We start from the raw sequence: 72,089 nt of genomic DNA, 5'->3' as shown, positions 1-72,089 counted from the left end.
AGTGTGTGTGTTGTGTAAGCACGTGCTACCTTGATGTAGGTGTGTGTGTAGTGTGTGCACGTGCTAAGTAAGGCTTGGTGTCTGGTTGTTAATGGGTTTCTGTTGATCACGTGGATGCAAGGCACTGCCTATAACGAGTTTTAATACTCTCTACAAGCTGGGTTTAGTTTAGTGTGTCACACGGTCTGTTGGCCTTGTTTTCTCCCTGACTCATGATCCCCCTCTACTGTCCACAGTGGTGAAGTACAGGAAAGGGGACGAGGACACGCTGATAGAGAAGATCTCCAAGCTCAGCATGCACTCCATCATCAAGAAGTCCAACCGAGTCAGCAGCCACCTGAAGCACCTGACAGGGATCTCACCACAGGTCAGTACATTTACCTGACAGGTAGGGCTGTCACAATTATTACATAATCGTCTAATCGCAATTATTTGACATAATCGCAATTATTTTGTGATAATCGTCATAATCGTTAACATGTTGAAAAATGTTTATATATGTTCAAACATGTAAAAAAATGTGGAAATAGCAGATCTACAAGCTCACAACGCGTCGCATCGCGACACGTTGTGAGCTTGTAGATCGGCTATTTCCACTATCAAAGTTATTTTTTTAAGTAGTAAGTTGTCAAACATGTCAGTAATTTCTTTGTATATTTAGGTTTTGTGTCATATCTGCCATGTGCAACTTCAAAGCCTAAAAGCCAAACAGAAATGTAATTATCAACGACAAAAACACAACTAAATCGTTAATCGCCAATTATTTGAGTGACAATTAATCGTCATGTAAAATGTCATATCGTGACAGCCCTACTGACCGGGATCTCACCACAGATCAGTAGTCAATAACATTTACCTGACTGGGATCTCACCACAGATCAGTAGTCAATAACATTTACCTGACTGGGATCTCACCACTGGTCAGTAGTCAATAACATTTACCTGACTGGGATCTCACCACTGGTCAGTAGTCAATAACATTTACCTGACTGGGATCTCACCACTGGTCAGTAGTCAATAACATTTACCTGACTGGGATCTCACCACTGGTCAGTAGTCAATAACATTTACCTGACTGGGATCTCACCACAGATCAGTAGTCAATAACATTTACCTGACTGGGATCTCACCACTGGTCAGTAGTCAATAACATTTACCTGACTGGGATCTCACCACTGGTCAGTAGTCAATAACATTTACCTGACTGGGATCTCACCACTGGTCAGTAGTCAATAACATTTACCTGACAGGGATCTCACCACAGGTGAAGCACTAACTTTTGGCTTCTTGCAAGTTTGTTTGCGATCCACATGTATAGAATTAACCTGTTAAACCCAGGAAAGATTCTTGTGTCATGTTTTACTTTGGCGATTCAAAAATAGCAGCTTGTAGATTTTTATGGAAACATTTTAATTCAAATCTTTGCGTCTGGGGGTCCCTGGAACAACATATTTGGTGGCTAGATTCATATCATTTCGGGGTTCCTTGACATGAAAAGGTTTGATATATTGTAGCAACATGCTTGTCAGAAAACATGATTTAGAATCCATTTGTAGAATTGGCCTGAGTTAACCTCCCTGAATGTATGTAGAATACTGTCTAATGGTATCTGATAGTTTTCTCTTCTTGTATTTCTTTTATCCTCAGATCAAAGACGAGGCGTTTGATGAAGCTGAGAAGAGGTTCAGGCTGCAAGAAAGACTGATCAAGTCGTTCATCAGGGACATCTCTATGTACCTGCAACACATCAGGGTATGTGATTGTGAAAACCATTATTTCATAACTAGAGATAGTATGATATGCATATGTCACAGTATGATTGGTAAACCAGTCGGATTGAAAAAGGTTTTAACCGACGGAGGCGCACAGTCTGAAGGTGACTTGAGCCACGTCCAGAGGCACCGCCAACTTAGGAGAGCGAGTCGCTGTGACGAACTTTGCGAAGTCACCTTCAGCCGACATAGCACCGTCCGAGTTATCGCAAATCTTCGTCCCCCTCCCCAGTCTCGGAGGTAATGAGACGTCATATTTTTTGGGGAGTGTGGGAGGTGAACTCAAACAAAACGAGCACTCCTTGTTCAATCTGACTGGTTTTCCAATCATACTGTGACAAATATATACACACACACACACACACACACACACACACACACACACAAACACACACAGACACACCAGTATTAGTGAATTCATGATCATTGTGATGTGTTTTTGTACAGGAGTCTGCCTCAGTGAAGGTCCTGGCTGCCATCAGTTTCTGTGACATCTACTCTGAGAGAAGTCCCTTCGACCCCGAACGCTTCCAGAGAGCTCACCGCTCCATCAGCGACAAGCAGTTCACACAATTTGTACGACTTTTCCTCCCTTTGTTCTGATTATGATCAATTACCATGATGTTGCATCGGTTTACGCAGGTTCTGTTGTGTGTGCTTGTTGGGAGTACATTTTGTACCGTATGACGGATGAGATGAATACGTCTGTATATACATGTAACGCATTCCTTATTATTAACCCATTTAGGCCTAGAATTATTGAATGCTTTAACCAGTGAAAAATAGCAGATATACAAGCTCACAGCGCGGCACCGAGTGCAGCGCTGCGAGCTTGTAGATCTGCTATTTTTGAAAAAATGTGTGCAAATCTTTGAATATATGTATTTTCAAAGCGAACGTTTGTAACTCAAATTTTGCTTCTGGGTGGTCCCTGGAACTAGATATTTTGAAATGGGTGTCCGTGGCCAAATAAATATAATTCTGGGGGTCCTTCACATGAAAAAGTTTGAGAACTACTGTCATAGTAGTCTCTCAAGAACAGACTAACAGAGCTCCAGTTAAGTGAAAAGGACCTTTTCTTTGACGATGGCTGGCCAGATTGCTGGCATAGAAACATAGGTTTTTTTCCAAAAATCTTAGAAGGATTCAAAAGACACTTATAGAATCGGGTCAAAATTCTAATTTTCACGATTTTTCAAAAATAGCAGATCTACAAGCTCGCAGCCGCGCTGTGAGCTTGTATATCTGCTATTTTTTTATATTTAAAGCATAAAATATTGCGTCATAATGTGTTCAGGCCTAAATGGGTTAAAATAACTCCTCCGGTGTCCTAAACTAAACATAGGTTTAGTTTTAACCATATGAACCCTGGACAAGGCAATTGAATTTGTATAGCACATTATCAACAACAAGGGCAATGTGCTTTACACAGAACATCAAGCTAAGCTTATAAGCACAGTAATAGAATTATAAAATGACATTAGGATGCATAAAACAAAATAAGTAGAAAATAATACCGGTAGTTCCTTTGCAGAAGAGAAAAGAGAAAAGAAAATAAGTCAATCAAAGGCAGCGGCAAACAGAAAAGTCTTTAGTTGTGTTTTAAAAATACATTTCAGCAGACCTTCAGTTTCTGGGAGTTACTGTAGTTCCAGATATGTGGTGCACAAAAACTAACTACTAAACCCTAGGATCCCTATTCTGGTGGTGCGACCATTCAGAGAAAAAATATTTTAGCCTCTAATGGAATATCCTAAATAGGGACACCAGGCTGAAAGTGGTTAAATGTGCTTGATTTGGCCACACTGACCATATAAGCACCTCCCTTAACTCCCTCGTCTCTCCTCTCCTCTCTGAGAGTGAGAACAACAGACTCACTCCCTAGCATCCACTGTGGTCTGAAGACTCACCTCTTCAGACTCCACCTTGCCCACCTTCGATGACCATACGTGTAATTTAGATAGCATTGTTATATAGACCGAGGTCAGGCCATTTTTCGACTTGACATTCTATCGCTTCAATTGATGTTTTGATTTGTTTTGGAAATCTTTTGAATAGGTTATTGGTCTACTTATGTTTTTTTTGGATGACTATTTCTATGCAATTGATGTGTTGATGTATTACCACGTGCTGTCCTTGCTTATTGTAAGTCACTCTGGATTAAGAGCGTCTGATAAATGCCTAAATTGTAAATCATCTCCTCCTCTGAGCAGAAGGAGCGCACGGACGCCCTGGTCATCGACCCTCTCACCCAGCTGCTCCTGATGTTCGCCGGGCCTCACAAGCTGATCCAGAAGCGCTTCGACAAGCTGCTGGACTACGACAGCTGCAAGGAGCGAGCTGAGAGGCTGAAGGACCGCCGCGTGCAGGACGAGCTCACCGCCGCCAGGAACAACTACGAGGCGCTCAACGCCCAGCTGCTGGACGAGCTGCCCAAGTTCCACACGGCCGCCGAGGAGCTGCTGACAGGCTGCGTGAGGGCCTTCGCCCAGGCTCAGAAGGACTTCATGAAGAGGACGCTGGGGGAGCTGAAGCCACTGCTGCAGGTACTGTTCCCTACCGTGTGTGTGTACCAAATTTCCCCACAAGTATAGTAGAATTTGAGAGATTGACATCCTGAGGACGATCTCCCGGGTCTCCACTAGAGAGACATTTTGGAGGTTAGGGGGGCTGGGCTAAAGGTTGTTGCACAGTGCTGCGTTTTTTGGGCCGAATATCGGAGTGAATTTCGGAGCGCGTAAATACAAAAATCAACCTTACGTTATGTCAATCACGTTTGCACACTGCTGCTCGTTTCGTATTTATTTTCGGACCAGGGTTGATTTTTTTTCGATTTTCGCAACTGTCACCACTGGGTCCTTTGCTCTCTCTCTCTCCTCTCTCTTTCCTTGGCCTGAAAAATGCTTTCAGGAATTTCGGATTTTCAAAACGAATAAACACAGTGCAGTGTGCAACCAGAGTATTATTTTATACTATTTTTATAGCAATATTCAATGCTGTCCTGAAATGTTGATGTCCTCATATTTAGTCATTGTTTTAGTCATCATAACTTTGTTTGTAATTAGTTTTCATTTGGATTTTGTCAGTAAAGAAAGGTAGGTCATAGTGTTAGGCCATGTTTACACGGAAACACGGTGACGCAATAGCGATTGAAAGCGCTGTCGTCTGCATGCCAGGTGGCTTGGTGAAGGTGACGCTCTGTCAGATAGACCAATCGTGCATGCGCAGAACCACTCCCGTTCTACTTCCTATCACATGACGTTTTGTCATTTACTCCGTTTCTTCTGTTTACATTGGAGACGGGACGCGGCATGTTTTCAAAAATATCCACTCTGGAAAGCGGGTTTCACTTTGGATTCAACCCTCGAAAACGTTGTCGTCTAAACTGACGACACATCTGACGCTTTATTTTACTGCTTACTCTAGAGAGTGTTGTCGTCCCAATTGGGGCCTTAGTGGATGAACTGAACACGTCTCTCTCTCTCCCTCTGTGTCTCCTCAGTTCTCAGCGTCCGGCATGGAGGGTAACCTGGTGTCGGTGTTCCAGGAGGAGTACGGCCGCGTGCTGCAGCTCCTGCAGAGCTTCAGCTTCTGTCCAGAGAACCTGCCTCCCTCCACGGCTCCACGCAAAGCCTTCGACAAGAAGACCCTGGAGAAACAGAGCTCCAAGAAGAGCCTGCAAGGACCTGTGAGTAGTGGACCTCCTGTTATAGAGTCAATTCAATTCAAATAGCTTTATTGGCATGAATGTAACAATGAGAATATTGCCAAAGCATCAAGTGAGGTGAAAAAGAAAAGAATAATAACAAAACAACAATATTGAACATACAAATAAAATACAATATTCATTATGATAAGTCATAATGATTCAAATGTGCGGAATTGATCTGTGTGTGTCAAGATATAGTCCATTGTCAAGATAGTCACATGAGTGTATTGTTTGCTTACGTGTCCCTCAGTTTGTGACATGCGGTCACATATTGTGCTGCAGGTCCCTCTCCTAGTAGAATGTGTTGTTTATCATTGTCATCTAGAACTGTGAAGTTTGGAGTCAGTCAAATGTATTGTCACATGATCACAGGTTTTTCTTCAGAATATGTATGACACTGATTTACTACAATACTATGGCACATTAGGAGTTCACTGGTACTAGTGGTTCTCAAATGTTTTATTTGCAAGGACCCCCATAACATAAACCCCATAAGAGTGTGCAAATGGAACACTCAGAGTTACTGACATGTTATGGTCATTCAGGGCTAGTGTTTCTGGTAAGGCTGGGACTTTAACTGATTAATTGCGATTAATTAATTACAGAAAATTAACGCGATTAAAAAAATTAACGCATTTTAATCGCACTTAGTTTTTGCACCACATAACCTTCAGTTTCGGGCATACCGATCATAGCGATGCACCAACCAAGAAGAGACAACAAACGCAAAGGGAGAAGTAGCCGATCAGAGCGCTTTGCTTGGCCCAGTGGATGCGAAATTTAGATTAAAAAAACTCACTTGTTGATTCACTCGTACAACAAAATGTGTTTTACTTGAAAAAAAAATGCTTCTCAGGTAAAATATCAATGTGCGATTAAAATGCGATTAATTGCGATTAATTAATCACAGAGCCTGTAATTAATTAGATTAACATTTTTAATCGCATCCCAGCCCTAGTTTCTGGTAGTGTATGTGGCAATATTTAAGTTGTACAAATATGTCCACCACAAGCCAGCAAGGCGCTGCTGAGCCCTTTAACAGGTTTACAGGTGTAAGTAAAATGTCTCATTCATTTGGTTTTGTCCTGCTTTGCTTCCAGCCCAACTGCTCCCTCCAGACTGACCAGCAGAGGGCAGGCCTCCTGGCTCGGTTCAGCCCAGACAAGCTGTACCAGGCGGAGAGGAACTTCAACGCGGCCCAGGACCTGGACGTGTCGGTGCAGGAGGGGGACATGGTGGGGGTCATCAAGCAGCAGGACCCCATGGGCAGCCACAACCGCTGGCTCATCGACAACGGAGGTACGTCTTTATCTGGGAGATGAACACTAGCATGGGATCCACACTCTCTCACTCGCTACTCGGTCTAGCCGGGATCCTACATGTATCGTATTTTAATTACTGTACGTAGGCAAGTCAGGAAATAACATTTACATTGGACAACACTGGTCGCACTGTACTTTTTGATTTCTCACAGGAGAGTCCACTTAAAAATCACATCCTTCTTATATGGAGGAGGACAGTGTTACACTATAGCACGGACAGCTCAAATGTAACTCTGTGATCTGTTTAATCCACTGATCTGTGAAGGTGGAAGGTCCTTCCTAAATAGCGTGCGCGCGCGCGTTTGTGTGTGTGTGTGCGTGTCAGTGCTCTAATGCAGTGTTTCTCAAATGGGTAAAATGGGAATTTGTATTTTACTGTTATCGGTGATGATAAAACATTGACAGAGTTTGTGTGAACCTGTTTATCTGTACATGTCTAAACCAAATTACATCAATTACTTGACTAGCAGTAACTGTTATTGAATAGAAAGCAATGTGTATTTGCCATTATGCTGTTGTATTTGTTACGCATTGACATTGGACTTTTGATGTAAATGGGGAGTGAAAGGGGGTACTGCAGCCAAAAAAGATTGAGAAGCACTGCTCTAATGGTGTCCACCGTCCTCTCCGTCCTCTCCTGCAGTGACCAAGGGCTTTGTCTACAGCTCCTTCCTGAAGCCCTACAACCCTCGCCGCAGCCACTCCGACGTCTCCATCGAGAGCCAGTCGTCCAACGAGTCTGGCTACGGCGGGTCCTCGCCGGTGTTCTCGCGGCAGAACAGCAACAGCACGCTGACCTTCAACCAGGACACGGCCACCGTCAGCTTCTCTGCAGCGCCGGTCGCTCCGCCGCCGCAGCCCGAGGGCCACTCGTCACCTCGCCTCTCCTCCCAGAGGAGCCACGCCCCCCACAGGGACCCTCCCGCCCCGGCCGCCTCCACCAATCACAGCTCCTCGGTCAACTCCTCGCCGCGGAATCCTCCTCCAAATCACAATCACCACCACCGGGAGTTTCCGACGGAGCACACCGCGCATCATCACCACCGCTCCTCCTCGTCCAATCACAGAGACGCGCCGGACGGCGGCAGGAACTGGCACCACAGGGATCCTCCGCACGACGCCAGTCGCGCGAGCCGAACGCCCGGCGGCCACAGGGAGGTGTCGGACACGTCGGAGACGGACTCGTGTTCGTCGCTGAGAGACGGCGGTGGCTCGCGGAGGCATAACGTCATCCAGGACAACAAGGACAGGGGCTTCGGTTCGCTGGGGCGGCGGAACGGAGACGCCGGCGGTCACAGGAAGTCTCACTACCCTGCCGACGAATACCTGGAGCCGGAGCTGCCGGAAGCGGAGCAAGAGAGTGAATTAGACGGACACCAGGTGAGATTGCCATTGTCGAAAAATGTATGTTTTTAACCCATTTAGACAACAGATAATGTTACAAAAAGCGATTCCTCGACTGAAAGGTATAACAACGATTAGGTGTTTCAGTAACCACTTGAACCCTTTCCCGCGCATGTAATAATAGGCGAATATTTGGTGGAAATAGACAGTCTACAATGTCACAACACTAAGGAGCTTAGTAGAAGTAGAAGCTTGTAGATCTGCTGTTTTCGACAAATCGATTTGGTGTAGAAGGAAAAGAGTACAGGGCCAGCTATAAATGACCCTGGTCAATTATAAGAAATACTGTATGGTTTGTCGCTGGTTCCCAAACATTGGGTCGGGAACCATTTTTGAGTCTTGAGCAAAAAAGGTTTGGGAAACACTGGTTTAATAACGTTCAAAACATTAGAAATTTGGTCCTGAACCCTGCTAAATGGTGAAGTCTTTTCTCTCTCTCTCCCCAGATCTACTACGCCATCTACTCCTTCAGCGCCCGCTGTGCCAACGAGCTGAGCATCTCTGCCAACCAGCGCGTGCGCATCCTGGAGTTCCAGGACATGAACGGCAACGGGGAGTGGTGGCTGGGCGAGACCGAGGGCCAGCGGGGCTACGTGCCCTCCAACTACATCCGAAAGTCTGAGTACACATGAGCCCCCCGAGAGGGTGGAGGAGGAGAGCACCACCACTGCCTTCAGAGACACAGAGAGGGTGGAGGAGGGGAGCACCACCACTGCCTTCAGAGACACAGAGAGACGGACGGACGGAGGGTCCCTGTCCTTTATGAGAGCTGTAGGAACGGACATTACTACAGACTAAACGTGGAAACTCCAGGCGAAAATACAGAACAAGCTAAAAGAGAGAATCCGGACAGACAGACGGACAGATGGACGGACACCTGGTCACTCGTTTTGGATCTGTCGTGGGATTTTTTGCAAGTGAACCTACTGGCTTTGCTAATCTGGAAGCTGGTGTTATATGCCTATATTTATAGACCACTTTTTTATTTTATTTTTTACTTGCCGGGACCGTATATATATATATACTGTTTTCCTTTCTATACTGTGTTATTGTAGCATACCTGCGCCGCCCCAGGCATTCATTCCCCATAGACTCTTCTCTGGACGAGTGCATCGAGAAAACAGTATTTGGAATGATCGCACGAGGAGGTTTTTGCAATGGAAATGTGAATGCTTATTTTGAGTTCGGACATTTAAAGATCTACAGTACATCGGTCCGACAGCGTGCACTGGGGTGTGTGGAAAGAAAACATGACATTCGGGGGCCTGGGGGTTTCAGCACTAATCGAGAGCGTACGTTAAAAGATGAGTTTACGGCGCACTGCGTTACGCGAGGCACTAGACGAACCGTGGTAGCGAACGGGGAGCCGTGAAAAGCTCGCTGAGCTTTGGAAGGCATGAAGATTTACAGCCAATAATACGTGCATAATATGGAAATGAAACGGAGACTGTGGAGGGCTCAGGCTTAACAAAAAAAATCAACAAGGTCCAGGACAGCTCTCCCAATAATCATCTGATGTTTCGGGCAAGACGGCCTTCTTCAACAGTAGTAAGCAGGCCGTCTAGTCCGAGATGTAAAAAATAAAGTTATGTAATGTACCCAAGAAGAAGGACGTCACACTAGTCTTTTCATCAAATACTTTCCCAAGTTCCAGAATTATTCCAAGTATATAAAACAATCCAGAACAATTCCAGAATGGCAGACGACGACTTAATCTGCGTGGTTTAGTAACACTCCCTCCTCTCTGGACGTTTACACAACTTTCCCTGAATGTTTTTTATCAGCTGGGTGAAACCAACAGGGTGATGAATGACCCTGAGATGCTCTTTGAGACGGAAGTAAAAAAATAAAAACCGGTATGTCTCTTAACCCAGAACATGATATATGAAACAACGCTGTATATTTGAGAATGTATTGATGCACTCCAGTGTAAAGAAAAGTGATCACTGTTTTCATTTGAAATAAAACGAAGCGGAGCTGAGAGGTGCAAATGGACGTCCATGATCTTTTGATGTTGATGTTTGTTTAGGAGACCGTTGGGGAGACGATTGCAATGAAATCAGATGAATCTGCTAAAACAATTCAGAGTTGAGGAAATAATTATGCATGAAATAACTGAACGTAAGGTTAAATGTGAACACTAAAGCTGGTTGCACACTGCACTGTGTGTTTTCGTTGCGTTTTGGAAATCCGAAAGCCGTAGGCCAGGGAGAGAGAGGAAAGGGAGAGAGAGAGCAAGGGACTCGGAAAATCGGAAAAAATCAACCCTGGTCCGAAAATAAATACGAAACGGGCGGAAGTGTGCAAACGTGATTGACATAACGTGAGGTTGACTTTTTTATTTACGCACTCCGAAATTCACTCCGATATTCGGCCCGAAAAACGCAGCCGCGTGTAAAGACCTTTAGGGTGGCAAAAAAAATGTTGCTTGGGAGAATTTGGTGAGCATGTCATTATAGCAGAAATATTCATGTAAAAAAAGAAAACATTGACAATGTATTTTTGTTATTCATTTGACCGTATATTATAACTAAGGTTATATGATGGTTAAGATCTTAAATTTCCTCCTGTAATTCATTCATAATATCACCATTTAAAATTGAGCATTTATTGCATTGCATAACAGACATATTACTGAATCACAACATATCAGGTGCACTGAATTACAGTATTATAGTAGAAAAACGTTAAACTCCTTAGTTGTCATAAATGTGTCTTTTATGTGCGGTCATCTGTCCGTTTTGTTTGGACTGCAAATCTCTGCGCGTTGAGAAACCCTCGTTCAGCAAATAAACAAGGGTTAAACCATCAGCATGTATTGATCGTAGAAATCGTTTTGGCTTTGTAATGTAGATTATTCATACTTTAAATCAGGCCACACTCTAAACTAATTATTCTCAAACGTTTTAATTTCAAAGACTCCCACTTTGATTTACAGTACATAAGTTTCCCTGCATGGACCCACATTTGAAAAATTATCTCTGGGGACCCCTATCTCCATTGTAGAATCCTCAGTGTTTATTTAACTCTGACAGTATACAAATAGAACCAGTACTAAGGGTCCATTTGGTTCCATTTGCACAAATGCATGGATGACAATTTCTATGGAACAACTGATCTTAGTTTGGCGATATTACGGAGGCGATAAAAGCAAAGTCAAACCCGATTCTATAAGTGTCTTTTGAAACCTTTTAGTTTTTTTGAACTAAAAGTTTCTATGTCAGCAATCTGGCCAGCCATCGTCAAAGAAAAGGTCCTTTTCACCTAACTGGAGCTCAGTTAGTCTGTTCTTGAGAGACTACTATGTCAGTGGTTCTCAAACTTTTTCATGTGAAGGACCCCCAAAATGATATTTATTTGGCCACGGTCGGACCCGCATCTCAAAATATTTCGTTCCAGGGACCCCCCCCCCCCCCCCCAGAAGCTAAACTTGAGTTACAAACGTTCGCTTTAAAAATACATATATTCAAAGATTTGCACAAATTTTCACGACTTTTTCAAAAATAGCAGATCTACAAGCTCGCAGCGCGGCACTCGGTGCCGTGCTGTGAGCTTGTATATCTGCTATTTTTCACTGGTTAAAGCATTCAATAATTCTATGACCCAATAAAACGGTCAGCAACATCTGCAACAACCTCATCTGGTGCAACAATTGCAAAATTATTTCGCACTTAATTGCAACAAGTTGCTGGCCATCCAGTGATCTTGATGGCGGATAGACACTCGTGCAAGAAGACTTTTTAAAGTGGAGTCTCCTGTTGGAAATCAATGCTGGTAGCTGATGATTAACAGGTAGGAGGATCTGTGTGTTTTCCATAGAGAGTATTTAGGGGGAAACGTTCTAATGAACAGATTTACTGCTGCTCTGCGGTACCGTCTCCAACATGGGCTTCTCTGTGCTGACCCTCGTGGGTCTGTGTGTTCTCTCAGTGCTGGGACAGGACTATCACGTGAGTATGAACCAGTGTTTCATTTAGTTTTATACTAAACGTATTTAGGCCTAGGATTATTGAATGCTTTAACTATTGAAAAATAGCAGATATACAAGCTCGCTGCGAGCTTGTAGATCTGCTATTTTTGAAAAAGTCGTGAAAATGTGTGCAAATCTTTTGAACATAATATGTATTTTCAAAGCGAACGTTTTTAACTAAAATTTTGCTTCTGGGTGGTCCCTGGATCTAAATATTTTGAGATGCGGGTCTGTGGCCAAATAAATATCATTTTGGGGGTCCTTTACATGAAAAGGTTTGAGAACCACTGACATAGTAGTCTCTCAAGAACAGACTAACTGAGCTCCAGTTAAGTGAACAGGACCTTTTCTTTGACGATGGCTGGCCAGATTGCTTACATAGAAACATAGGGTTTTTCAAAAAATCTTAGAAGGATTCAAAAGACACTTATAGAATCGGGTCTAGCAGATCTACAAGCTTGCAGCGTGGCACTCGGTGCCGCGCTGTGAGCTTGTATGTCTGCTATTTTTCACTGGTTAAAGCATTCAATAATTCTAGGCCTAAATGGGTTAAACATATTTTAGTCCTCTGAAATGTCTGCAGAAACATTTGTGTATTGTGAGGCTCATATTTTAAGCTTGATCTACGGTGGGATAGCTGAGCAGCCTGAGCTATATCGTTGACCCAGGGGTCAACGATATATATATGTCCATGCAAATATTTGATTTTCTTTTTCACACACCATTATAATCTTATTTCGATCATAATTACTTGATCAATTACTGAGTCTCCAGGTTTTCATCCAAACATGTATGACACTGATTTATTGATGACACATTACTTTACACATTTATGGACATTAGGAGTCCAATTGTACAGTGGTTCTCAAACAAGCACTCCCATAACTCCATTTAGATTTTGATTTGAGCTAGTTTCTTGTAACATTATTGTCTGCTCATTTGGCATGTCCATGGAAATAATTGAATTTGGACAAAAATGTCCATCACAAGCCAACTTGGCGATTGATTTTTGTGCAACCTCTTGTCCAATGTGCAGTAAGTTGTGTCGTTTCAAACATTTGCACAGCGAGGCTACAGTGCAACCACTGTCGGTTCAAGTGCCACTTTAACCCATTTAGAACGGGTACACATTTTGTGTATCATTATTTTATGCTTTAACTATTGAAAAACAGCAGATATACAAGCTCACAGCGCTGCGAGCTTGTAGATCTGCTATTTTTGAAAAATCGTGAAAATTTTAATTTTGACCCGATTCTATAAGTGTCTTTTGAATCCTTCTAAGATTTTTTGAAAAACCTATGTTTCTATGTCAGCAACCTGGCCAGCCATCGTCAAAGAAAAGGTCCTTTTCACTTAAATGGAGCTCAGTTAGTCTGTTCTTGAGACACTACTATGTCAGTGGTTCTCATACTTTTTCATGTGAAGGACACCAAAAATGATATTTATAATTTGGCCACGGACCCCCATCTCAAAATATTTAGTTCCAGGGACCACCCAGAAGCAAAATTTGAGTTACAAACGTTTGAAAATACATATATTCAAAGATTTGCAAACATTTTCACAACTTTTTTCGAGTGCCGCGCTGCGAGCTTGTAGATCTGCTATTTTTCACCGGTTAAAGCATTCAATAATGGGATAATATATATAATGTTTTCCCTCTGGTGAACCTTGCTGTTCTAGGTCATCGTAGAAAGCGAACCAGTTGGTAAGAACGATTTAAATGTGCATTTCTCTCCTAAATTAAATGAAAAACTGCTTTGTTTGTACATAAAGAGCTAATGTTTGTGTTGTTATTACAGTTTATGATTATTATGATTACGACGTATTGCCAGCAGAAGAGACTACTTATGATGACTGGCTGTATGACCTCATAGACTACACCAGTAAGTATGTTCTGATATCATTGATGTCGGGCAGCCAAACCTCTCATCTCCATAATTCTGTTTGTGTGTTTTCTTTTTTGTAAATTTACGCCCAGTGACGTGCAGAGAATGTTAGACTTTTCTAAAATGTTCTTTTTGGTGGAAATATCGAAAATAGCAGACCTCCTGCCTGAAGGCATGGAAAGAGGGCATTTGCATTTCTTTTAAGTTTTTTGTGTTTGTATTTCTTTATACATAATTATAGGCAAATATATCAACAATCAATTGATTTTTCTTTGTATAATCGATTAGGTCTTAAGGCCTAGTTTAAAGTTTGTCGTACAATAGTGTCACACAAAAATACCAGGTCTACAAGCTATACAAGCTCTGCTATTTTCGCTATAAAACAAATTGCAGGGGGGGAAAAACATTTCTTCTCTCTGTCTTCTATTGCAATTCAAATACTGTGTTAATGTGCAATGTTAAAAAAATAAATCAACTTTATGCACTGACAGTAGAACCCTGCCAGCGCGGCACATAGGCGGCTCGGTCGGTCAGTGACAGTTGTTGTTGTGTGTCTGTCACCCACAAGCGTAACTTGTATAGGGTTGATGGGTTTAATAAACCCAAGGGCCCCCCTACTGGGGACAGTATTATAAATTCATAGGCTATTATATCGTCATTGTCGGGCAGAAACCTTGTATCTCCATGTTTCAAATGTGTACGTTTTTTCGCAAACTAAAGCCCTGAATCATCATACAAGGCCGTCGCACCAAGGTAGTGAAAACAGCAGATCTACAAGCACACAACGCCTCGCGGTGCGAGGCATTGTGTGCTTGTAGATCGTCTGTTTTCACTAGTTTAAATCATTTTTAAAATGATAAATGCAAGATGAAGAGTTTTGGACAAGCCAAGGTTTCCACTCGACAACGACGATATGTATTTTGTCATTTCCAATATATCATGGGTCTCTAATCTCCTAATCTATGGGCCCCCCTCACGGCAGTACAGGGCCCTTTTGATCTGAAAACCCATGCAGAATAAGATCTAATTTCTCCCCTGCTGTCACCACATCCAGACGAGTGTGACCCAAACCCCTGTCTGAACGGTGGCAGCTGTGACACGGCCGCTGACGGAGGCTTCATGTGCGTGTGTCCTGATCGCTACAGCGGCAAGAAGTGTCAAACTGGTACCACAGATCCTTTTTTTATCTTCTACATAGGGCTGTCACAATTATTACATAAACGTCTAATCGTGATTCTTTTGACATAATCGTGATTATTTTTTCATAATCGTCATAATCGTTTCCATGTTGAAAAATGTTCATATATTTAAAAAAAAAGGTCAAACATAGTGGAAATAGCAGATCTACAAGCTCACAACGCGTCGCATCGCGACGCGTTGTGAGCTTGTAGATCGGCAACTTTGATGATGGAGAGGGCCACTATATTTTCACCTTCACTCCAGAGGGCCAGATTGCATGTTGCTACGTCCTACTTTGTCATTCTAGTATCTCAAAAGAAGCAAAAATAGCAGATCTACAAGCTCAAAACGCTGCGATGCGTTTTGAGCTTGGAGATCGGCTATTTTTGCTTCTTTTGAATTGGAATCCTGAATTCGTTTTTGTTCTTTTTTTAATTGGAATCCTCAAATGTAACATTTTGATTTCATTTCAATGTAGTTACTCACGTTAACTTTATGAACCTAAATACAAAAACAATGGACATAAAAAAAGACATTTTAATACTACTATACTAGTCATTAAGCTACTAATATAGACTGACGGAATTAAAGCAGATCATGTTTGGAATTGTAACAGCTGAAATCAATACTATATCGGTATTCTGGTATTAACCTGCGGGCCGCATTAAGTGAAGGTGGGGGCCGCATGTGGCCCCAGGGCCGCCAGTTGCCCATGTATCTATGCCAAGGGTTCCCAAACTTTTCAGGCTGCGTCCCCCATGATAATCAGTTGAGGCATTACATTTAGTTTGACTCTTTTCCACAGATAGATATTCTGAAAATAGCCTCACACAAGCTCACAACGCCTCACACTGTGAGGTGTTGTGATCTTATTTGCCTCTTTTTTTATGTGACAGTTTGGCCAATTGTGTATAGGAAAGGTCTTAAAAGTACTTAAATTGTCCCAGAATAACTTGAGGAACGCCAGTGGTTTTCAACCAGTGGTCCTTGAGGAGGTTCCAGGTGGTCCCCAGCTAAACGATGTGAATTATCGCTTTGAGATACCCGATGAAGGTTTATTAGTAAGACCGAAATAAACTACTGCTGTAAAATGAAGTCATGACGTTATCTCCCTTTGCCACATTAATTAATTGCAATATCCTGAGATATGAAGTTGAGCTTTGATATGACTGGAAAGGTCTGTGCAGACTGTACCAACTGTTCTATATAGTAGTCATAGGTGTCTGTAACAAAGCTTCCACACTGACTGTATTGTATCGTTGTGCAGTGAAAGATGTTTGTAAGAACGTGAAATGTGGCCATGGACACTGTGTGATAACAACCACTCCACCGTACCACGAGTGCAAGTGCAAAGTCCCCTTCAAACAGCCCGACTGCAAGAAAGGTACCTTTTTAACCACATTCTCTCTGTATACAGTATAAGAACATGCAACAACATACTATTTAAAACGTATTCTAAATCTTGATTTGTGCTTGAAGACAATTACTTAAATACTTTGAAAATTTAATCAGAGTCTTCATTTATTATTATATTTATCATTTTCTTAAAGTCATTATGCATGACTTTTGAAAAACCTGGATTGTGCACTCCGGGTAGGGAATGAGACTTTGGCCCAGGTGAAGGAGATTGATTGATTGATTGATTGATTGATTGATTGGTTCTCCAGTGGCCCCGTGCAATCCCAGCCCCTGTGAGAATGGAGGTTCTTGCATTAAGGGTCGCTCGCGGCCGTACTACCGCTGTGACTGTCCTAGAGGATACAGCGGGAAGTTCTGCCAAGTTGGTAAGTAATAAATACACCCATCATTTTGTCTGAGTGGAAAAATACCTCATTTCAAGATACACTTGATTCCTCTGAAACATATGCTTATCATGGACTAAATGTAGTCGCTTCTTTCTCAACTTCAACTCTCAGCTTCTTTCTCTACTCTCATCAGAAACTGCACACGCATGGTCAATACTGTTGACTAAATTCATTCTAGAAAACTATCGGTCTGGATCTAGAGATCATGTGTCCCGTGAAAGAAATAGTAGATGTACAAGCTTGCAACGGTGCATTTAACCCATTTAGTCCTAGAATTATTTGAGAGCTTGTATATCTGCTATTTTTGAAAAATCGTGATTTCTTTTGCAAGACTTTGAATATATATATATTTTTTAAATAATTTGTAACTCAAATATTTGCTTCTGAGTGGTTCCTGGAATAACATATTTTGAGATGAGGGTCCGCGGCCAAATACATGTCATTTTGGGGGTCCTTGACATGAAAAAGTTTGAGAACCACTGATTTGGAAGAAGGATTTGGAAGACGTTTATAGAATCGGGTCAAAAATATTCAAAGACTTGCACAAATGTTAAATTGCTTTTAATGACATGACATTTTTTCTAATAATCTGCATTTGGACGTTTCCAGGCCCTAAGGACTGTTACGAGGGAGATGGAGAGTCGTACAGAGGTAAGGTCAGTGTGACGGACGGAGGAGAGGAGTGTCTGGACTGGAACTCCTACGTGATCACCAAGGCAGGAGGAGATCCGCTCACCGAGTACCAGGGAGACACCGGTGTTGGACCACACAACTACTGCAGGTGAGGGACCCACACATTCACTATGGCAGGGGTCTTCAACGTTTTCAGGCCAAGGACCCCTTAGAAGAGAGAGAGAGATGACGCAGGGACCCCCACTACATATTGTATAAATGTGTGATGGAGATTCTCATCGATTTCATAGAAAGATTCATAGACTTGTTTGACACTTAAACCACTTAAAATCTTCAATTATGTCGATACTTAGTAAACTTGACCTTTCACTCTGTAATTTGTCTGCTCCTTGTGACCTCTACACCAAACCTATTAGACAAAAATAGCTGATCTACAAGCTCTCAACGCCTCGCAACTATCTGCTATTTTTGGCAAAAGTTCTCCTCAAGAGTATACTGTAGGGATGCAAGGGTTCAAGTTGTTCATTTAAAATAATTATCCTATCACAGAAGGATTTGGCGGCCCCCCTGTTGTAACTCTGAGGACCCCCTAGGGGCCCCGGACCCCCTGTTGAAGACCCCTGCACTATGACGTTCATTCTGCACAGTAGTAACATCCTCAGAGGCAATACGGAGGCAGAGTGTGTACACACAGAACCAAATGGACCCTTACACGTCCATCTGGAGTAAAGCTACACACAGAAAACACTGAGGAGAAGTTTGAGTGTGTAAAACAGACCCGTTTGGACCATTCACAGAGTTAAATTGATACTCTGTGTAGTTGTTAGTTTACTTACTTACTTAGGCCTTTATAGGAACATAAGCCACTGATCAAACTCCTCCATCCTCTCTGCTCTTGTGTCCTCCGATCCATTTGTTGCCATGACAGACCTTCACCTTCATCTCCAGCTCTCCAGGTGGCTCTCTAGGCTTTCCCCGAGGGGGTGCTTTCCCCCTTGCTCCTGCTTTGCTGGTTCCATGTTAGAGCATGTTTTGTTATTGAACTATTTTCTCTTACAGTAAGTGTGTACTAGTTGTTAACTGCTCCACTGCTTAAGTTTACTTTGTCACAATACGCTACAAGTGTGTGGCACTCATCAAAGTCCCGGCTAATCGTCAATGGTAGTCAATGAACTTGCAATGTTCTGAATTCTCTCACTTGAGCAGGAGTCCACATGTCTCAGCATCAGTGGTGAGCAGTCTTTCTCAAAGTCCCGTAACTCCTTAAGTGGGATCCAGGGACCACACTAAAGGAGTTGCGGGTCTGTAACTCCGAGATTAGAGTTAAGGTGGTTGCACACTGCTGCATTTTTCGGGCGAATTTCGGAGTGCGTGAATAAAAAAATCAACCTCACATTATGTCAATCACGTTTGCACACTGCCGCCGGTTTTGTATTTATTTTCGGACCAGGGTTGATTTTTTTCGATTTTCGCAGCTGTTGCACTGAGTCCCTTGCTCTCTCTCTCTTTCCTCTCTCTCTCCCTGGCTTTTGGATTTCGGATTTCCAAAACGCAACGAAAACACGCAGTGCAGTGTGCAACCACCTTTAGAGTTTCATAATGTACATTGGGGCCCCAGAGATCAAAAACAATATCAAAAGGGGGAAGGGGTCCTTGGCCTAGTCTGATGCGTATGAAACTGTGGGTCCTTTTAGGAACCCAGACGGAGAGAGCAGACCCTGGTGCTTCCTAGAGCGGAATGGCACTCTGAAGTGGGACTTCTGTGCAGTCAGGGAATGTTCTGCAGGTACACCGGATGCACACACCTAGCCCTGCGCTCATCCAATTTATTTATATAGCACATTTTACAAACACTGGGTTTCCAAAGTACTGCACAATAAAAGGTATAAAAACAATCAGGAAAAGTAATCAGAAACATTTTGATAAAATAATAAAGTAATAAATAAACCCATAAAAGTAAATAAAAGCAACAGTGAAAATATCAGCTATCAGCCGGAGACACATTGTTCTAAAATAATAAACATAGAATAAAATAAAACCCGTAAAAGTAAGTCAAAGCAGCAGTAAAATCAGCAGGAGAAAGCCAAAGTTTAAATATGGGTCTTAAGGCGGCATTTAAAAGTTTCAACAGTAGGGGCCGTTTTGATATGGTTCACGCTTAACCTCTCCCTCCATCCCGTCTCGTCTCGTCCAGTCCCGGCCACACAGCCCCCTCCTCCCTCCGCCAAGCCGGACGTCCTGGCGGGTCAGTTCTCGCAGTGCGGGCGCCCCCAGACGGTGCGCCAGGGCAGGATCTTCGGGGGCAGAAAGACGGTGCCCGGGGCCCACCCCTGGCAGGTGTCCCTGCAGTTCAGACCCCGCGGGGACCCCTCTGGAGCCTTCGAGCACCTGTGTGGAGGGATCCTCATCGAGTCCTGCTGGGTGCTCACCGCCGCTCACTGCATGTAAGACAAAGCTGATCGTATTTGAAACTTTATTAGACGATAGTTTGCCTATTTTTGGTGAATGTTCCCCCGTTATGCTGTGGTTAAAGTGGTTGCATGACAGTTATAAAGTTCTAGGAGGTAGTATCAATCGAATGAATTCATGGAGATTTTTTCGTTCTTGTCGAATTCAGGCAATATGACGAGTCATCGGTCAATAGGAGACTAGCCTCGGATACCCAGGCTTTAATGGGAGACTCAGTACGAGACTTTTTGAATCTCGGAAGCGTCACAATAATCTTGAACCGCTGTATCCATGTACTGTATATGTTGGCTATTCAAAAAAATTGCTAGATGAACAAGCTCATTCGCCCCCCCCCCCCCCCCCCCCCCCCCCGAAGCAAAATTTGAGTTACAAACGTTCACTTTGAAAAAATAGCAGATCTACAAGCTCGCAGCAGCTTGTATATCTGCTATTTTTTCACTGGTTAAAGCATTCAATGATTCTAGGCCCTAAATGCTGCATGGTTGACATGCGGCCTGTGTGTCCCTGCAGTAAGCCGTCAGTGGACATGCAGGTGGTGATGGGAGGAGTGGACCTAGAGCTGCGTCTCAAGTCCTTAAATCAATCCTATTTCCTATTTCCTTGCTTGTATGTTAGTCCCTCCCATTGAGGAAATAGAGATGATGAGACGTCCCATTGGCCATTTCTGATGACAACATCACAGGTGATAGGCCAACTCCCAGTGGGCGGGACTAACATACAAGGAAATAGGAAACAAGTGAAGGAAATAGGAATTATTTAAAGACTTGAGACGCGGAGAGACGGGAGTAAGATGTACATTAAGCTCATGTTGTGTCCCTGGCTGCAGTAAGCAGCATGTGGACATGCAGGTGGTGATGGGAGGGGTGGACCTGGAGAGACGGCAGTAAGATGTACATTAAGCTCATGTTGTGTCCCCTGCAGTAAGCAGCATGTGGACATGCAGGTGGTGATGGGAGGGGTGGACCTGGAGAGACGGCAGTAAGATGTACATTAAGCTCATGTTGTGTCCCCTGCAGTAAGCAGCATGTGGACATGCAGGTGGTGATGGGAGGGGTGGACCTGGAGAGACGGCAGTAAGATGTACATTAAGCTCATCTTGTGTCCCCTCAGTAAGCAGCATGTGGACATGCAGGTGGTGATGGGAGGGGTGGACCTGGAGAGACGGGAGGAGCAGGAGCAGACGGTGGCCGTGCAGAGGGTCATCGTGCACGAGGACTACCGGGCCACACCCACCGCCCTGCACAACGACATCGGTGAGCTCACTGTGCCGTTTACCCAGCCAAGTCCAGCACAATTTACAATTTAAGCATTTAGCAGATATATAATAAGCAAGGTAATACATCAGTACATCAACATCAATACATCAAATGGAAAGAAATTGTAGGCTGATGCATGAAAACAGGTAGACCAAGCACCTATTCAGTAAGGAAATGAAACTATCTCTAAATGTATTGTCATCAAGTGCTACGGTAAGTGCTATGGGCTAAGGTGGAGTCTGAAGAGGTGGAAGCTAGTTAGTGAGACTGCAGTTTTAAAGGAGTAGTTCACCCCCAACATGACTTTTTTTCTATTGATTACTCATGCCATGGAGAGTAGAGTTCAATAATATTTTTTGGTTTTTGTCACATTCCTAAGACAAAAATGTGATAACAATAAATTTTCCCCCATTGATTCCGGATGGTGACCCGTTTCGAAACGGGTCACCATCCGGAATCAATGGGGGAAAATTTACTTGAAATTTTGTTTTAGGAATGTGACAAAAACCAAAAAATATTATTGAACTCTAGTCTCCATGGCATGAGTAATCAATAGAAAAAAAGTCATTTTGGGGGTGAACTACTCCTTTAAGTGCAACACAGAGTTTATTCCACAGTTTTTGGGGCCAGTGTATATGGCTTAAAATGAAAGGAATCTAGTATTGTAATATCCACATAATATCAAGTAAACGTTACATTTATTGTTGTAGTAGAATTAAGTAATGTACTGTGTAAAGGGGAACACACACTGGACGCGGAGGCGGCGCGGAGGCGGCGCGTCAAAAAATACGGCCCCGTTATTTTCAATGAACTAACCCACATCGGCGACGTCAGCCGCGCGCAGCCGCGGGTCTGACACCTCGCCTGCCGCGCCAATACGCCGCTGTTCTATTTTTCCAGCGTTGCCGCACGGTGAACATGTTCTCCCATGCTTCTCCCCACCGGGGGAAATGGATGTGCTGTGTGGCAGCGCGCTGCATCCAGTTGGGGTTACCGCGCAGCACTTCACGTGCGTCGATACCGCGACGCGACGCTGCGCAGCCGTCCGCGTTCAGTGTGTGCTCCCCTTAAGCCACATGCTAACGGTGTTGACTCTCTGTGTCCTCAGCCTTGCTGCAGCTCAAAGTCACAGACAGGCCGTACTGTGCCAAGGAGAGCCGCTTTGTGAAGACAGCCTGTCTGCCCAACCAGGTGTTCCCTGACGGGAAGGAGTGCAGCATCTCTGGATGGGGAGCCACTGAAACCAGTATGGAACTTCACATTGATTTTAGTGACATATCTGTACATTAAAACGGGTACACATTATAGTGTATTATTATTTTATGCTTTAACTAATGAAAAACAGCAGATATACTTGTAGATCTGCTATTTTTGAAAAATCGTGAAAATTCGAATTTTGACCCGGTTCTATAAGTGTCTTTTGAATCCTTATAAGGTTTTTTGAAAAACCCTATGTTTCTATGTCAGCAATCTGGCCAGCCATCGTCAAAGAAAAGATCCTTTTCACTTAACTGGAGCTCAGTTAGTCTGTTCTTGAGAGACTGCTATGTCAGTGGTTCTCAAACCTTTTCATGTGACGGACCTCCAAACTGATATTTATTTGGCCGCGGACCCCCATCTCAAAATATCTAGTTCCAGGGACCACCCCCAGAAGCAAAATTTGAGTTACAAACGTTGGCTTTGAAAATACATATATTCAAAGATTTGCACACATTTTCACGACTTTTTCAAAAATAGCAGATCTACAAGCTCGCAGCGCGGCACTCGGTGCCACGCTGTGAGCTTGTATATCTGCTATCTTTCACTGGTTAAAGCATTCAATAATTCTAGGCCTAAATGGGTTAATGAAGGATTAACACTAGCTGTTGCTGTCGTTTAAAAGCAAAAGCTTCAAAGTAAAAACTAACTAACTAAAACAGTGCAATTCTGGGAAGTTGCAAGTGCAAAGCACTGACACGAGTCACGAGGAATCTGCTGGGAAATGAATTCCGTCTTACCGTTTATATTGTGATGTCAAGTGAAGCATGACCAGTCCTGTCTGATTGGACATTATATTGTCCAAGAGATCTGGCCTTACCACCCAGATAACTTCAGTTAAAAGGTTAACAAAAAAAAAACAGGTTCACTTTAGCTGGCATAAAAGTTCTTAGATCTAAGAACAATAGCAGGCGTTGACACTAAGGTCTCAGAAGCACTTGCCCGTCGGGCAAGTCCAGGTCATGTTCTACTTGCCCAAAGGTCATGCCCACTTGCCCGAAAAGTAAAACGTCCATTATAAAATGATAGGTAAGATTTGAATTACTGTTCAATTTAACACTTTTTTCTTTTTTTTTTTTTTTTACTTTTTGGGACTAATTTGAAGAAACAAATTCATACAGTACCTTAATTTTTATCCAAATACCTACATAGCAACAGTAAAAAGTGCTTTTATTTTACATTCCACGGGCCAGAAAACAGAGCGCTCTGGCCACGTTCAGACAGATATCTCCTGTTTTGTTTATAGACCGCTGCGTCCCCTCTCGAACGAGCACTTGCCCGGTCGGGCAACCTGAAAGCAAACTTCACCTGTCCGAACGTTTTATTTACCTGCCGGGGGCAGGTGGGCAAGCCTTAGTGCCAATGCCTGTACTTGCCTATAGCAACCACTCTAACTAATACCATCAAAAAGGTTCCTTTTGGCATAAGAGTGACGCTTTAGGAGATGTCATGGGGTCAACAAAATCAGTGAGGTTTATTCACATGGGATAATAATTATGCTCAGTCAGTTTCAGCCAGGCAATGAATCCACCCATTGTTGCATTTTGAAATCTCTTTGTGTGCAAACAATCCACAATCAGCAGCGTGGACAGGAGGTTATTCCCCTGTTTACCAAACAAAGTCCAGCCAGGGTTCACCTGTCACTCCCAAAGCAACCACATAAATACTGTACATGTCAGCAGTTCTTTACTGTCCAAATCAACAGTCAGCTATAGAGTTGGAGGATACGTAGCCATAGGGGTCATCAACATGTCCATACACGGACAAATGTCTGGTCCGTGGCAATTTTTAGATAACATTTTTTACAAACCATTATAATGTTCTTCTTTTGATCATAAGACCCAATTACTGAATGTCAAGTCTCCAGGTTTTCTTCAGAATATGTATGACACGTATTTACTACGAACACTTTGGCATACTAGTAGTCCAATAGTAGTTCTCCAATGTTTTATTTGCACGGACCCCCTTAACTCTCAAATACCTGGAACGCGCCTGAGTTTAACCTTTATTTTATGCTTTAACTATTGAAAAATAGCAGATATACAAGCTCACAGCGCGGCACCGAGTGCCGCGCTGCGAGCTTGTAGATCTGCTATTTTTGAAAAATCGTGAAAATGTGTGCAAGTCTTTGAATATCTTTGACCCGATCTTTGACCCGACTTCTAAATCCTTCCTCTAAATCAGCTGTTCTCAAACTTTTTCATTTCAAGGACCCCCAAAATTACATTTATTTGGCCTCAGACCCCCATCTCAAAATATGTTGTTCCAGGGACCCCCCAGAAGCAGAGATTTGAGTTACAAAAGTCTGCTTTGAAAAATATATATTGAAAAATTTGCACACATTTTCACGACTTTTCAAAAACAGCAGATCTACAAGCTCGCTTGTATATCTGCTATTTTTCAATAGTTAAAGCATGAAATAATCGTAGGCCTAAATGGGTTGACTCAGAGCAGGGATAGCTATTTGTGCTTCTTCTGATTTTGGCTCCTGGTAATGTCGTCCACTCATTTTGTTGCTCCGTGGCAAAAATAGAACATTGACAAAAAGATCCACCTCAAGCCAGCAAGGCGATGACCCCTGGGTCAAATGCATATTGCAAATACTTAAATGTGCGGGTCCTTGACATGAAAATGAGAACTACCGCCCTGAAGTTATGTAAAACAGTGTTTCTCAACCACTGTGCCTGGGGACCTTTGGTGTGCCCCTGAGAAGGGTCAAGTGTGCCCCTTGAAACTGTTTGAAAGCCAGTATTGTATTTATCACTTTAAAAATGATTTAAACTAGTGAAAACAGCCGATCTACAAGGACACAACGCCTCGCGGTGCTTGTAGGTCGGCTGTTTTCACTACTGTTGTGCGACAGCCTTGTATGATGATTGATGAAGTAGGGCTTGACTTTGCGAAGAAACGTACAAATGTGAAACTTGGAGATACGTGGTTTCTTCCCGACAGTGACAATATTTACACCCCCGTATGATGTTGGTGTGCCCATGGATTCTTGGGACATGAAAAGTGTGCCCATGCAGAAAAAAGGTTGAGAAACACTGATGTAAAAGGACAGAACAAAACAACACTGTGTTCTCCGTGTCTCTCCTCAGAGGCGTACGGCAGCAGTCAGCTCCTCTCTGCTCGTGTCCTGCTCATCTCCCAGAAGCGCTGCGCCGCTCCTCACGTCTATGGAAACTCTCTGGACGACTCCATGTTCTGTGCTGGGTACCTGGGAGGCAAGGTGGACTCCTGCCAGGTACTGTACTGCTACTGCGTGCAGGGGCGTCACAAGGGGTAGGAAAGTTGGACTGAGTTACCAGGGCCCAAGGTGGAGGGGCCCTAGTAACTTTAGCTATTGAAAAATAGCAGATATACAAGCTCGCAGCGCGGCACCGAGTGCCGCGCTGCGAGCTTGTAGATCTGCTATTTTTGAAAAGTTGTGAAAATGTGTGAAAATCTTTCAATATATGTGTTTTTTCAGCGAACATTTCTAACTCAAATTTTGCTTCTGGGGGTCCCTGGAACTAAATATTTTGAGATGGGGGGGTCCTTCACATGAAAAAGTTTGAGCATCACTGACATGGAAACATAGGTTTCTTGGCACACATTTTCACGATTTTTCAAAAATAGCAGATCTACAAGCTCGCAGCGCGGCACTCGGTGCCGCGCTGTGAGCTTGTATATCCGCTGTTTTTCAATAGTTAACATTCATGGGGGGCCCGCAGTGAATCCTTGTACCAAGGGCCCAGAATTTGGTGTGACGCCCCTGACTTCCAGGGTTCCCACGGTCATGAAATTCCTGGAAATATTTTGAAATTAGAAAAAAATATTTTTCCAGTACTGGAAAAGTTTTGGAATTTATCAAGGGTCCTGGAAAAAAATAGCTATGCATTGTCTTTGGTTATTGATTTTGTTAATACCTCTGAAATGACAAATTAAACATGGACCAAATTGTCAAATATATAGAGGCAGAAATTGTGAAAATAGCCGATCTACATGCTCACAACGCCTCGCAACGAGTTTTGGAAAAGTTTTGGAAATTAAATGGTAAAAATGTGTGGGAACCCTGTGTGTGTGTGTACCACTGTACCTGCATGCGAGAGAGAGAGAGAACCGACTGAGCCCTAGTGGCATGTTACATTTTATACAGTACCTTTGCCGCACCATGTTGTGTTAATGATATACTAATATGTTTGTATTTAATTATTGTGATTAATATGGGAAAAGAGTGACCCATGGTATTCATGTTTGGCTCACTTAGATACACTTTAAAAACACTTGAAGTCAGTGTGTTATTGCAGACACGCATATTTGGAAATGAGCTTAAAAGCAATCTGAAGCATTCACATGTGCAAATATATGAAAGAATGGGTTAAAAACTACAACAACAAGCCATCTTAATCAGGTTTAGAGTACATTCTTTTTCCTTTTTTTCCCCAAAATAGTAAAATAGTGAAAAAAAGGTTTAGACATAAAGGCGGGGTAAAGCAGCGCATATAGGATAGGGCCAGTAAACTGTGATTGTTTGTCAGTAAACACAAAAACAACGATAAATGAGGAACGAAGAAAGCCATTCAGGAAGTGTTGGCGCTGTACTACTTGTCTCTGATAATGGTCCTGTGCTGTTTCTCTGGCGCCCCCTGCTGTGATAATGACCCTATAGTACTGTACTGTCCCTCTGTCTTCACAGGGTGACTCTAGGGGCCCCCTGCTGTAATAATGACCTATATACTGTCCCTCTGTCTTCACAGGGTGACTCTAGGGGGCCCCTGGTGTGATAATAACCTTATATACAGTACTGTCCCCATGTCTTCACAGGGTGACTCTGGCGGGCCCCTGGTGTGATAATAACCTTGTCCCTATGTCTTCACAGGGTGACTCTGGGGGGCCCCTGGTGTGATAATAACCTTATATACTGTCCCTCTGTCTTCACAGGGTGACTCTAGGGGGCCCCTGGTGTGATAATAACCTTATATACTGTCCCTCTGTCTTCACAGGGTGACTCTAGGGGGCCCCTGGTGTGATAATAACCTTATATACTGTCCCTCTGTCTTCACAGGGTGACTCTGGGGGGCCCCTGGTGTGATAATAACCTTATATACTGTCCCCATGTCTTCACAGGGTGACTCTGGCGGCCCCCTGCTGTGATAATAACCTTATATACTGTCCCTCTGTCTTCACAGGGTGACGCTGGGGGGCCCCTGGTGTGATAATAACCTTATATACTGTCCCTCTGTCTTCACAGGGTGACTCTGGCGGGCCCCTGGTGTGCGAGCGGGACGGGACTCACTACGTGAGTGGCGTGGTGAGCTGGGGCGCCGGCTGTGCTCTGAAGAACAAGCCTGGCGTCTACGCCAACGTTCACAAATATGTGGACTGGATCGCTGCCAAAATCATCTCTTAGACTAGAGACATCATTTGGTTGTGTGTGTGTGTGTGTGTGTGTGTGTGTGTGTGTGTGTGTGTGTGTGCGTGTGCGTGTGCGTGTGCGTGTGTGTGTGTGTGTGTGTGTGTGTGTGTGTGTGTGTGTGTGCGCGCGCATTTATGCACGGTGTAAAGATTCACCTTCGTCTTTTGCATTGATGACACAATATACATTGGTCCGTGTTAAAATGTCTCGTGACACACATTTGGGCCATGACCCACCTCATGAGAAACCCACTGCCACTGAGGCTTGTACTGTTTTTCAAGAAAGACCTTCCTTTAACGGAACTTTTTGTTGTTCTCTGTGTCACAGTGGTAGACTGTGTCTGCTTCCCAATAAGCTTGGAATCCCCATCGATGATGTCACTGGTAGGCAGGTAACTGAACTGTCCACAGCTTTAGTTTTAGAAACTAAACTAAACTATGGGTTTGCCACTCTGACATCACTGTAACAGAATCCCTGTTATGCCCATATACAGTATGGAGATCCCTGATAAGCATAATCTAACAGGACTTCATAGGGGAATGTCCATATATGGAGGAAGACAGCCCCTATCTGTGTGGCTGGTTCTACAGATAGGGATCTCAATATATGGGCATAAAAGGGCTTGTATGTATGATGTCAGATATCATAGACGTCACAGGACTTTCACATAACGAATAACTGAGTATGTTTGGGGTCCCACAGCATATCTCCATACAGTACATGGATCTCCATATATGGGTACCAGGGGTCTCCATATATGGGTAACTGGTCCAATATACATCACTGGCCAGATGGCCAAGACATGGCACAACCTCGCTTGTCGCCCTTAGGCGTCTTACTAGTACAGTATGTCTACGAGAGACATACCTGGAAGTGATTAGGAATAATCTGTGAGTACGCTGCCAATGTTACTAGAGATACTAAGCTGAGTTGCCCCATAATGCATTGATTAAAGGAGATCCTTTCCTCGCCACCGTGGACACGTTGTTGAGCTGCTGCTCAGGAAGTGTTTAGTGTAAGTGAAAGAGCCTGGTCTTGGCCTGCTCTACTGTAGTATAGAGTGATGGCATAAGGTCTGTGTGATACCCCCTAGTGGCGAAAATGAGAAACTTCTGGGAACCCTGATTAGTGTTATATCCGCACTGTATGAATAAAATACATTTGACAACTTCTCTTGTAGTACTTCCTTAAAGCACGATTAAACATGTTTTAGTGTTTATATCTGTTTCTAATGATTGGTTAAAGGTATTGATTGTGTTAATTCCACCGGTGACTGAAACTGAGTATATACTCAGGTACTGTACTACTTACATTCTGCTGTTTTTTTTTTTACTTTAGTAGAGTATTTCCCATTTCCAATACTTTTATTTCTCTACATCTCAGAGGAAAAATAGGCCTATTGTACTACTATTTACATTTCAGCCATTTGAAAATCAGATCTGCAAGCTCACAATGCGTCGCAATGCAACACATTGTGAGCTTGTAGATCTGCCATTTTCAAACCTTTTTTTTCTTTTTTTTTGAAAGGTTATGAAATGGGAGATTCCGCATAATGAGTACTTTATACTTTAAGTATATTTTGTTACCAATAGTTTTGTAATTTGATGAATTCCAGACTGTAACCATGTATTTCTACAGTACCTTGCTGTATTGGGGGCTTGCCTCCCCGCCCGACCGGTTAAGTGTAAAAACTGTCTGGGGGCCTCCCACTTATTCTGTTGCACTTGAGTCAAGCTTCTTTCCCCGCAGATTCTGCCAAGCCCCTTCCCTTGACGGTGGTCTCGCTTGATGGCAGGTAGAGATAAAAATAAATTGAGTACTGCCTATACTTTCATCTCCACCACAGGTTATAGGTTTTATAATTTCATTGGCACACAGCCATATCTGAGGCCAGATATCTGAGGCCAGAGGCAGATGCAGTCTTTGGAGACTCCTTAGAGCAGTGGTTCTCAACCTGTGGTCTGGGGACCACTGTGGAGGTCAGACCACTGTGTCTGTCCCAGTCCTACACCGCAGATTAGGCTTCCTACGTATGTTTTGACCCATATTTTGTAAAAAACTGCTAAATCTATTCTAATCAATTTGACAATCTTGATTTAAGTTTACATTTGAGAACATTTATCTTAAAAGCAAAATGATTATAATCAAAATAATAATAACTTTTTTTTTTAAACAATATGTTTATTTTGTTTTTTCACACATTTTCTTTAAAGACATACAAGACAACATAATACAATACAACAAAAGACCACACTCAAAGCTCAGACAAAACAAAAAAGTATACAATATACCCCAAAAAAAACAAAAAAAAACACAAAAAACAAAACCTGACACTAACACGACACATAAGAATATAAAATAATTATGGTACAAAGAGCACATATAACATTAACATCCAGATTCCTATGCCACAAGGCCAGACAAACGACTGTAGAGAGAAAGCTGCTACCCCACTCCCGGTTCCTCCATCAAATAGGAAAGATCATTGCCCTTTATATACTGAATAAAGTTCCCCCATATTTTCTCAAACAGCTCTTGTTTGTTTTTGAGAGTGTATGTGATTATTTCTAATGGAAGGCACAAAGACAGTTCCTTAAACCACTGAGCGATGCTAGGTCTTTTTCCATGAAAGGGCGATAACCCTTTTGGCTTGTAGGAACCCAAGATCCAGAAATGTTATCTTGTTTTTTATCCTATGGCCGATCGGGTAAAGGCCTAATAAGAAGAGTTTTGGATCTAGCTCAATGTTAATAAGTAGTATCCGTTGTAGCTCCTTTCTAACCTCCTCCCAAAACTCCTTTATTCTTGGACATGCCCACAAACAATGGAACAGAGTGCCTTTATCATCGTTACATCTGATACAAGTGTCCGGGATATTAGAATTAAATTTGTTTATTTTTTCTGGTGTGATGTACACCCTCATCAACCAATTATATTGCAGCAGTTTTAAACGAGTATTACTAGTCTGTGCCTGATCCTCCTCACAGGCTGTGTTAAACTCATCTATTGTTAGTTCCCCTTGTAAATCAGAGTTCCAGGCATTAAATCTAGATTCAGATGTTTCAGGAGAGAAGTCCACCAGGAGAGTATAAAACCCAGATATGATGCCCCTTTCCTTTCCTGATGAGAGCTCTTTCTATTATCGACAGAGGAGGAATCGTCAAGACTGTGCTTGTTTAACCTTTATAAAGTCCCTGAGTTGGAAAAATGTAAACAGATGTGTTCTAGGAATATTACATTTAGCCATAAGTTCTTCAAATGAAAGCAGAGTCTTATTTTTGCCAAAAACATCTTTCTTTGTTTGATTCCTTTTCCAGCCCAAAACTTAAAACCTCCATCCGCCCTACCCGGAACAAATGCCTCATTCCCCCAAATCGGGCTGAAGCGAGAAATGGGGATGGTATCGCACAAATATTTCCGAACATCTTGCCAGACCTTAATCTTGTTTTTAACAATAGGATTGGTTGTAGCTTTTTTAAGTTTACTTAAAGATAATTGGGCATCGGGATCTTTAAGGAACCTGATTCAATGTTTCTCCAACTAGGAGATCCCTCCTCTGTATAATAGAACATTATAGTTCTCAGCTGTGCTGCCCAATAGTACCACAGCATATTGGGGCATTTTAGACCTCCCCTAATATAGGATAGCCGGAGTCTGGGGCGACGATTATTGTGGGCTCGCCTGGAAGGCGAGCACACGTATGTTATCTTCATTATTTATAGTCAGTCAGTATCTCCTCAAAACTTTGGCGCGATTCATCTCCTAAACGCTTACACCTTTAAACACCATTCAAATTTTTATGTGTTCAGCTTACTGAGGACACGTGTGCTTGTACTTTTGGTTTTGAAATGTTTTGTAGTTTAATTATAAAAAAATAAAAATGTTTAACTTTAAGCCCCCAATGCATTTCCAATGGGTTTAGTGAGTGGGTAGAGAGTGAGACAGGGGAAAGGGACCCATGTTTATATTAAGTCGCTGTGGCTGCAATATTCACACTTCAGATATGCTATTTATATCAATGTGTTCACACAGGTCTGCTGTCTGATTTGATCCAAATGTCTAAGCTGTGTGATGTATAAAACTATAGTTATAGTTAAAACTATAAATAAATGTCCCTCACCACTCTACTGATTGACACAGCTGTGATTAAAGGCTTGGCTGTCATTGGCTGTTCTGTGGTGATGTAGCCTTACGTCTTAATGTAAGGCTAGTGGTGCTGCAAAGTAACCAAGTACATTTACTCAAGTATATACAAGTACTTGTACCTACAGTACAATTTTGAGGTACTTTTACTCTACTTTCCATTTTTGTTACATATACTCTACTATAAATACAGCATTTGACAGCTTCAGTTACTTGTTATTTTGCAGATTTTATTATTAATAAAAAAACATAGATGGACCACTTAATACTGCTATGAAGTTGATCTACAATGTGCACGCACACGCATGCACGCACGCATGCACGCACACACGCACACACACACACACACACACACACACACACACACACACACACACACACACACACACACAACTGTTACTGTGGAGACGTTTGCTTGTATTTGTCTTTGAGACATGTTTTGTAGTGTTTTAGAAATTTTACTTAAAAAGAATAAGGGATTATTCTAAGTTATAGTTTTGCTTAGGCTTGCACCCCAATTGTTTGGCTACAAATCGGGAAAAATGGTCTACATTTTTTGTGCTGGATGTGCTCTAATTTGTGCAGTTGAAATCATCAATTGTGCTTTTATATATATTTATATATATAAATATTTATATGGTTATGAATTAGCAGATTTAGCAGCAGTATACTGATTGCCGGTGCAGCAGTATTTCATTGTAGAAGATAGCAGCAGAACAGTGGTGTCGTGTAGAATATCTCAATAATGATAGCAGCACAAATTATAAAATTTACGGCACAATTCAGCACTAAAGAATGACACCATTTTTATTATGTTTTCATCATATCTTACTTTCCATTTTTGTTACTTATACTCCACTACAATTACAGTATTTGACTGCTTCAGTTACTTGTTACTTTGCAGATTTTAGAATTAATACAAAACATAGGGAAACCTGGAGGTCCTTGAGGGTCCATTGCTGGTTGCCAAAGTGTGGTTCGGGGACCTCTGGTGGGTCCCTGAGCTGTTTCCAGGGGGAGCATTGCGAATTCCCAAATGGCCGGGCTTTAAAGAGCCATAACTTCAGTTCTCAACATGCTACTGGTCTCGAACTTGTTTGTTTACCCGTCCACATTGTTTTTATTGTTATCTTAATTATTTCTTTATTTATCTATCATAGTAGTATCTCCTGCAGATTTTATTAATACAAAACATACAGTAACCACACACTGTGCATCTGACATAAAATGTGACACGTTATGAGCTTGTAGATGTGCTATTTTCAGAAAATGAGAATACATTTTATTCGGTAAGTTAAGTAAACCTTGCTGAGCATGTGCCTCCTGCTTGGCACTTAACATGGTAGTATCCACACGTTTCCAACGTCCCATCGTGCATTGTGCAGGTGGTGTGAGGTTGCATGTCTGCTGTTCTCCGGATGTGTCCCACACATAATGCTACAGTAAATTCTCGCGGAAACAGGTGGATATTTTCATGCTAAAACGTACCCCCCCCCCCATACCGTTAAAGGACCAGGTCACCTCTGGGACAACAACCAGATCTTATTTTATTGTTGTGTGGGACACGATCAACACAATCCTGTAATTTCTTGTGTTCAATCTGTGTTTTTAGATATTTTAGTATTTCAGCACGCTACAACTGGTCATATGATGCTTTGTAGCATGATATTGCATCATCTCATACATCATATGATGCAAAATGCATCATATGACCAGTTGTAGCATACTGAAATACTAAAATATCTAAAAACACAGATTGAACACAAAAAATAACTCAACATTGTGTTGATCGTGTCCCCACACAACAATAAAATAAGATCTGGTTGTCCCAAAGGTGACCTGGTCCTTTAAGTTCATGTAATAACACTGCTTGTCTACATTGTATTTGCATTACCATTTTACGTCAGTAAAATGAAAGAGAGCATTGCCTGGGAACTTGACACTTTTACTATTATTGTTTTGGGTTGGAAGCGAGCCCACACTGTTTCGAAGGAACAGTCTTTCTAGTTCCAAATAAAATCTCGAAACAGTTTTTCCATTTTAGGGAAGAAACCGACAGGAGGAGGCAAGGGGATATTCTAAAATAAGTACAAAATAATAATAACTTTTATAGATAAAAAGCATCTATAATAATGCAATGAACAAGAAAACCGTTAATATAAGATACAATTTGTAAGCCTTCTTGAAAGAATTTTCTATTGTCACGTTGCAAAACATTTCCCCACAGACAGATGGATAGATTGTCACCGTCTATCAGTGTGTGTGTGTGTGTGTGTGTGTGTGTGTGTGTGTATGTATGTGTGTGCGTGTGTGCGTGTCTTTGTGAGTGGGTGTCTTTGTGAGTGGGTGTGAGTTGTGGGTGGCTGCTTGGCTCCAGCTTCCAGCAGGGAGCAGGCACACCTGTTTCCAGTTCCCCTCACCTGCCAGCCATCAGCTCATTATCTGAAGTCTATCCACAACTTTCCAACATCCCATCGTGCATTGCACAGAAGACGAGAGGCATTTCCGGCGCAGCCGAGTGTGATCTACAAGCTCACAACAGTTGCATCTGCGACGCGACGTAAGCTTGTATGTCTGCTGTTAACCGGAAGTGTCCTGCCACTGTTAACCGGAAGTGTACAAGCTCACAGCGCGGCACCGAGTGCCGTGCTGTGAGCTTGTAGATCTGCTATTTTTGAAAAATCGTGAAAAATGTGTGCAAGAAACTTATGTTTCTATGTCAGTGGTGCTCAAACGTTTTCATGTCAAGGACCCCGAAGATGATATGTATTTGGCCACAGACCCCCATCTCAAAATATTTCGTTCCAGGGACCCCCCCCCCCCCCCCCCCAGAAGCAAAATCTGAGTTACAAATATATATTTGTAAGGCTGTGAGCTTGTATATCTGCTATTTTTCAATAGCTAAAGTTACTAGGGCCCCTCCACCTTGGGCCCTGGTAACTCAGTCCCACTTTCCTACCCCTTGTGACGCCCCTGTGTCCTGCAGATAATGCTACAGTAAAGTCTTGCAGAAACAGGTGGATATGTTTGGTCTTCTCTCCCTGCTATACTAGATCGTTGCACAAGCGCCCTGACTTTTCAAACTGCTGCCTGCCTGCACCACGTCCACCCATGACCACCGGCGCGGCTGCTACCCTTCCCCTTTTCCCCCTTTGTTTAATAAACACCCTTGGACTTTTGACCGTGTTGTGTTCTGCTTTTGAGTTCCCCAGCGAGGGAATGTACACAGATGTCATTCAGGCTGATTTTTGCTGCCAGTGTAAAAGGGGTCTGAGTGTATAGACTATAGAGCAACGAGTTATGTCAAACTCAAGGCCCGGGGGCCAAATCAGGCCCGTGAATGAATTATCTTCGGCCCGCGGGATGATATTTAATTACTATTAGAACTGGCTCACTGGTATATTGCACATGCAATGCCTGGGATTCAAACCAAGGTCTCCCGCATGAAAGTCCAACATCTTAACCATCAGACCAAAGGGATATCCCTATGGACTGGGGGAAATATTAGACTTTTGATACCATCAGGCTGAGGCAGTTAGTCCCTCTGCTACACAATACTACAAGTACCACAATGCACTGCTAGTGCATTGGTGCGTATCGAGGTCCCGTGTTCGCAAGCCCGCGTTTAAATAAACATTGAACCAGTCCGGCCCTCGACTTGTACCATTGTTTTTGTCCAACAGTGTATTTGAGTTTGACATCCCAGCTATAGAGGGTATCAGCACATTTCTAAAGTGACAATTTAAGAACTTATTTAATACATCCAAAATGACAAATTAAACACTGGTCAAAATAATTGTTAAATATTAGAGGCAGAAATTGTGAAAATGGCCGATCTACGTGTATGTGATTTAGAGCAGTGCTGCCTTTAGTTTTACAGCAGAATGGGAGCAGACAGACGACGACAATGTGACGCATTGTGAGCTTGTAGATCGTCTATGTTTTATAGACATTTTTGAACCTGTGAAATGTGACGTTCTGCACAATGATTGCTTTTACTTTTAGTGCATCAAATATAATTTGATGCCAATACTTTAGTACTTGTGTAATGCCCAGGGCAGGCATTCGAACCGGCCGGCCGGGCTATCTTGACGGTCAGACCAAAGGGATATCCCTGTAGACTGGGGGAGATACTAGACTTTTGAGGCTGTCAGACTGAGGCAGTGAGTCACTCAGCTACACTTGTATTCAAGTACATTTTGAATACGGGACTTTTTCCACCACTGCTCTAGAGACACCATAAGTGAGTTAAAAAAAAGGGGGGGAAAAAAAGGTTTTTGAATCACCATCACCATCTCAACAAGTGAATGGCAAATCGAGTGGCAAAGTGAGTTTAACGTTGTTTGCCATTGTTTAATGCAATCAGATAGGACTTTTCTGTTGGGAGGTAAGGGCTGTCAAGGCCAGAAAGTAGTTTTTTTTGCCACTCAGTAGGTTCCCATCCCACATAACTTCCGGGTATGATGATGATGTCACGCGCATACCCTCTATACTATTAATCAAGGTCCTTTGTATTTGCATAGTTATTGAATCCATGAATGATGGATGAATGTCTGGAGTTTTGTAATTGAGGGGAGTGACGCACCGTTTACTGTAGTAGGCTATAGGCTACATACCTATAGCTTTCTTGTGGTCTTTATCCATTGACCTTTTATCAGTGAACTGTACTGTCCTGTAGCCTACTTTGTCCTATGAAAATTTCTAATAAAGCATATCAATCAATACATTTTGGTCAATGCTAACCTGGTGAATTTTAACCTGGTCGGACCAACGGTCCATTGGTATTATGGATGGACCCCCATAAATAAATCATTATGTCACAACTTTGTATAATTCATAGATTTAGTCAAATGTGCATCGTTTTCTAATGATGAGCTAAAGCAAAGTTATATTTGAATATACAAATATATATTAAAACAAAATATTTCTACATGAAGGTATGACTCTTGTCTTGGGGGCCTATTTTCGCCAAGCTAAACCCTAAACCCATAACCTCCTTTTTTTTCTTTTTTTTTTTACTATTTTGAAAGACATTTTTAAATTGTTCAAAAAGCTATTCTACAAGCTCTTTGAAGCTATTTGAAGTATTTTAAAATGTTAAAAATAAGAAAAAAGGCAAAGAAGTTAAGGGTTTAGCCGGATTTAGCATGGACGAAAATATGGCACATGAGCTTTTATGACATAGGCCTGCATTAACTGTTTGTCATGAAGGCTAAATCAGAATACATGCAGAGAAACCCATTTATTTTAGCTACAAGAGAGGTGTAATTAACATATAGCCTAAAATGTATTTCTCAATGGACAAGATTGCTCTCATTTATTTGTATTTATTTACAGTATAAAACTTCTTTACACAATCTCCTCTCTGTCTCAGCCCTGCCCTCCTGGAATGTTGGTATTATAGCCCCCCCTGCAGGTGACAGAAAACCACACACAGGAGTTCAAAAACACTAGTCGACGTCACCTGATGTTATGCTTTTGAAACTGATATTATCCTAGATAAAGTACCGGTATGTTCTATCCGTCTGTCTTTCAATGTTATATGAGATACTTAAAGTGTGGTTCCTGTGGAAATAAGCCTCGGCTTTCTAGGATCTCCTTTTAGTTGACCTTGTACCAGTGATTTGTACTGTCATGAAACTGTACTTTTTTCTATTGCAAACTTCTAATAAATTCTTCAATCAATCAAACCTCATCATTTAGAGAAAAATCCACGTTATAATTGCCAAAGAATTAATTGATTGTCTCTTGTTTGTCTCTTTTCCTTATTATTGTATTTTATTTCACAAATTGCCTGCCACATTGTCTATTTCTAAAGTTGATAAAGCCAATTGGCAATGCTATACTGTAAATAGATTGAACTAGCACTGAATATATAGATCTACTGCATAGTAGCCTACTGTGTTATATTAGATTCGTCTGTCATTCAATGTTGTTAGAGAAGAACGGAAATAAGCGTGTCATACCTGAGTTTCATTTTAGTTTACCTTTGTATGATAGGTAGGTCTACAAATTGTATCAGGGAACTGTACTGTCATGAAACTGTAGCTACCTTTTTCTATGCAATTCTAATAAACACATCAATCAATCAATCAATCAATCAATCAATCAATCACAATAATATTTTGAATTATAGTTTTTATTTTATTTTATTTATATATAATTGATTTAATTGTTTTGTGGGAACCATAGACTGTAAAAATATGGTGGGAACAGTATTTACGTTTGTGTCCGGAGCTGTTTGTGTAGTGTGTTGTAAGGGGGGCACAGTTAGTGGTTGCACCTGTTGAGAGGACCAGCGGGAGGAGAGCATAGAGCAATGGAGAGAGTTTGACCACACATGACATACTCACCAAAGTTTGTTCTATTAAAGTTCTAAACGTCTCAAAGTGAAAACTACATCGTTTATTCAACTAACTCTGGTTGACGGACTTATTCCCAGCGCTGTGTGTGTGCGGCTGTCCGTCTTTTTGGTTGTTGTGGACGCTTGGTTGTTGGACTCAGTCTCATTCCCAGACAACGAGGTGGGTTTGTGTGTGTGTGTGTGTGTGTGTGTGTGTGGGTCACTATTCTTCTTTATGAAAACTTGCAGCACATGTCCGTCCGTCCGTCTGTCTGTCTGCCATCATGCTCCTATGATGACGTCTGACTGATATCATGTCAATAAATGATATTATATGGGCATCTGACATCATAGATGAGGCTTAATGTTGATGACATCAGGGATCACCATATATAAAAGGGATTAGTGTGGTTGCCTTAGTAACATGCATCATCTGGGAATGCCCATATATGGACATTTTGTGTTAGTCTCATCTGGTCTATGTAGTTCTGTTGTGTGTCTGACTTTTGGTTGTGGAAAAAGTACTCAAACATTTTACTTAGTATTTAGTATCAACACTGCAATGTAGAAATACTCTCTTACAATAAGTAAAAGTCCAGAATTCAAAATGTACTTGAGTAAAAGTACCAAAGTATGGGCATCAAAATTTACTTAAAGTACAAAAAGTAAAAGTACTCATTATGCATGATGTCCCTTTTCAAATGTTAAAGGTATTTTGGAAATGGCAGATCTACAAGCCCTTGTAGATCTGCTATTTTCAAATGGATGAAATATATTGAAGCGGTTATGTTTTGTAATAATAATCAATCTACAAAGTAACTAGTGGCTGAAGTGTTATTATAATATTTGGATCCGAGGTGTGTAGTGGAGTAGAAGTTAAAGTATTGGAAATACTCAAGTAAATTACCCGTCCCTAACATTGGACTACTAAAGTACATTTACTTAGTTACTTTACACCACTGAATATAACACTTTTATGTTGTAGCAGTTTCAAATCTGCTATTTTGATGTGGTCAAGAAGACTAACAGTGCAGTGACGAGAGGCTCTCTGCTGCACCTCAGTGGTCACCTTGTGCATTACATTTACAATCTTGGAATTCAATTGACCAGTCGCTATGCCCCTCCTAAACCCGTCCTTGTCCAATGCCAAGTTAGCAACAGGTTACTAAGGCAGGGGACTTGGCAAGCTGCCATGGCGGCGTGCATTATGCCCAGGCTTACGGCCTGGGCATAAATATAACGATTGCATTCACCACGGCTTCGTAACTCGCGCGGCGCTCCGCTCTTCGCGGCCACTCGCGCCTGCGGCGCTCGGGGCCGAAGAGCAGGACCAAGGTCCGCTGGCCTTCGCGCCGCTTGCAATGTCGTGGACAATAAAACGAGCGCTCCTTCAAACGGCGTCTCCTACGGTAGGAATAATAGCGTACCATACCCGTACCGAGTCTGGCTGCTAGATAGAGATGGGATTTATGGTTCCTTGAAGTGAGCCGGATCTCTGAGATCCGTTCCTGTCAAAGAGCCGTTCAAAAGACTGGCTCATTTTAGTTACTGGTTACTTTGTAGATTTTGATTATGATTGCTTCCACCCTAATTGGCCTATACATTTTGGCCATTGGATACATTTCTGGCATTTGAAAATAGCCGATCTACAAGCTCACATCTGCTATTTTCAAATGATTTTTCTACATTTTATTCATTGGAAAACCTGTGAAATGGGACTTTCTGCACAATGAGTACTTTCTACTATTGGTACTTTAAGTACATTTTGATACAATACTTTTGTAGTACGTTAACATTCCATTGATTCCAAAATTCTAGATTGTATATGAGTATTTCCACATTGATTGCAGTATTGATATTTTTAAAGAAAATAAAGAAAATGTATTAATTCTCCCACCACTGTTCATTAGTAAGGAACGGCTCCCTACTGCGAACCGGATCCCATCGTTCATTTCAAAGAGCCGTTCAAAAGACTCGATTCGTTCGCGAACGTCCCACGGTGTGCGCACGCGAATCCGTTCGCGTCTACAAACTACACAAACGTTCAAATTTCACAAACAAAGTGCTTAATAAAGTCACAACCGATAGCTTACCTTGGCCGGCAATGTAGAATTCCTGGCCGGCATTGCGTTCTTTAATAAAAAAGCCTTTTTATCCGATCGTGTTATGTTTTCCCATGTATTTCCTGGGGTTACCAACTCTAGCAGCTAGACTCACCTGCCTTAGACAACCTGTTGCTAACGTGGCATTGAACAAGGACGGGTTTAGGAGGGGCATAGCGACTGGCTCATTCAGAGGAGCTTTATTGGCATGAGAAAACATGCTTTACATTGCCAAGTCTCAAAATATAATAAAAAAATAAAAAGTAATAATGCTTTCCCGGTCTTAACGTGAGGATTTCACTGTGTGACCACATGTAACAGTAATGTTGTTGTGTTCTCTCTGCAGACCAGACTCCAGACCACACCTCACATCACCTCACCTCAGCCATGGCTGACAACATCCTGGATGCTTCACCACAGGCTGCCAAGAGGATGAGACTGGATGTGAGTGTGCGAGCATGCGTGCATGTTCATTCAAAAAAGCTATTGGTGAACTGCCTTGTTGTGCACAAGCTGTTGAGTGTAGTTGACACATGAAGCCTCAGCAACATTTGATCGCAAATTTTGATTTAGGACCGATGCATACTCTTTTTAAACTTTTAGAGATGAATTTATTTCGGTTTGGCTCTGTCCAAACTACAATATGACATCATTCAGAGGCTCTAAGTTAGGAATCGGCCCTTAGTCTTTTGAATAACACACCATTTAGTCTTTAGTCTTAGTCCTGTTTTAGTCTTCTGAAATTGTTTAGTCTAGGCTTGTCGACTAAATATATCAAAATGACCTAAGTCTTAGTCTTTTAGTCTTAGTCTTATGGGATTAGTCTCAGTCTTTTAGACTAAGTCTTTTAGGCTAAATGTAACCACATAACTCTGAACAAGTCATTGTCTTCTACTGTCTGTTACTCTGTCAGTACAAATCAAAAGGATTAATGGAAAAAATAAGAAAAAAACAATACACATACACACACGCGCGTACACACACACACACACACACACACACACACACACACACACACACACACACACACACACACACACACACACACACAATACTTATGTTAATGTTCAACTAAAAGTACTTCTCAAAAGAAGTATAACTGCTAGGGCTAGGCTACAATGCGTGTGTGCCACTGCCAGTTACAGAATCTCTGCTCTGCAATACAATAACTAGTATCAATCACATCTGACACTGTCTGCTCTCTGTGCTAAATCAACAAGATTTAAAAAGAACAGAGAAGTGCCATTTTCAAATGTAAAGATAAAAGATGTGTTTGGCTTTAATTCCATTGCACAGTTACATACTAGTGTTAATTTTTACAGCAGTTAGTCTTAGACTTAGATTTAGTCTTAGTCTTGGTCTCTTGAATAACTCACATTTAGTCTAAAGCTGGTTGCACACTGCTGTGTTTTTTGTTGCGTTTTGGAAATCCGCAAAAAAAAAAGAAGAAAATCAGGCAAAGGGAGAGCGGAGAGAGAACAAGTGGAGACAGCAGCAAAAATCGAAAAAAATCAACAATGATCTGAAAATAAATACGAAACGGGCGGCAGTGTGCAAACGTGATTGACATAAGCTGAGATAGATTTTTTTTATTTACGTGCTCCGAAATTCACGCCGATATTCGGCCAAAAAAAGCTCTAAGTCTCTAAAAGCTTTTTCTGACAGTGTTAACTCCAGTCTAGTTTAATCGACTAAACATCAACATCTTTTAGCCTTACGGCCGATCAATGCATACATTTTTTTTTTGAGCGGTGGTAGACCGCTCCATAGCATGGCCGTGTGTGTATCCGCGTATGTATCCGTGTATGTATGTATGTATGTATGTATGTGTGTATGTAGCCTGAACTACCACTCAGTGACCAGAGAGGGTGCTCTTGAGTCTAGTCTGAGCATCAATTGCAATATTCTCTCTCTCTCTCTCTCTCTCACACACACACACGCACACACACACGCACGCACGCGCGCACGCACACACACACACACACACACACACACAACCACCGCTCAGTTCACACGGGTGTGATTTTTTCGGTTCAGAGAGTCACAACATCTCGGCAGCACCGAACAGCCGAATTAATGACGGTACCAAACCGGATGTTATTGTGGTTGCACTTTAAGGAGGACGTCACCAGTGCACCTCTCTCCTCCCTGCAGACCGAGAAGTGTGAGCGGGAGTACCATCCCTTCTATGTGTTATCCGGTCTCAACCAGCAGCGTCTCAACAACATCTTGTGTGACGTGACTCTGTGCTGTGAGGATCAGCAGTTCCCCTGCCATCGTTCTGTACTGGCCTCCTTCAGCTCCTACTTTGAGGTACATTAAATTCACACATTCATTGACCTGCTGTTGTTAACCAACCGTTATCTTCAATTCTGCCTTGGCTTTCATGTCAACCGAACATCAATATCATAACTAACAATGTAAATAAGACATTCTACCACCTTTTGTGGTCAAATGTTCAGATACTGGATTCTGATTGGCTTAAAACAGTGGTAAATCAGTCAACAACCTTGAGTTGGCTCATGGACCCCGCCCACTGTTGTGTTGCAGTTGTAACATTTCCAAGATCCTTGCAAGTTACAACTGTGTTTTCTTTCATTTATATGTTAGAAGGGTAGACAAGCAATTTACCATTTGAGGGTTGTGGGTTGTTGGCTGTGGTTTACCTGAAACAGTGGTAAATCAGCCAACAACCCACTCCCTCTCATGGTAAATCATGGCTTACCTCTCAAACCATGAACACTCCAAGCTAACCATTCACCTTTACAACCTGCACAGGCCATGTTTACCTCTGGCATGAAGGAGTCCACACAGGACAAGGTGACCATGAGTGGAATGGAACCTCAGATATTGGGATTGCTGCTGGACTTTGCCTACACTGCCAGGGTGTCCATCTCCCCTGATAATGTGCAGGTAAATGTAGTGTCATCATCAAACATTATTCATTGTCTCCATGTCTTTTTCCACTGACAAAAAACAAAGCTATGACTAGCAAAACTACGACTAAATATACTAACAGTTTTGTCAACAAATACAAACTAGACTAATATGTTAGGGAGGGACTAGTGGAGAAGAGATCCAGTAGAACTAAAAGACAAGTCGTTTTATGTTTGGTTGCGCTCAGGTGTTGAAAATAGCTGAACTACAAGCTCACAACGTGTCTCAGCGCAATGCATTGTGAACTTGTAGATCTGCTATTTTCAGCATGCAACAAAGTGTAAAATCTGGCATTATGACACCAACAAGGACCTTCCAACTAAATAAGACTGTCATAAAGGAAAGATACAATATGGAAAGACTAACTACTCAGACTATAAGAGGACAAATCAAACAAATATTGGGAAAAGTGGACTCTTCTTTCACCAGCCCATGGACAATGCTTAATATAAAGACAATGTACTGAAGATGTATCTGTATAATTACTGATTTAAGATATACAGCCCACTCTGTTTACTGTATTGTTTGTTTGCTTGTTTTTCTTTCATTTGTATTGTGTCTCTTTGATGTTTTTGTTTCAATAAAAATGTAGTAAAAAAAAAGAAAAAGACTAAAACTAAATCAAAAGTTCCTGTAAAAATCAACACTGCATCATCATGAATACATTTTGTTCATCTGGTCCAGGCCCTGCTAGCAGCTTCAAACTTGTTGGATTTCTGGGCTGTCAGAGAGGCCTGCTGTGACTACATGGAGCGCCACATGGACGCAAACAACTGTGTAGGGATTTACTGCTGTGCTGACGACCACTCCCGTGAAGAGTTGGCGGTGCACAGCATGGAATACATTCTGGAACACTTCACTGAGGTCTACCAACAGGTTAGTTAGTGATTGAAGGATCATACACTTTTCATCTGCCTCTTTCATTGATTTTAACTTAATTTGAAGACCTATAGAGGTCACGACGTGTAAACATGCCGTTTGTAACATCCAATGATCTTCTCTTCTTTCACCCGGAAAAGACTATTTGCAACCGCGACGATCCGTTCTTTAGTTATGGTCTGTTAACTATCTTAACTCATACCCTGCCAAACCCGAGGAACCCGAGAATTTCGCGATGTCCCTCCCTGCCACGCCCGAGGAACCCGAGAATTTCCGCCATTTTGAAAAAAAAAATATTTTTTTTTCAAAAAGTTTATTTTTTCAAAAAATGTTTTGGGACCCCAAAAACGTTAGTAGGCATGATAGCGATCGCGAAATTGCTTGTTTAACCCCCATACAACCCCCATACAACTCAGGTAGCAGACCTCCAAGCTCACAACAGTGTAAAACATAATGGCTGCTATCTCATGAATGCCTGAACGGATTTCCATTCGGATTCTTTTGTTTGAAAGCTGTGAGCAATGTGGACACACGTGGTGCATTATCTAGGCATGGGTGTGCATGATCCGTGCACTATGAATTACATGGAAGTCTATGGAGACGAATGGCAGTTAAAGAGTACGAAGGTATTGTTAAATGGCAGCATATGAGTTAACACAATCTTTGAGTAGAGACCGAGTTATATTCATTTTTCTGCATTTTCCATTATTGGTCTGGGCAGACAACCGGATATCCAGATGACGTCATCTCCCAATGGATCATGGGAAACTGAGTCCTGCATTACAACCAAGTGCGGGAAACGGCAGTCTGATATCAAACAATGAAAAGACCAATTGACGCTATAACGTAATGAGTCAATGGCGCTGGATATCAAATAACTCGCTTTAGCGTTAATGGCCGCCAAAGTGTTAACACAATATATTTCAAAAGTCTACTCTTATTTTTTCCCCTATCAATAGGAAGAGTTCCCCTCTCTCTCTGTGGAAAGAGTGACACAGATTCTTGCCAGCGACCATCTCAATGTGCCCAAGGAGGACATGGTGTTTGAGGCGGCCATGTTGTGGTTGGAGAAGTGTCCTTCCCACAGGCAGAACTTTGAAAAGGTCAGTCATTTCTTTCTTTCCTTCCTATAGATACAGTATGTCTCCTATGAATGCTTGGCATCTAAACATGGTGCTTGCTGGTGATACGCATGATAAATGTAGTTTTCCCCCAATATCCAGTTGGACTAGTAAATAACTAGACTGCACTCTGTCGAGGTGCCAACTTGCATCATGTGCACTCGTGGCCATATACTGTATGGCCTACTTGTGCGCCAGCAGAGCGTGCAAGTACTACTTTCGGTGCTGTTTGGTGCTTTCTGTAATTATGTGGGTGGGCATGTTGTCACTCTTGTCGAGGTGCCAACCTGCGCCTGTTATTGATATCGGGTCGCACTTGTTGGTGGTGACATCACCAGGAACGGTGCTCCTTCATTGGCTAATGGCCCTGCCTTTTTACTGTCGACCACAAACAGACGCCCCCTGAAAGTAGTACTTGCGCGCTAGCCTGGCGCAAGTAAGTTAGTGTTCTGTGTGTTCTGTTCTTTAAGGTTCTAGAGAAGGTCCGTCTGCCTCTCATCAGTCCCTCCTACCTCCACACTCTGGTTGAACGTCTGGAGGTGGTGAAAGATCACCAGGGCTGCCAGAGGTTCATATCTGAGGCCAAGGGGGAGCTGCCTTACAGTAACACAGCAGGCCCACGCGGGACCACAGGTACCCTGCTGAACACATGCATGCTTGTTGAAACCGATAACTGATTAATTCAGTGGTTGATCTGTCCAAGGTTCAGGGAGCATGCCTGACTGTGGGATGGTCCCTTTTCCTTAAACAAATGTGGTTTCTCGTTGAACTCCTGAATCTACTGTCTGACTACTGCTTCTTCTCTCCTGCTTGTTGGAAGTGTTTGTGACGGTGGGAAGAAATGCCAATAAGAGGGAGTCTCACAAAGTCGAGAGCTTTGATCCCCTGACCAGTCAGTGGACGACTCTGGGACGTGTGCCCATGAACTTAGACAAGCGTGCTGTGATTATGTCAGGTGAGATTGCAATCGCATTCAATCAACTTGTAATGGGTCCTACTCTGTTTGGCCTCTGAATCTATCTGTATAGTTAATTTAATGGGACCCCAACTTTCATTAGCTTTCACGGATTCTCCTAGGGAAACTGAATTTCAGTCTTTGTGATATGTGTTACTAGACACCTTTACAAACACATTGGTGAAGAAAGTCTTTGGTAAGGAATTTATTCCAGGATATGATGACACTATTTCTGAAGATATCCCCCGACTAAAAGTAGATCCAGGCTGAGAAAACGACCAGAGAAGTGATCCCGCCGCCATTATTGTTTATGTGCACTGAAGATAACAGACTAGCGTTAACTGGTGCGGCTTCAGCTGCAGACACCCCTCATCTGCTCAGACAGGCTCTGGCGGGGGAAAGAAGCGCTAGTTCGGCGGCAAAAGTGTTGATTCAGTCCTCGTCCCTTTTATGCCCATACATGGAGATCACTGTTTGACTGTCATCAATATTAAGCCCATGTGCGTCACAGTGCGTGACACCTCATCCCGGCTCTTCCATATTTGGAAAAACATGGCCACATTTTGGCCACATGTTGCCCAGCTCAAAAAAACAACTGCAGCGCGAGTCACACTTGCAAATTAATTCCGTAGATCCCTGATGTCATCAATATTAAGCCCATATATGGGAATGCCCATATATGGACATATTGTGTCAGTCTCATGTGGTCTATGACATCATACTGTACATCTATGATGTCAGACATCAATCATCTCCATGTTTGGGAAAATATGGCCACATTTTTTCCAACTTAAATAACCAACCAGGTCTGCACACACTGTAGCCAAAGTGTCAATATTTATTTTAGGATGCAGAGGGAAAGTTGATCCCATGCGAAAGCGCCAATGCTCGTCCAGTAGACTGCTGTCACCCTGGCAGATGCGGGCACACGCCCATGAGCATGGGCTCATGTGCGGGTGAGGTCGCCTTTTGTCTTACTGGCAATATTCCCTAGATGGTCAACAGACCTTGGGCGGGCGGTGCAATATTACACGAGAGGGTGTGCATTATCACGGTTATAAGCGGTGTAAGCTATCAAATCGTTTTGTAATTTTGTTTCTAGCTGCTACAGAGGCTAACTAATACATTTTCCAGTAAAACAGTTGGAAATTCTCAAATCGGACTTGGGTCTTTAAGGCTTTTTTCAAATCGGACTTAGGCCTAATAAGTTAACTATCACAGTGTTTCTCAAAGTGGATTCCAGGGACTTTGTGGGTTCCTTTAGGGGGGTTTTAATGGACCCATGCCAGCCTGTAACTGACAGTGTACAAATGGAACCAAATGGACCCGTTAGGGTCCAACTGTCAGAGGGTAAGGGGAGACCTTCAATTTAAAAGTTTGAGAACCACTGAACTATCACATGCATACTATAATCCATTCATATAACAATCAGTGTATAAGTCATCGTTTTAATTCTGCTCTTCTTCCACCATAGGCCCCATTCTGTATTTGGCCGGAGGATGTACAGGTTCAAGGTATAGGCCTAGTGATTTGGTCAATAAGGAGATGTGGCGTTACAATGTTCACCATAACCTCTGGTTGAAGATGGCTTCCATGAATGTGGCACGCTATGACTTCAGTAAGACTGTCAAAATGTGACGTTCAATTTAACCACATTAACCCTGGTGCCTGACTGTTTAGCATATTGTAGGCCAGTGTGTGGGTCCTCTTCTTTGATGTCCTTTTGAATATATGCACTTTTTGGCCTGCGCACCTGTCACCAACCATCATATCATAGGCACATTTTGAAAATAAAATGGAAATAAAAAACGTTGTTTTAAGATAGCTGAAGTAAGTTGTAAGTGGTTAAAAGTTAGGACCATTGGGGGTGGCGCAGTCGGTAGGGCTGTCACCTCACAGTTAGAAGGTCCTGGGTTTGATTTCCCCGTGGGACGCTGGAGGTGTATTCTCCTCCGCGTCATCAGTGACCACACCCTAGGTGGGGTTGGCGAAAGTGCCTTTCTTTTTTGTCTCCACCAGCCGAAGGCATGGGGGAGAGTATGTTTTCGCCCCTGTCCATCCGTCTGTGTGTGCGTGCGTGCGTGCGTCCGTGTGTCCTCTAGTTTGTTACCAGCTAATCTCCGGCGCCGTTGGCCCGGTCGCTGCCAAAATGAGCACACACACTCCCTGGATGCCAATTCAGAACCTCTGCCCCATATTTTTCAAATGGCCCTGTTCTAGCGCCACCATGAGGCCGATGTTTGCAAAACACATTTCTGTACACTACTCTTAGAGATTTTGTCCACAAATCCTTCAAATCGGTAGACAGTATCTCTACAGTCATGTGATCATCATGGATATGTCCGATTTTCCATATTCCATCCTGATTGGCTACAATTGGCTTCCAAAGTTTGCAGGATTGCTCTGTTTTGAACAAAATGCCTCAAATCATGAATCATGACAGCGTGCAATCTTGGTGAAATTGGGCCTGCACGTTCCCATTAGGCAGAGGAAGAAATGCCACTTCAAATTTCTCAAATCAGCCTCATGGTGGTGCAATAACGGGGCAATTTGTGTTTTTACCTTTAACTCCACCGATAAGTGGAAAACTTTGTATGCGTACTCCCTAAGGATAAACATTTGCCCTGCATTTTTCCACATTCGCCTTTTATAGCGCCACCAGGAGGACAACTTATGTAAAACACAATCTTTGCTATTACTCCATCAGATTTTCTCCAACAATCATGCAAATCAGTACACAGTATCTCTATAGTCATGTGATCAAGTCCGATACGTCTGATATTTCATATACCATCCTAATTGGCTAATATTGGTTTCCAAAGTTTGCAGGATTGCTCAGTTTTTGAAGAACATGCCTCAAATCATCAACGCAGCTTGCGATTACCGTGAAATTTCCACACATACAGTATTCCCACTACGTCAAGGAACGAATGCTACCCTTTTCACATTGGCCTGTTATAGCGCCACCAGCAGGTAGACAGGCAAAACAAATTTTTGGAACACAATGTCTCAAATCATGCATGCAGCGCCCGACTGCCATGAAAGGTCTAAGATTGGCGAAGAACACACGCCACCCTTTTTACATTGGCCTATATAGCACCACCAGGATGCCTGGCCTGGTGGAGACCTGTGCTTTAGTTTTTTTCTATAATTGTTATCCCACAATTTTGTAACCCATTTTTCACCCTGTGCCAATTACCTGTAATCCTGGGCTCTGCGAACTGAGCTCATGCTTCCTTAAGTGCAAGAGGAGCAAGCGGGCCACTTCTTATCACCTGACAGGGGGGAACACGGGGAGAACATGCAAACTCCACACAGAAAGGCCCTTTCACCAATCCCGGTGTGGGTGCTGATAAAGCGGAGGAGAGAACACGCCCCCAGCGCCCACAGCATCCCCCAGCATCCCCCAGCGGGAATCGAACCCCGGACCTTCTAGCTGTGACTGTGAGGCGACAGCCGACAGCGCTACCAACTGCACCACTATGCCCCCTGCCATAGTGCCTTTCTGTGTGGAGTTTGCATGTCCCCCCGTGTCTCCTAGGGTAGATACCCTCACAAAAACATGCTGTAATCCTGGTCTCTATAATGCCTCCCCCTGGCCAGCCGGGGCACCTGATGGAGGAGAAAGGAACTGGTTGGAATAACGTGTTCCTTCCCTTCTACGTCCAACCCGGGAAGCTCCCCTTATCAGTTGATAAGAAGCAGCCTGCTCACTCCTCAGGCACTGAAGGAAGCATGAGCTCAGTTCGGGGGGCTCTCCAGGTTGGCAGAGGAAGAGCAGAGCCCAGCATTACAGCTTTGGCAATTGGCACTGGGTGAAAACTGTGGGATAAAAAAACATATATATAAAAAAAGTAGGACTACAATTTGAGATTTTAAGTTGAATGAGTGCATGCATAGTGCATATGTCCAAGGTAATCACTTCGAAAGCTTAGGTTTATTCATATTTCCCCCCCTGCACAACCCAACATAGGCCTGGCGATGCTGGATGGATGTGTGTTTGCAGTCAGTGGCTCTGGGAGTGTCAAGAGTAAAGACTCCATGGAACGCTACGACCCCGTCACCAACACCTGGCAGCTCATGAAGGGTGTCGGTGTGGCGGCCTATTATGATTCTGGTCACCGTAATGCAGTGGCACTGGATGGACACCTCTATTTTATTGGTATGAAACTTAACACTTTGAGGTGTGCATCACATCATATATAGGCAAGATTATAGCCTATGTTTAGCCGATTCCATGAAAAAAAGGTATACTTGACACTAGATGTGTTAAGTATATACCTGGTTTTCATCTTAGCACCACCCACCTGAAGTTGTTAACTCCATAGACACATACAAAACAGAAAAAGTATAAAACTATGGCACCACCTCTAATTGAAAATATTGAAAGACTTGGAGAGTATTACGTGTGTGTGTGTGTGTGTGTGTGTGTGTGTGTGTGTGTGTGTGTGTGTGTGTGTGTGTGTGTGTGTGTGTGTGTGTGTGTGTGTGTGTGTGTGTGTGTGTGTGTGTGTGTGTGTGTGTGTGTGTGTGTAGTATCTCCTAGTAAGCCAGACTTACCCCAGGTGTCTAAGTTCAACCCTGATACATCCGTATGGACAGAAGTCCCTCCTATGCAGATTCTACGTGATCTCCCTGCTGTCTGCGCTCTGAATGGAAAGCTCTACGCTATAGGTACCATATCTGAAAAAATTGCTGAATATTCTGTCGCGCAACCGTGCACGCGCACAGTAGAGCCCTGCAAGCCCGCCGGGACCCGACCAGGGCCCGGCCCGCCAAAAACGGGCCGGACGGGCTCGTTTCTGAAACTCACCAACGGGCCTAGGGCCGGGCCGGGCTCAGAACCATGCTCTGAACATTTTGCACTGTGAATTTCACACATGACGTCTCTGTGTGCGACTGTGCGCATAGCTAGAATGGAGAGTGTGAGTGAGACAGCAGCTGCCTCGCATAGCCTATTCACGTTATTCCTGGCCCCGCCCCCGGCTTCCTGTTCATATCCTGAAAGAAAATAAAAAACATCATTTGGTTTCCTTTGTCCTTGCATTAAAGTGTCAGTAGAGGCGCTCTGGGCTCTTGGCTCTGAATGAACTGGTGTTGCCATGTCTGCTTATAATAAGCAATTTGTGTAGTTGTTTATTGGGCTTACTTTCTAATATTTTTTAAACCAGTGGTTCCCAAATCTTTTCATATCAAGGACCCCAGTGTAACATATTTGTCCACAGTTGCAGACCCCCATCTGAAAATATGTGGTGCCAGGGACCTCCACACAGATTTATGTTGTTAAAATGTTTCAAAAATATTCAAATTTCTTTTTTTCCCCTCAATATTTTTTTAAATAGCAAATATACAAGCTCACAATGTGTCGCAATGTGGGTTACATGTCTCCATTCCGACATGTCTCCTTTTTGACATGTCTCCTTTCCGACACTAACCCTATGCCTAACCCTAACTCTAAACTTAACCTCTGTGGAAGTGTTGCCACTCTGACAATAAGAAGTCAATGTCGGAATGGAGATACGTCCCCGTCGCAATGTGACACATTGTGCGCTTGCTGATCTGCTATTTTCAATTGTAAATGTAAAGTAGTATAGCCTAGTTGCTTCTGTTGGGCTTATTTCTTTGGCAAAATCTGGCAACAGACAATTCCGTGTCACTTCCTTACTTGGGAGGAAGTGAAAAGATGTTTTTTTAAGCACACACCCTCTGTAAAAGAAAATGGCAGCCTCCATAGAATGGCCAGGAATATCGTGAATAGTCTTCTAGGCTATGGGTTCTATCTCTGATTGGTCGTGACATGAGTACATTAGCCAATGGCCGCAACGAGCAGAGGGCTTTACGTCTTTTATTCTGTCACACACTCACACAAACTCTGTGTGTCTGCGACTCACACAGCGAGACTAGAATATTAGGAGCACTACTGTAGATTCAACAATTTTACAGTCATTCCTCAAATAAATCGCCCTGTAATGATTCCCCGACCTCCCGTATCCGTTCATTACGGAATGCGTCTTTACTCTTTAGTAGGCTATAACTGGACGATACTCCGTATTTTACGAGATGGCTTAACCACGGCAAGCGCAAGCCGACAATAATATCAATCAATCAAGGTCTAATTTTCTGCTGTGAGGATATACAGTAACATAACAAACGGTGGGTGGAGGAAGATTTCTTACTTGTGTTGTGATGTTGACTTCTTTCTTTTAATCAGAGCGCAAGACGAGCACAGTTAGAGTAGAGGGCTGTAGCCTATACTGTCTCCGACCACAGCTTTTTTGTGGGAAAGTTCCAACTTTCTGACGTGCGTGCAGCTTTCCGAACTCAAATTAGGAGTAATCCTTTTCAGAAGTTGCAAGACATGTCATTTTGTAGTTGAACCGGACCTTTGAGACGCAAATTTCGGTGGTCTGTGACAGTATGGACCTTGAGAGTGTAGCTGCTGCGCGCAGCAGTGAAAGCCACGCACGTAAATATTTAATTAAATAATAAAGTGACGGGCTTACGGGCCGGGCCGGGCTCGGTTCTGAAACTCACCAACGGGCCTGGGGCCGGGCCGGGCCTTAATTCCACGGGCCCGGGCCGGGCCGGGCCTCACATTTCAGGCCCGTGCAGGGCTCTAGCGCACAGGTCTCGTTAAATGTGAAAATATTCCTTGTCCGATCGCAACCGCCTATAATGTAACTGCAGGATGCTCCAAACCTCCTCCCCCATACACACGTCAGTGTGTTTTCCTTCTCTTTATTTATTTATTTATTTATTATTATTATTATTATTATTATTATTTTTATTTTTTTCAAATAGTTGTAGTAGAGTAAAAGCTCAAATATTTCCCCCTGGGTTTTTATTTTATTTTATGGAAACACTCAAGTAAATTAAAAGTAGGCCCTACATCAAAATTCTACTGAAATACTGAATTTGAGTAAATGCATTTAGTTACTTTCAACCAAAGATTTTTGGCACATAATATTGAGTCCACTAACAGTTAATTATCTTGTTAATTCTTTGTCTTTATAGGTGGTCGGAATTATTACAATATAAAGAACAACATCGACGGGCCCCGTGTCGTTGAAAGCACGGTGGAGTGCTTGGACCCCAGGACCGACCGGTGGACCATGTGTGCCCCCATGTCAGAGCCCCGCTACCAGCCCAGTGTGACCCTGTTGGACGGAAAGATCTACGTCCTCGGAGGGACGGACGTCAGCGGCAGGTAATTCAATTCAATTCAATTCAATTTTTATTTCAGACCCAGGGAGATCCATATCACACAATAAAATACAATACAATAAAACAACAATACAAAATATACAAAAAATAAAAGGAAAATGTACCAAGGCAAAATGTTCAGTTTCTGACATACTGACATGTGCGCCAATGGTTCCACAGTCTAGATGACAATCTGACCGAACTGCACGTAGGGTCCGTTATAACAGGGCAGTGTTTCCCCTAGGCATAAGCTGAAGGAGTGGGGGAGAGTTGCTGGGAGCGACGTGGCGTGCGCGTGCAGCGTGGCCTGCGCTCGCGGCGTGGCGTGTGGTCGTGCGCGCAGGCAGAACATTTTTCATGTTTTCTGGTCGGTGCGCTTGCGTGATTCTAACTCAGTTAAAAAAAAATATATATATAAATAGATTTATATTTTATAACAACATTGGCCATCATCTTCTGATTTTTATTTTATTATCATCAACATTTGCCATCATCAGTTTCAAAGTGCTTTATTTACACACTATGGGCTACTATTTAAATAGTATGGGCTAAATAAATGGGCTACTATTTGGCTTTTCGGTAAGTTTTCAAGTAAGTTCTGTTGTCAGATTTGTCAGGAGGAATAAACAACCAAGTCTATGGAAACAAGCCCAAAATAACTGAATATAGGCCACACGAGCACTTTAAACCTAAATACTTACGCCATTTGAAAATAGCCAATCTACAAGCTCACAAGCAACCACCATTATTTACAAGCAACTTTACAGAAATAAAAGCCCAACATGGCTTATAATAGTCAGACATGGCAACACTGCATGGTATTTCATCCAACCTAGCCCAACATGGCTTATATTATCAGACCTGCATGTTGTTATTTCTCCACACGCTGTAGGCTAGGTTGCTTGCTAACAGAGTCAGACACAAACTGCACATGTAGCCACAGACAACCACAAACGACACCACTCTAAAATCAATACGTTTTTAAATTAATCTTGAGAAATGTACAGCTAAGCTATAATGATCTATGGGACAACAAGTAAACTTCTCCTGTTCCATAATACAACAGTGCCTGTGCCTCGCGACCATAGACCGTAAGCTCGCGACGAGAACTGTTTGTACTCGGTGAGTCTGTGCGCAGAGTGACAGCTGTTTCTCCATCCAATGAGTGCAGCCGAGGAGTGTTATAATCTCCTTCCAACCGTACCTAACAGAGAGAACATTCGCTATTCTAAACATTAAACATGAGTGTCACGTTGTGAAAATAATTCATCTGCAAAAAAAAAAAGAAAAAAAAAAAGAGAGAGAGGAAAAATCATAGAGCGGCGGCCGGATTTTAAGGGCCGGCGGCCCGCCGCTCCTTAATGCATATAGGGGAAACACTGCAGTGATGATATCATTATACCGACTCAGATGCTCTACACACAAACCTGTACATAAGGTTGCGTAGTTCAGCAGACCAGGTGGGTCCCCCGATACTGACAAACATCTGGCTTGCACTGGAGCTTCCCAGAGCTCTCAGCAGCAGCCTCATGCAGTCGTTATAGGCCACTGTGAGACGTCTGAGGCTGCCTTGCCTGTAGCGACACCAAAGTTGGGCAGTATACAGTGGTGTAAAAAAGGATCTAAAGAGAGATATCTTACTGAGAACATGCTAAATGTGCGACACGGCATGTTGACTTGGGCATACAGCTTCCGCCTCTGTCTATAGATGTCCTTGTCATCTGAAAGGTCATTTGAGATAATATGACACAAATAAGTAATCTCACTGCACACACTTAGGGCAGAGCCAGCCAGATTGAAGTCAGGAAAGGTTGATTTTCTGTGAAGTAAGACACGACTGATTCATGAATTCAGGGGGAAAGGTGTCTTCTTTTCTCTCATGGCTAATTGGTCTCTCCTTGTGTAGGCGTGTCCCGAACATCGAGTGCTACTGTGACGAGATGGACACGTGGGAAACTGTGGGACAGATGACTGGTGATTTCACCGATGCTGCCCTTAGGTTCCCTCTAGCTCTCAAGCTGAGGAATGATCGTAGTCCTAGTGAGGAAAGATGTTGTTATTATGTTCATAACAACAGTGATTATGAGGATGGTGAAGGAGGTGAGGTATTTTTTAATTAAAAGTTAACAAACTACAGTATGTATATATATATATATATATATATATATATATATATATATATATATATATTCTGCTTGTAAGTTACCATTGCTATTACTATGGTGTTTGTTCCCTGTCTGTCCAGCTCTTTAATAAACAGAAGACACATTTACCAGGTGGGTTGCCAATACGTGTGTGTTCTCTCTCCCGATTGGATAAAATTGGCATCCCGACCTGAAAATGCGTTTTATGTTTACGAAAGAGCTGGAGAGACGGGGAGACTCATGTTACTGAACAAACGCTACAGCAATGAATCCGATTACTGTCCGAATAGAGAGCTATTTAACAAACACAGAAACTTCACTCCTATTTTAATATCATTATCTTCTGGCTCTACTGGGGCCATAGCTTCTACTAGAATTAAACCCTCCTGTACAACCATCATCTTCAACGGGTATTTGTTTCCTCGATAGAAGAATACATTATTTTTGCATTAATGAGCCCTTAATTGTCTTTCTTTCCTTGCACTGTGCACATGTGTTCATAGACCACTGGATGTGCAGCATAGAGTAGATATAAAAAGCTAGATTCCTCATTCTCCGCTGCAGTTCTTCGGAGCGTCCTGTTAAAAAGGGAAGTGCGAAAGGCACGCTGCCACTCGAAGTGGCTAGTGGCCAATCACAGCGCGTCTTTTCTGGGACGTAAAATTCAATTCAGTGGAGCTTTATTGGCATGAGGAAACAAACGTTTCAAAGCAAGTGCTTCTGGGAAAGAGGGAGTCCCCATCCTCTTATTGGCCAACCGAATGTCCCCTTCTGTGATGAATGCAGAAGCGTGCTTCAGAATTCCTGAAGCTTTCCTTTTCACGTTGCCTTCCATTTTTGACAGACGCCCGAGAGCCTGAGGAGACATCTTAGCTTTCTATCTCTATGATGTGCAGCACTAAAGTATCATGACAGTTATTCTTTAGTGCAGGTTAACTGCTCTTTGTGTCTCACTGTTAATAGATCGTATTATTTTTGTTGACTGACTGTACATAATAAATGATCCATTATACCTACTGTATAGGCTGGCTGAAACTGTACATACTGTATATCAGTCTGTACATATAGATATATCAATACGGAGAAGCCCTCTGCATAACCTCCAAGCTGAATGAGCCCAGGGCCCATAGTTAAAAAGCATGTCTTTAGGGCATAATTTAAGAATTACAAAATAAAACATTCAAAGCCACATCTAGGTCAGCACATATCTTTCACCTGTGGGTCTTCCTCAGGGCATGGCTATTTGACCTAGGTTCAGTCGTACTGTATACATGCATAATGGCCACGAAGGCCTAATTAGATCAGTATATCTCAGTAAAGACACATATTTCTTATTGAAATCTACTGTATGTATTGACTCAGAACCACTCATTCACCTGGAGTGTTGCAGGTTATTCCATACTGTTCAAGAGCATACAGTATTTTTTGTTGTTTGATGCATAGATATACAAATTGTTCATATTCTGCCGACAGATTTTTTTTCTTGTACTTGTCTTGTACTTTCTTTTGTATTTTTTTTTATTGTTTATACACCACTAAGCTATGCCAGTCAGTCCCAAGTCCCGAGGGCTCGGTAGTCGATTCTTAAGTCTGCTACTTTTATGGCCTTGGACTTAAAATACTTGATTTTGAATTCAGTTTGATGTGTGCTGTGCTGCTATACACCTTAATTCCCCACAGGGATAAATAAAGAAATATCAGTGTAAGAAATGATTTAGTTTTTTGTCCCTTTACTATGATTGATATCCGTGCCGTCAGTGCCGACATGCAGCAGGGTGGCCAGTAGAGTGGCCCAAGGTCAGACTGGGTAATCTTATATCATTTGATGTAACAATATGCTTTACAATAGCTTGCACTTCAGTGATGCTCGCAAAACTCCTCGCCTCGTTCCTGACCACCTCACTGGTGTGCCAGTGATCACGGTAAAACCCTCTTGTGTAATGTTGCTTAATTAACATGATCATGCATGCCCACAACAAACCATAATATTTAGTCCTTGGGGATATTTCCATGCAAATCAGTCTAAAAAGGTGATTCTAAATTGTGGGGTCCGGAGTCGCCCAGGGGTCGCTGTAGGGGTTCAAATCTCACAACGTGTTGTAAGCTTGTAGATCTGCTAAGTTTTGAAAAGTTGTGGGAAATGTTCTCTTATGGGGGTCCCTGGAACAAAATCGTTTCAAATGGAGCGCCACAGCCAGATGAATATCAACTTGGGGATCCTTGATATGAAAATGTTTGAGAACCACTGATCTAAAAGGTCAGCCAAATCCAAACTTTGCAAACAAAGAAGGAACAAACCAGTGAAATTATTCTCAGTATATAAGTTATTGTATAAACTGTCAACAAAATGTAGCCATTAGAATGGAGAAGAAACAAAGTAAGAAAAGTCAAATAACAGGATATAGACATATAAAATAGGCCTATGTATTGTAGGCCTACAGCAGTGAAATGGCATGCTTTGCTCAATTGCTAAAGAAGGAGAACCAAGTCATGTATTCTCATTTATCTGCAATAATAGAGAGTATGCGCATGCATAAAGTGAGTGGCAAAGTGAGTTTAATGTTGTTTAATGCAATCAGATAGGACTTTTCTGTTTGGATGTATGGGCTGTCAAGGCCAGAAAGTAACTTTTTGCCTCTCAGTAGGCACACACATAACTTCCGGGTACAATGATGATGTCACACGCATACCCTCTAGAGTTCCCACCGCTCGTCGCGGCAACTCGGCTCGCTAGCGCTCGCCTCGGTGGCGACTCACGGGGGTCATCGGCGCCCAATACCGCGCCGCTCCGTCGGGGTCTGTGGCGTGGGGCGTTACACCGGGGAACAGAGCATACTTGGCATCTTGGCATCTGGTTCGAGGCTGGGCTTCACCTCAGGTTTTATTTTTGCGCTCCTCTGAGGTTGACCACTAGATGTCGACATTTTACTACTAATATCTCTGCATTGGCATACTGGATATCCAAGTATCCTGGATACTTTCTGCATTGAAGAGTCTGAAAGCACGTGAATATTTCGCATTAAGTGCGTTGATATCATTAGAAGCAGGTGACAAGATAGCTGTAAGACATACCAAGCCATCAACCCAGACTTATCTGTTCTTCCACTTAATACTAGCACCAGCAGTACTAGCACATCTTACATTGAGGACTATTTAAGGATAACCTTTACACGGTTTTGTTTGTCCTCTCATAGACTGCGTGATACCACCTGAGTGAGCAGCATATTTGTCAATGTGAGACTGTTGTACAAAACGAACAGCACATACTGGTGTGTCCCCTCACACAAGACATCAGAGCGAAATAGAACAGTACATGACTACCTGTCACTTTTGGAGCAACAGAACAGCTCCTGTTGTATGAGTAAAGGGAGTTTGTGTTGTATATTGTACATTTTAATGTATTGCAGCTTTTTTAAAGTCTTTATTCATGAGTTTGCGGTTATTGTTTGGAGCCAACGTTTCATACATCTGTGTCAATGAAGCAGTGGTTCCCAAACGTTTTAGCCCTAGATGCCCAGACATATGATATGGAATACTACACATGGCAATGCCAGAGCAAAGACAACGTTACTGTAAAGCTCCTTTAGGAAAGAAATGTTAATAGAAAAATAAATGAATGTACATTATCAACAGAAGAATATTCGTAGGATTTAAACACACCACTAGATACTTATACTGTACATCATACGACACAGCAGAAGCAGCGTATTGCAGCCTCTGTTCAAATGAATATAACAAAGATATCCCAGAGAGCAGTGCGGTAGGTAGAGGGACGTGAGCTCCGGTCCTGGACATGTGTTTGGAGCGGATGTTGACCGAGTCACTCAAACAGACCTCCATAGTGTGTGGAGGTGGTCCTCGGTGGACAGGGGTGTTGCAAGAGCTCCCCTCCTGACGTGGTGATGACCTCTTCCTGGAATGTGAATGTTATTAAAAGTTAGGAGGTGAAATACAAATCACGGTACTATAATCTTAAAGGACAATTCCAGACTGAATAACATCTAGACTCATTTTCCTACTTTATATTCATCCCAAATGACTGGCCAAGGGGTCTATTAGGCAGAATTTCCCTCGCCGTACACACACACACACACACACACACACACACACACACACACACACACACACACACACACACACACACACACACACACACACACACACACACACCCCATAACCCAGCAGCCCTCATAGCATCATATGATGTGTTTTTAATGACATCGAGTAACACATTTATATGAAAAACACCTTTGAACACATCAATAGTAGTGGAAAAGCGATAGGCTTATGGGCTCCACTGCTGGGTTCTGGAAAGATGTTATTTATTGGGGAGTTGTCCTTTAAAAATACAAACAAATAATAATAGTGATAGCGAAAATGGACAATACACAAGCTCACAACGTGTTGCATTGCAACAGGTCATGAGCTGGTACTGTACAGTAGATCCGCAATTTTACTATCACAGTCTATTTTATGCGACGGTGGTTAAATCAGGACGCATCGGCTGCAAAACAATAGCCGATATATCGGTTATTATATCACAGGCTCTAATATTTGCGGTATGCTGACAGTAACTGCCCACCCTGTGGAAGCTGACCAGGTCGGCCAGAGTGGCGTGCTGGATCTGATCCAGGCCGATGAAGCTGTAGTAATCGGCGGAGGCGTCCACCAGGAAGTGCTTGAAGGCGCTGGGCGTGCGGTAGGACAGCGTGAAGCCCCAGATACACTCACTGACCCTCAGCAGGAAGCTGCCCTCCGGACGCTCCACCAGCAGGGACTCAGACTCCTGACGGGAGATGATGCCTGGAGGCACAGGCGTCACAAGGGGGGGGAGGGGAGTGGGACTGAGTTACTAGCGTGAATCAAAACGGCACCCCGGTTTCGCCAATGGAACAAGGGGGGAGCGCTTGTTTTCGGTGGAGATGACGGAGGCACGCCGGCGTTATATTATAAACACAATCTGATCTAGCAATCATGACATAGGCTATTTATTATAATCACTAATTCACTATGAAGTATAATTAAAGTAAAAATAGTCAAATAACAAACAAGGACAAATTGTTCTGCCCACAACCTTATCAAACCAAAATGCCTAAACTACTGTAAATGTAGGCCTATTATAACTATGATAATGGTTCTTAATTAGTCCCAATTATTAAGTATAATACTTGACCTTATAAATATAGAATGTTAATGATTATATATGTTATTGCGAGTCTGCGACGGTCGCATGAGCCGACTCAGCGCCGTTACCGGTTTATGTGCCGCCTGCCGTTATGGACAGAATAGTAAATCTTCATCCCTCCGAATGTCGTCACCTCCGCGCGGTCCAGGCGAACACAACGGAGCGCTCCCTACCTCCAGTTCAGCCAATCACAAGCTTCCACTGGCGATACCGGGTTGCTGTTTTGATACACGCAAGTTACTAGGGCCCAAGGTGGAGGGACCTGGAAATTATTTTATACTTTAGGGTGCCGCGCTGTGAGCTTGTAGATCTGCTATTTTTCAAAAGTCGTGAAAATGTGTGCAAATCTTTGAATATTATATATTTTTTTAAGCAAACATTTGTAACTCAAATTTTGCTTCTGGGCGGTCCTTGGAACTAAATATTTTAAGATGGGGGGTCCGTGGCCGAATATATATCATTTTGGGGGTCCTTCACATGAAAGAGTTTGAGCACCACTGACATAGAAATATAGGTTTTTCAAAAAAGCTTAGATCGATTTGAAATTTTCAAAGACTTGCACACATTTTCAAGATTTCTTTCAAAAATAGCAGATCTATAAGCTCGTAGCGCTGCGCTGTGAGCTTGTATATCTGCTATTTTTCAATAGTAAAAGTACCCAGGGCCCAGAATTTGGTGCAGGGACAGAGAGACAGAGAGAGAGCAGACTTGAGAGGGCATTTCAGAAAACACAGTCCACTTACGGCCGTTTTTTGAGTGGTGCTAACTGCTCCTATGTCTGGCTTTGTGTGTATGTCCCTATGTCCGTAGTATGAGACTAATGTCGCCAAAGACATTTGTCACATGTCCCATGTTAGATGTATCCATGGGACAAAAATGAGCATTATGATTATGATTATGCTCTATTTTGGGCATTGGAGGGGGAAACAAAATAACTGCAGTGTTTCATTGGCCTCAAGCAGAGTGTTTGATATCAATACTGAATAGACACATATGTCTGTCCTTGTAGTACCCACCATGAAACCAGGGAGCAATAGAGTGGCTGTTCCTCTCGTAGCCCGCCCGCTTTGGTTGCTGCTCCGCTCTAAACCAGTGGATTATGGACTCTCTGGATGTCGGACGTTCTGGCCGTGGACAAACACTGCTGCTGAAGAAAGAGACAGATCAGTGTGTGTGTGTTTTGTGTGCGTGTGCGTGTGTGTGCTTCTACTCATGAGGGGGAAAAACAATACCAAAAGCATACTTGTATTTAAACACATTCAAAGGCACTTCACCGATTTTGCTTCCAGAAACGTATTGCAAAAATAGCCCATCAACAAGCTTGTGACGCTTATAGATCAGTAGTTATGTTCACAACTAGAATATTGTAATGGCTGGGGTTTATTTCCCCGGCAGACATTACCTTCTTTCTTAACTGGTCTTTACTCACTTTTGCACAGAGTAACAACACAACAGCAGAACTATAGGAATCTTAGCCCACTCTTTCACTCTCGCGCCTTCTAAACTGTGCTTGCGTATTTCCCGCAAAACATCATAAAGGAGTAGTTCACAAAATAACTTTCCACTTGAGTTCAATGAATGAAGGTAAATGGAGTGGTTGCACTGTGTGAGGACTACATTACCTGTCTGTCACGTTGGCGTCCAAGGCTTTGCTGCGCCGCCGGCTCTGAGCGTCTCCATTCATGAAGGCCGTATGGAAGCGCAGCGCTATGAGGCTGCTCTCCAGGGCACGGAGGGAGTGCCGCTTGCATTCTTCCCTCGCTCGCAGCGCCTTGGACTTCATCGCCTCGTCCGCCGCTTTGGACCGACGCACTATAGGTAGGAGATGGCATCATGAAGCTTATTAAAGTCATACTGTGCACACCTCCATTGGACATCTTGGAACCGTGATTCCCAGTAAGTCTGTCCCCCTCTGGGACCCCATATTTACACTGTGAAATCTTATGTTGTCATTGAGAGTGTACAAATGGAACCAAATGGCCCCTTAGGGGTTCACTCTCTGAGTTACAGACCGTCAAGGACTCCTGGGGGACGTGGGGGTCCTTAGACCCATTGAGAACCAGTGGGTATAGATTCTAGAATGAACATGAGCAACATACGGCCCGGGAGAGGGGGGGGGGGGGGGTCGTGGACCATTTCAATATGTGTCCCAGCGCGGCTGACGGCTAGTCATTGAATTTTTTTTTTTTTTCATTTTCATTTTTTCATTTCATTTGAAAGCTGTGAATCATAGCTACAAAATGATATATTGGTTGTGGAGATTGACCCAACATTTTTGAAGATATGGCTTATAGAATGATGCCATGCTGAAATACTACTTTTGAGATATTCAAGTTCTAAATTTGGGAGGAGCAACAGAATTATGTCCCGATCTCTCACATTAATTAAAAAAAAGTCTTATTTACATGCAGAGTTAAGCTCCGGCGTTTAAGTGAAATGTAGCCTGATATTTATGACATGCTTTTGTGGCTTTATCACATTTTATAAAAAAAAAAAAAAAAAAAAAAAAAAAAATCAGTTAAAATTCAAGTTATTTCAGCTGTGGTCTAAAGTAGTGGCTTCCGAAATGACTGCCCCAGTGTCATGCTCAGTCACATATGCCTAGTGATGTCTAAAAGGAAAACAAATGAACACAACACGTGAGCTTGTAGATTTTTGGTAAAGAGTTTTGGTGTAGAGAGAAAAAAGAGGTCCAAGTACAGAGCCAACTCAAGTCCTAGAGGGTTTAAGTGGTAGGCTACACTGTTTCTAATAAGGAACTAGAAAGGTGCAATTCTGGGAAATTGCAAGTGTGGTTGCACTGACGCGAGTCGCGAGGAATCCACTGAAAAAAATGAATTCCGTCTTACCTTTTATATTATATATTGTGATGTCAAGTGAAGCATGACAACAGACAGGATTGGTCATTTGTATGCATTAATTTGGCCCACTGAAATGTTAAACATGTAGGCCTACATTGAAATGTGCACCACAAGTAAACACACGACTCACATTGCTCCTGCCACTCGCTGTCTTCTGTCTCATGTTGCCTGTCTTCCTGTTTGTCTGCCGTACATGTGTCATCTTTACTCTCGCTCTGTGTCTGCTCGTCTTCCTCGCAGCTCTGCTGATGACAAATCCAGTGTTGTTACAACAACCTTCAATTCACCCTTTGTCAAGTCCCGCCCGTTTTCCGCCCCTCTTCACACCCATTGTTTGCTGTGTCTTGGTGGGACACTCCATCCACTACCATTTAAATTCAATTGCTTTGTATTGTTATTCTGTGTGTTCAATTCTAATTTCAAACTTGGTTTCAGTAAAATGGAGCTGTTCAGTGAAATTCAACATAAAAAAGGCGGAACCAGGGCGGGACAATCCAGATAGAGCCTGCTGGTTGGTCAGTCAGGGACCAACCAGATTTAAATGAATTAAATGTTATTGCCAGCTCCTGTCTCCATCCACAGCCCCTCCGGGATTTATGCCAAACTTTCCATGAGCAAGACATTAGAGTCTTTAAGCAAGGACGGCTATGGCAATCTGCTCCAGCAACCGGAAATGGATCAGTGCTCGATAGATAAACCTGCTTGCCGTCAAGGCCCATCCTAGTCCGGCAGAAGCTACCTTTCCACGTAGCGTCTACAACGTCTGCTCCATATACGCGTCACCATGGGAACCAAAGAGTTCAGTCAAATGGGTGGTAACCCATCAACGACAGCTGTTTGCTTGACAATTTTGACTGATCAAGCCATAGCAGTTGTACTTCCACCTAACGGAGCCGTACTGAAAACCGTCTTGGCTTAAAGTCCCTATTGATAACTGCTCCAGGTGAACAGGTTGTTTGCTGCCTTGCATGTGGCGTTTGTTTGAATGGGTGAATGAAAAGTGTCTTGTAAAAAGTCAATCTCTCTAAATGCTGAAAGCTGTATCTCTCTTACCCCCTGGGCCGTCAAAACCTGCTTCTCCTCTTCTTCCGCCTGCGTTCTCATCTCCTTGTTGTTGACCACCTCACTCCTCCATCTCTCTGCCAGGAGACAGGCCTTCTGCTTGGCCCTGGTGTCCTGAAACCTCTTCTCCATCTCCTGCTGCTGCTGCTGCTGGACACGACTGCTATGAGAGAAACACACGTTCAGAATGAGACACTGGACATGCCTGTGATAACAAAAAAGTCTAGAATGAGATGCTCGACACTCCTGTGATGAATACCACAATGCTGGCCTCAAAACACAGTCGCCCTGGTTGTAATGTAATGCCGGCAAACGCTGCTGACCTGGTATCTACCCGGTATTCCTAAACTATGCAACTTACTGTTACTGTGTGATCCTATGCCTAAACCTAACCGTATTCCTAAACTTAACCTCAGTAAAACAGTGCCAAAACCTAACCCACTGATCTGTCTTATCTATTTGCCTGCCTGCCTTTTTTCAACTGAGGGGATGAGGATTTTTCTGTCTAATATTTTACACCGCCTTCCTCCACCATTGTTGTCACTAATGCTCAGACAACTGGAGTGAGTGAGCGATCGGAGTGCTAGAACGACCTTAGAGCGAATTCAGCCATTGTCGACAGAAACAAGTTATCTGCTATTTTTGGCACACAGCTGAGTTAATTTTAGTTGACTAAATCAACTGTAGATTTAATCTACTAAAATCGTTGAGGTGTAAAACTAGACTAGTCAAAATCAACACTGGTACCCTGCTTTCAGCCAGAACCTGAACCATCTCACGTTGTCTCCATGCCTCTCTCTCTCACCTGATCTCCTGGGCGTCCTCGTGAGCCTGTCTCCTGGCTCGTTTCTCCATCAGCTCGTTCATGATGTTCTTCCCCTCCCCCATCACCCACACCCACACGTCACCGTCCGAGCCCAGCAGCCAGCGAATGCCCCGGCTCTCCTCTGCAAAGACCCAGGAGAGACACGTTACAGCAGGGGTGGGCAACTGTGATGCCTACTTCTCTAATCTATGTCACACAAAAGTAGCAAAAATAGCCGATCTACAAGCTCAAAACGTGTCGCGCTGCAACACGTTTTGGTGCACAACAGCAAGCATAAATCAGGCAAGAGAGAAACGTGTAACAAGTTGATTGGTGACACTTCTTCTGAAAGGACCGTACCATAACATTCACAATCATGTGCACTACACACATTTCATGATGTGATACTTTCTCCTCCACTTTGAGCCACTTGAGGTATAAAATGAACAGGAAGATGATGTGTTCTTGGATGAAGATTAAGTATCAATCTAAATGATTTTTTTTAGACCTGTAATTTTGTCAGTGATCTTAGGGATGCAAGTGTACCAGGATGTGCAGGCAACACAAACAGGAGCTGCTGCCAGTATTTCAAGGGCACTTCTATCTATAAAATTGAAAAGCTAAAAATGTGTACTTTTTGATATACCTGGCTTCAATATACAGTACAGTAACTCTCATACTTGCCAACATGCCCAAGTAAGTAATTGCCTCTGAAACTTCAGAGTCTTCTGCTACCACTCTGAACTCTTTAGTTTGGCATCGGACCCAGATCCAGAGACAACTTATCTGCTCACCAAGTGCTGATTTTAAGGTGTTCTGTTCTGCACCCAAGTAATTTTTCTAACTCTAATTTGAGAGACTATAGGAGAGCTAAATCATTACGGGTCTAAGCAGCAGCAAAGCAGCAGGAACCTTATTATCTGTTATCCATTTAGTTTCTTGTGCCCTGAAGTAAAATTATCTCTCAGAAACCGTACAAGTGTTACATCTGCTGCATGCCTTCTACTCCTCCCTTATCTCTCCCATGTGTGCATGCACGTGTGTGCATGTACGTGTGAGTCACATCGGAGCCTCATTTAGCTGTGAAGCCATTCTGGCCCTCTAGACTATAGTAATCGAGCCCTCCATAAACTGTGTCCTGCCTTTCCCTCCCTGTCAGGTTGTTGTAAACCATTGTGTTATCTACCTGTTATGACAGAGCATAAATTAGGCACCGCACTCAGGACGAACAGACACCACAACAGTGAGTTTACCATTTCTACCAAATGGCTGACTTGAAGTTAAAAAACATTTGAGAAGGCTGCCGATCAAACTCGCACGCCCCCTGTATGACAAACTATGACTAATAATTGTCATCAGCTGAAGTCAACAGTATACCTCCATATCATCTATCCATTGACTGATTGATTGAATACTTTATTCGTCAGAAATGTAAACAGCGCAAGGTACAGTCAGACAGTCCGAGTGTCATTTTATAGCAGCCTTCTTCGAAATATAACTTGTTATCTCAGAAGGGAGTCACAAAAACATAATTCCAAGCTCAAGGAATTTAATTTAATTCCAAAACCCCAGAGTCAGAGAATATAGGGATGAGTATCAGCCAGTATCACTGGTGGATGTAATGACATGAATAATCTGAAGATGATGTGCAGAATGCTGAACTAGACGAAGAAGAAAATAAGCAAGAGAAGTGCAGTGCATGATAAGAGGGTGCATGTGTGTCATTATTCTGACGGCACATTACTCCTGGCGTTGCGTTGGTCCAACTCGCCCCCACTAACCCTATCCCTAACCGCACGTGTTGCCACGTAGTCAGAGTAAAGAGATGTCAGAGAGAGAAAGAGAGAGGGAAGGAGAGAGAGAGAAAGAGGGAGAGAGAGATGAGATTCAATGGACTGAGGTGAATTCAAATGGAACCGTTTGACCAGAGTTAAATTAACAATGAGGATTTTACAGTGTAGATTGGGGCCCTGGGAAAAAAGATCAACTGTGTGGTCTCATGCATATGAAACTGGTGGTCTCTGAAATGGGAAAAAGGATAAGAAAAACTGCTCTATTCTATGACAAAAATAGAACAGATAAAGTAGCAACTAAGTAAAAAAAAGACTCAACTCTTTCTGGGAGGCCGTGCGGGGCTTTGCTCCTGGCTTTCCCTCTCCCTCCAGCGTCGCACTTGTTCCTCGCGGATCTTGAAGAAGAGGATCTGCTTCTGGTGCTCGTTGAGCTCGGCCAGCAGCTCCGGTTCGATGTACATGTCTTGGAGGATCTGTTTCAGCATCGCTGCTAGGCGTCTCTGGGGGAGCTCCGAGGCTCTGTGAGCGGCTGACGAATTCACCCCCGCGGCTTCCGACGACGAGGCGTTATAAGCTTGCTTAAAGGCAGATAATTATTGGGGATTTGTACGTAATGCTCCCTCTGGCTGGATGGTAAGCGATGCAGGTGCTCCTCCTGGCATCATTGGATTAGATCTGCCGGCTGTGTCAAATCCGTTAACATAACCGAACACATTATTTACTCATGTACAGCATTAAGTTAGAGTTCTCCTTTAACGTTTTGCGTCCGTGTTTCCGATGGTGGCATTGTCTTCTCTTTCATGGACATCGGACATCTTCGGATATTTCTGTCTGATCGCCGTAGTCTGTGGTTTTAGCACGAGAATCATGTTTTTGATGCTTCCTTTGTATCCTTCTTTTTCTGCACCTGATGTGTATCTTCTGTGGTGCCGTTCTAACCTACTTTATCTCCGTCAGGGGCCCTTTAGACTGTGGAAGACACAGACACCTGTAGCTATCTATCTGCCATGCTCACAACAGTAGGGCTGTGTGTGTGTGTGTGTGTGTGTGTGTGTGTGTGTGTGTCATCTGACCTGCCCCCCCCCCCCCCCCCCTTAACCGCAGCCTTCATCCCTTTCATGTAATCTAATCTCCCAAACTCACCTTGCTGCCACGGCGATAGCAACAGCTCTCAAGCGCACGAATGCCCTCACTTGTGCTCCCACGTGCCTACAGTGCACGCACGCACACACACGCACGCACGCACACACACACACACACACACACACACACACACACACACACACACACACACACACACACACACACACACACACACACACAGTGTTGAGTGTTTCTTGAATGACCATGTGCTCAGAAAAAGGGAATCTTTATTTTGAGGTCCTAAACTGTTATTGTACGAATGTTTTGCACTGTAAACTTGTTGTAAGGTCACTATGAGGCTGCCTACTTGAAACTTCTATATAGGTATTTAATTAATCATAATGTATTTTTCCCCTTTCAATTATGTTTGGAGGTGACAACAAAACATGATTTATTTGTATTCTTTTGGACAATAATAACACACACGCAGACATGCACGCACGCACGCACGCACGCACGCACGCACGCACGCACGCACGCACGCACGCACGCACGCACACACACACACACACACACACACACACACACACACACACACACACACACAGGGCCCCTGGTAGTCAAGGGCCCCTGGGCACTGGCTGGCCCCATTGGCTCACTTTATAATCCATCCAATTGCTCGCATGAGTTTTGTAGTTTGGTGGAGACAGAGGCACCGCACCACTCCATTATTAATTTGAAACGGCATGCATTCTGTTGTTCATAGAGAGCAGTTGTTCTCAAACATGTTCATGTCATGAACCCTCAAAAGAATGTGTATTTGGGCTGCAGACCCACATTTGAAAGGATTTTAAGGTACTTTTAAGCTACCCCCTTAAAAGATTTGGCAACAATTTTGACTTTTTTTCATTTCTGATCTTCAAACTCAAGAAGCATCACGATGTGACGCGGTGTGGGCTTGTAGATCAGCTATTTTGGAGTCAGCAAGGGATCCCATCTGGAGGTTCTTCTCGCGCACTCAGAGTCAAGGAACGCAGTTAAAAAGCCTTTGTTTAACTCTTAGGGCTTTTACATATTAAAACAATAAAAAGCTATTTTGGAGTAGCCCGGAAAATAAATATAGGATTTAAGTGTTTAACCCTTAAGTTCTGTTCAGATTCACTACGCCTTCGTTCTGTTCGGGTCATTTTGACCCGGGGGGTATTTGGTTTAAAAAAAACAACACTAATATAAATTTTAACTTAACAAATCATCATGATACATTGACTTTGACTCAATACCAAACAATTCATATGATATATATGGTAAATGTTTGCATTCTTGCTTTGCTATATCACATTAAACACTGAAAGAGCTAGGCGTTTTTAATGATTTAGCTGAAATTCATGTAAAAAAACTAATATATTTAATACTGGGCAATATTGCTCATGCTTATAGGACAAAATGAAAATCAGACAATATTTTTATGAACAACATGCCCATTAATTGAATACTTGTGGTTCAACAGGACATCATTCTCACATAGAGCTGAACACACATGTGAACACACATGAACGTCACATATGAATATACACTTGAACGTATACACTAGGACAGAGGTTTTCAAACACTTTGGTCTCAGGGCACCCCTGTAAACAACATATTCATCCACAGCACCCCTGAAATACAGTGTTACTTTACAGCACATTGTGTTTATGTAAAATAATGTAAAATTTCCCCTAAGATACAGTACAGTCACAAGGAAAACTTCAGATAAGTGAGGGGTGAGGAGGGGAGGGGTGAGGGGTGAGGAGGGGAGGGGTGAGGAGGCGAGGGGGTGAGGAGGGGAGGGGTGAGGAGGAGAGGGGGTGAAGGGTGTGGGGGGGTGAGGGCGATAGGAGGGGGGAGGGGGGAAGAAGGTGACTGTGTGTCTGTGTTAGTATACATGCTTTCTTTTATTTCTGTGCATCTGGGGTGGCTGGGGGGGGGGTGTGGGAGGGAGGTGGGGGGGGGGTTGGGTTGGGGGGTTTGGAGGGGAGGGGGTAAGGGCAAGGTGAGGGGGGTTGGAGGGGTGGAAGGGGTTAGGGGGTGATTGTGTATCTGTGTTTGTACATGATTCCTTGCATTTCTGTGCATCAGGGGTTAAGTGTGGGGAGGGGGGGGGGTGCGGAAAGGGGGGGGGGGGTTCGGAATGGGGCTTCGGAAGGGGGGTGTTAGAAGTGGGGGTGACAAGTGGGGGTGACTGTGTGTCTCTGTTTTGGCATAATACTGTGTATTTCTGTGCATCTGTGCTTCCGGGTCAAAATGACCCGAACAGCACTTAAGGTTCAAAAAATATGAGGGGGGTGTAGCATGGGTGTAGTGCAAAAATATTTTTTTTACATGTTCATCTCAGAAGAATCTTTAAGGCCAGTGAGTTTCAGGTGGAAACAATTTAAACTTCTACCTTTTTTTTTCAAATGAAAATGTAAAACGGGTCAAAATGACCCGAACAGCACTTAAGGGTTAAACTGTATTTTTTTTATGTATTCATTTATTCAATTATGAAATAATGATGTTGTCCTCTTTACACTAGGAAAGATTGAGCAATGATGCTGTAATGCTGCAAAAATGTTGTTGTACCCTACTATCTATAAGTAGGCTATTATGTCAAATAAATGTAGACCTATAAAACATGGCAAAATTAGCACAGAATGTCTGAATTCCCATTAATTTTATGTCATCGTCATTGCATTTCAGTCTTTGGCGCCACCTACTGGTTCGTCACGGTGTGACGCTAGAGCTCCCGAAGCCCATCAGTGCGTATCTGCACCTGTTGAGGGCTTGTAGCTCTGCGGTGTTCGATCGGCTCGAGCCACTGTCATGTGATGAAGTGTGGCTTCAGTCATGTCGTCGTTGTGTTTACCGACACACGACGCGGTTCTTTCAAAATGAAAATAAAATAAAAGGAGGAAGGAGAAGAGCTGCATTTCATTAAACGTTTCCTTCACTTTCATTTAAACTTTTTCTTTAAAAATAACACTGAATGAATGGAGACAAACGACTCATTCGACGTTGTGTGAGCTAGCATAGTACTGTAGTCTTGTGGAGGGTATTTTCGGTGAGAAATAACACCACTACCGTTTTATATTATAAATTGTAAGTTAAATTAATTCAGAATCATAACTCATACTTTATATAGGCCTACAGTAGGTCACCTACTTAACTCAGGCCTATAATATATGAATGAAAAGTAGATAGGCCTATATCTACTACTGTGTCATTGAGCTTCACACACGTTGTTGTGAAACGGCTGAATTTAAAGTGCGTCACAGCATGAGGCCAGTGTTAAACAGACACCAGGATGAAGATGACAGAAGGTAAGAAATGGAACGTTTACTTTTCTACACTGCAGTGGTGGGGAAAAGTAATTTTAGTTAGGCTAAGTAAAAGTA

At 42.9% G+C, this 72,089-nt stretch overlaps 4 protein-coding genes across 6 annotated transcripts in view; 3 read left to right on the top strand and 1 right to left on the bottom strand.

Moving 5' to 3' along the window:
* Positions 1–10,214, top strand: part of dnmbp (dynamin binding protein) — a 52,125-nt gene extending 41,911 nt beyond the window's left edge. For both annotated transcript variants that reach the window (XM_080747974.1, XM_080747973.1), the window contains exons 7-14: positions 237–367; positions 1,648–1,752; positions 2,220–2,348; positions 3,986–4,318; positions 5,275–5,460; positions 6,582–6,780; positions 7,447–8,183; positions 8,654–10,214. In XM_080747974.1, the coding sequence (XP_080604100.1) occupies positions 237–367; positions 1,648–1,752; positions 2,220–2,348; positions 3,986–4,318; positions 5,275–5,460; positions 6,582–6,780; positions 7,447–8,183; positions 8,654–8,839 (2,006 nt within the window). In that variant the 3' untranslated portion in view covers positions 8,840–10,214. The remainder of the gene's footprint in view (positions 1–236; positions 368–1,647; positions 1,753–2,219; positions 2,349–3,985; positions 4,319–5,274; positions 5,461–6,581; positions 6,781–7,446; positions 8,184–8,653) is intronic.
* A 1,811-nt stretch (positions 10,215–12,025) lies between these two features.
* habp2 (hyaluronan binding protein 2) lies at positions 12,026–29,232 on the top strand. 2 transcript variants are annotated; one of them, XM_080748297.1, is made up of 13 exons: positions 12,026–12,157; positions 13,858–13,882; positions 13,977–14,060; positions 15,118–15,228; positions 16,510–16,626; positions 16,910–17,026; positions 17,657–17,828; positions 19,375–19,466; positions 19,875–20,124; positions 21,260–21,402; positions 22,514–22,651; positions 25,761–25,906; positions 27,896–29,232. In XM_080748297.1, the coding sequence occupies exons 1-13, from the start codon at positions 12,092–12,094 to the stop codon at positions 28,052–28,054; spliced, it is 1,620 nt and encodes a 539-aa protein (XP_080604423.1). In that variant the 5' UTR covers positions 12,026–12,091; the 3' UTR covers positions 28,055–29,232. The 2 variants fall into 2 exon arrangements, with proteins under 2 accessions (XP_080604423.1, XP_080604424.1); XM_080748298.1 differs by lacking the exon at positions 27,896–29,232 and adding an exon at positions 27,469–27,510.
* Positions 29,233–29,848: 616 nt separating this feature from the next.
* On the top strand, positions 29,849–59,104 carry LOC308302864 (kelch-like protein 23; the record flags this gene model as incomplete). Its single annotated transcript, XM_080747181.1, has 14 exons — positions 29,849–29,855; positions 40,995–41,092; positions 42,803–42,961; positions 43,427–43,561; positions 44,270–44,461; positions 45,424–45,567; positions 46,056–46,218; positions 46,406–46,540; positions 48,015–48,158; positions 50,514–50,702; positions 51,077–51,214; positions 53,555–53,747; positions 55,650–55,843; positions 59,082–59,104. 14 exons carry the CDS (start codon positions 29,849–29,851, stop codon positions 59,102–59,104), a joined length of 1,914 nt encoding a protein of 637 aa, XP_080603307.1.
* A 603-nt stretch (positions 59,105–59,707) lies between these two features.
* sh2d4bb (SH2 domain containing 4Bb) lies at positions 59,708–68,078 on the bottom strand (the record flags this gene model as incomplete). The annotated part of the gene is made up of 8 exons (XM_080747180.1): positions 59,708–59,800; positions 60,470–60,690; positions 62,089–62,216; positions 62,695–62,884; positions 64,064–64,178; positions 64,987–65,158; positions 65,801–65,942; positions 67,913–68,078. The coding sequence occupies 8 exons, from the start codon at positions 68,076–68,078 to the stop codon at positions 59,708–59,710; spliced, it is 1,227 nt and encodes a 408-aa protein (XP_080603306.1).
* Between the last annotated feature and the right edge of the window lie 4,011 nt (positions 68,079–72,089).

Source organism: Nannobrachium achirus, assembly GCF_963921795.1.
Source record: "Nannobrachium achirus genome assembly, chromosome: 18".
NCBI lineage: Eukaryota > Metazoa > Chordata > Actinopteri > Myctophiformes > Myctophidae > Nannobrachium > Nannobrachium achirus.
This window is presented reverse-complemented; position numbering and strand designations above follow the sequence as displayed.

Excerpts from the sequence above, each read along its gene's own strand:
- habp2 (XM_080748297.1), top strand. The coding sequence starts at position 12,092 with ATGGGCTTCTCTGTGCTGACCCTCGTGGGTCTGTGTGTTCTCTCAGTG. Across the intron at positions 22,652-25,760 it reads ATGGGGAGCCACTGAAACCA|AGGCGTACGGCAGCAGTCAG; the intron begins GTATGGAACTTC and ends GTCTCTCCTCAG. Across the intron at positions 25,907-27,895 it reads GCAAGGTGGACTCCTGCCAG|GGTGACTCTGGCGGGCCCCT; the intron begins GTACTGTACTGC and ends CTGTCTTCACAG.